This window comes from Vicia villosa, linkage group LG2 (genome assembly GCF_029867415.1).
Source record: "Vicia villosa cultivar HV-30 ecotype Madison, WI linkage group LG2, Vvil1.0, whole genome shotgun sequence".
NCBI lineage: Eukaryota > Viridiplantae > Streptophyta > Magnoliopsida > Fabales > Fabaceae > Vicia > Vicia villosa.
The window spans coordinates 57,951,384-58,023,472 of record NC_081181.1 but is presented as its reverse complement, the minus strand read 5'-3'; the positions used below and the strand labels follow the sequence as shown (position 1 = coordinate 58,023,472).

General features: G+C 37.8%; 1 long non-coding RNA gene across 2 annotated transcripts; it reads right to left on the bottom strand.

Moving 5' to 3' along the window:
- Positions 1-28,573: 28,573 nt before the first annotated feature.
- Positions 28,574-31,361, bottom strand: LOC131646197 (uncharacterized). Of its 2 annotated transcripts, none has more exons than XR_009297333.1 (7): positions 30,947-31,361; positions 30,528-30,857; positions 30,067-30,112; positions 29,868-29,967; positions 29,642-29,724; positions 29,463-29,493; positions 28,574-29,059 (listed from the first exon to the last, which is right to left on the bottom strand). It is a non-coding gene; the product is annotated as an uncharacterized LOC131646197 (long non-coding RNA). The 2 variants fall into 2 exon arrangements; XR_009297332.1 differs by having other exon boundaries at positions 28,576-29,059; positions 29,425-29,493.
- Between the last annotated feature and the right edge of the window lie 40,728 nt (positions 31,362-72,089).

Sequence of the window (72,089 nt, the reverse complement as noted above, 5' to 3'; positions counted from 1 at the left end):
CCCTTCCAAAGTTTGGAAAAAACCATTGAAAAACACTTAGAAAAATTTCTAAGTATGGAAAGTCAAACTTTTGACTTTTTGATTCTTGATTGATTTTCTTGATTTTTCTTGATCAAATGACTTCATATATCATATATTGATGATTCAAAACTTCAAAAGTCATGGTTGACCAAAATTCCCCAAAAGTCAATGGTGATCTTGTACAGTTGACTTTTTCAGACGAATCGCGTTTCTGGAGATTTCAAATGAAACAGGCTATCCTCACCAAATGAATGGTATGAATGGATCACATTGAAGCATTAGAGGATATTGAGCCATGGTTTGAGTTGTGGCACCATGTCCTGATTAAAAAGTCAGTTGTTCAGTGAATTAGGTCAAAAACCCTAATTGTCGACCTGATGAAATTGATGACTGTGGATCTTGAATTGAGATGCAATTTCCATTGGATATTGTCATAGGGATTATTTGAGGATGATTGAAACCTTTGATTGACTCCCTGGGGATTTTTAGGGTTTCCCAAATGTGATCCCTGATTTTGGTCCCTGATAGTTCAAAACCCTAATCTGATGATTTGAAATTTCACTGTTGAACAATCCTTGTGTAGGAGATGTTCTGAGCCAATGGATTAGGTCAAAATGATGCACTTGGGGTCTTGATATCATGTCCCAAGTCATTAGGTCAAATCCTGAGCAAAAGTCAGGAGTATGCTAGCTTCAGTCAAAACCCTAATCTGGTTGATTCAGAGTCTTTGAGCTTGTTGAAATGAATCTCTGAGGACCAAATGTTGATTATTGATGAAAATAATTCTTTTGAGATGAAGGGAGAACAAAACCCTAATTGATTGTTACTTGTACTGATGAGTGATCTCTTGATTAAATCCTGCTGAGTCACAAGTAACAAACACAAGCTATGCAATTTGTTAGAGATGCAAATGATGCATATGTAAATGATATGAGGTGGTATCTTAGGTCAAAAATTGGGGTATGACAGATGCCCCTATTTAAGTTTCTTCAACCTGAGACATGAAGATTGAAAATCTTCGTTTTGATAGGGTGGAAGAGACTTAAATATCAGAAGACGCGAATTTTGGACCTAAGATACCAAAATTGCGAATGATGCAAGGATATCTTTACCGAGGGATATCAAAAATTGACTCCACTGGGGAGAAGAGATCGGGAAGGATGTCTCAATCCGTTTTAGGAAGAGAATTCGTTTCTTTTCTTTTCGGGAAAGCAAGTGTATGCTTTACTGGGGAATGATAACTTTGTAAGAAAAGCTTACCTATCGACATTATCGACTATCAGCACGCGGATAGACTTGTTTAATAATGCGAAGGTGAAAGGTATGAAACTGCATTACCGACTATCATCATGGTGATAGACTTGACAAGGTAAAAAGAGTTTCAAAGGTTCGGTTAGTATTACCGACTATCAGCCTTGTGATAGACATGTTAAATAATATAACCAGAACAAAAGGTTACCGACTACCAGCCTCGTGATAGTGGTTTTGAAGACATGATCAATTATCAGCCGAGTGATAAAATGATCCTGGAGACTTTGCTAGGGAAATTACTGGTTATTCAGCCTTGTGAACAGTAATAAGGCCCTGATTGTCAAATGGTCTTCATGATTGATTTCCTAGAGAGGAGAATCTTTTGAAAGAAACATAAACTGCTCAGATGATGAGGCTATTGTTTATGGTTCAACTTTTCTCGATTCTATTTGAGGAATCGGAATTTGAATCTGGTAAAGACAAGGTTCTAACCAAGAATGAATTGGAAAGAAACAGTCAAACAAGACTTTGTACCCATGAGGAATGAACTCGAATGGGGATTTTCTCCTTTGTTTTGAGAGGAGAAGACTGAAGCAACCTTCTTCCACGAGGAATGATCTCAGTGGGGAACTGGAGAAAGAAAGTGTTCTTTTTGCTTATGGGTGACAACCTACTGGAGAGACGACACGCCCATACCTGCTTCTTTTCTTCTTTTTTTCCTTTTTTTCTTTTTTTTTTCTTTTTTCTTTTTTTGGGATAGATATATCCTGAACAAGTGATTTCGAAGCAAACATGAAAAATGCAAGAATGCATAAATGATGCAAATATGTATGAATGATGAATGTCATGAATGTAGCATGCATGCTGACGATACTGACAGACAAAGAAGTATATACTGGAGAAAGACTGACGTCGCAATACAACCAGATACTTGGCAAATGTTCTTCAACACGGTGTAGATAACACGGGTGATGAATGTGCTGCATGTTTTAAACTTCTCTGGGGAAGATAAATATCTTTTCTCATTGAGATGGAAGAACTTTTTCACTGGAGATGGAAGATTTTCGTCACTGGGGATAAAAGACCTTCTTCACTGGGGATAGAAGAGCTTTTCCTATCATAATTTTTTATTCATCCTATTGAGATAGCTGTTGATGTTCCTTCTGTTGTTCACAACTCAAAGGAAAGTTTCGCTTTTATTTTGAAAAAGTGAAGTAAATTCATTTAAAACTTTTTTTTTTCTTTTTTTTTTTTTCAAAAGTGAATAACACAATTAAAGCGTCATTTTGAAAGCTAAAAGAAATTAGAGATTGCAAACAAATGGGCACAAGGCTCAAATTTATTTAATAGGATGGAAATCAGCTAAAGGCGTGATTCCATGGAGTATTTACAAAAGTTGGAAATGGTAATTATGCGGAAAAGGCTACATTGAAAGCAATAACCACTATTCCCTCTAACAACTTTGAATTCCAACTGTGCTTGTCACTTCAGATTGGCGATGATTTGATTGAAGATCCTTTGATGAAGTACAGACTCTTCAGGTGACGAAGTACGGACTGATGCAGTTACTTTGTCATAAATCCCTAATTTTTGCCTAGATTGCCCTTTCAGGTTTTCAATCTACCAGGATGAATTTTTTCTGTTTATTGTCTCTAATTTTTGCCTGGACCGCCCTTTCGGGTTTTCAGTCCACCGAGACGCTCATTTTTGCCTAAGTCGCCCTTTGCGGGTTTTCAACTTACCGAGCTGTTCTTTTGTTCTTTTTTAGACAAAGTATTTCTTGACTGCATCAGCATTCACAGGATGTGGGAGTTCATCACCATCCATGGTTGCAAGAGTCATGGCGCCGCCAGAAAATGTTCTTTTGACAACATACGGGCCTTCGTAATTAGGAGACCATTTGCCCCTAGAATCTGGTTGAAAAGACAAGATCTTTTTAAGCACGAGGTCGCCTTCTCGAAATTCACGAGGTCGAACCTTTTTGTTGAAATCTTGTTTCATCCTTGCTTGGTATATTTGTCCATGGCATAGAGCAGTCATACGCTTTTCTTCGATTAAGTTCAACTGATCGTATCTGCTTTGACACCATTCAGCCTCTGATAGCTTAGTTTCCATGAGGACTCTCATTGATGGGATTTCAACTTCTACGGGGAGCACAGCTTCCATGCCGTATACTAGAGAAAAGGGAGTTGCCCCTGTTGAAGTACGCACTGAAGTACGGTACCCATATAAAGCAAATGGCAGCATTTCATGCCAGTCTTTGTAAGTGACGACCATTTTCTGGACGATCTTCTTAATGTTCTTGTTGGCAGCTTCGACGGCGCCGTTCATTTTTGGTCTGTAAGGAGAAGAGTTATGATGCTCAATCTTGAATTCCTCACACAATTCTTTCATCATTTTGTTGTTCAAGTTTGAACCATTGTCAGTAATGATCTTGCTGGGAACACCATATCGGCAAATGATGTTATTATTGATAAACCTCACAACCACTTGTCTTGTAACATTGGCGTAAGATGCTGCTTCGACCCATTTGGTGAAGTAATCAATAGCTACCAAGATGAAACGATGACCGTTTGAAGCTTTCGTTTCGATCATCCCAATCATGTCGATACCCCACATGGAGAAAGGCCACGGAGATGAGAGAACGTTGAGTAGAGTCGGTGGCACATGGATCTTATCTGCGTAGATCTGGCACTTATGACATCTTTTCATGTGTTTATAACAGTCAGATTCCATTGTCAACCAATAGTATCCTGCTCTTAAGATCTTTTTGGACATTGCATGCCCGTTTGAATGAGTTCCAAAGGACCCTTCATGCACTTCATGCATTAACATGTCTGCTTCGTGTCTGTCCACGCATCTGAGCAAAACCATGTCGAAGTTTCTTTTGTATAGCACATCTCCATTCAGGAAGAAACTGCCAGAAAGTCTCCTTAGAGTTTTCTTATCTTTATTTGATGCCCCAAGCGGGTACTCTTGAGTTTGAAGGAAGCGTTTGATGTCGTGGAACCACGGTTTATCATCGATGACTGCTTCAGTTGCAAACACATAGGCGGGCCTTTCAAGGCGCGTAATTCTGACTTTTGGGCATATCATTCCAATGACTGACTTTGAACATGGAAGATAGAGTAGCCAAGGCGTCTGCCATTCGATTCTGATCTCGAGGTATATGATGCAATTCCACCTTGTTGAAGAAAGTCAACAGACGTCTTGCATAATCTCTGTAAGGAATCAAGCCAGGGTGGTAAGTTTCCCACTTGTCTTTGATTTGGTTGATCACGAGGGCTGAATCTCCATATATGTCGAGGATCTTGATCCTTAAGTCAATGGCTTCTTCGAGACCCATGATACAAGCTTCATATTCTGCGATGTTGTTGGTACAATCAAATAGCAGTCTGGCAGAGAACGGGATATGAGTACCCTTTGGAGTGATGATGATTGCCCCAATTCCGTTTCCAAAAGCGTTTACTGCTCCATCAAAAATTAGGCCCCATCTTGATCCAGGCTCAGGACCTTCTTCCGGTAACGGTTCGTCACAATCTTTCATTTTCAAGTACAAGACATCTTCATCAGGAAAGTCAAACTTGAGAGATTGATATTCATTAATTGGTTGATGCGCCAAGTGATCGGCGCGAATGCTTCCTTTGACCGCTTTTTGAGCACGGTATTCAATGTCATATTCAGATAACAACATTTGCCACCGGGCAATCCTTCCTGTTAAGGCAGGCTTTTCAAAGACATACTTGATCGGATCCATTTTGGAGATTAACCAAGTAGTATTGTTGATCATGTACTGGCGGAGACGTTTTGAAGCCCAAGCCAAAGCACAACATGTTTTTTCGAGCATGGAGTAACGAGACTCACAGTCTATGAATTTCTTACTCAGGTAATAGATGGCATGCTCCTTCTTACCGGTTTCATCTTGTTGTCCAAGCATACAACCCATGGATTCTTCCAACACAGTAAGGTACATGATTAGTGGTCTTCCTTCAACTGGAGGAATCAATATTGGTGGTTCTAACAGATATTCTTTGATACTGTCGAACGCTTTCTGGCAATCTTCAGTCCATACAACCCCTTGATCTTTGCGGAGAAGCTTGAAAATTGGCCCACAAGTAGCAGTCATTTGAGAGATAAATCTGGAGATATAGTTCAATCGTCCGAGAAACCCTCTTACTTGCTTTTCAGTCATTGGTGCAGGCATCTCTTGAATAGCTCTGACTTTGTCGGGATCTACTTCAATACCTCTTTGGCTGACAATGAAACCCAAGAGTTTTCCAGATCTAACCCCAAAAGTACATTTGTTAGGATTCAAGCGAAGCTGATATTTCCTTAGTCGTTGAAACAACTTCAAAAGGTATTCAATATGTTCTTCTTCTGTGCTGGACTTGGCTATCATGTCGTCCACATAAACTTCAATTTCTTTATGCATCATGTCATGAAAGAGAGTAGTCATCGCCCTTTGGTAAGTTGCGCCTGCATTCTTTAATCCAAACGGCATCACTTTGTAGCAAAAGGTACCCCATGGGGTGATGAAAGATGTCTTCTCCATGTCTTCAGGAGCCATCTTAATCTGATTATAACCGGAGAACCCGTCCATGAAGGAAAAGACGTTGAACTTAGCGGTGTTATCAACCAGCATGTCGATATGTGGTAATGGAAAGTCATCTTTTGGACTGGCCTTGTTCAAGTCACGGTAGTCAACACACATTCTGACTTTGCCATCTTTCTTCGGAACTGGCACTATGTTGGCCAACCATTGAGGATACTCTGAGGTGACAAGAAAACCTGCGTCGAGTTGCTTTTGAACTTCCACTTTGATCTTGTTAGCCATATCAGGGTGAGTCCTTCGCAATTTCTGCTTAACTGGCGGACATTCTGGCTTCAATGGCAAGTAATGCTGAACAATGTTGGTATCCAACCCAGGCATGTCTTGGTAGGACCAGGCAAACACGTCAAGATATTCTTTGAGAAGGTCTGTCAACTTACTCTTGACATCAGTATCAAGCAGCGATCCAATGGTCACTTCTTTTTTGTCTTCTTCAGAACCCAAGTTGATCTTTTCTAAAGACTCTTTGTGAAGCAGAATGGCTCTTTCCTCGTGCTTAAGTAATCGAGAGATCTCGTCCGGGATCTCCTCTTCTTCCTCTTCTTCGGCTTCGAACACAGGAAACTCAAAGTTGGGAGAGGGCATAGGGTTATTGCATTCAATGGGTTTATCAATAGTAAATCTGCACATGTGATTTATATTTATTTCAGAAAATTTATGAATGCAGGAGTGTATGCAGATTTTTTTTTGAAGACGTTTTTTTTTGGTTTTTTAGGATTACCATTTCCAGAAAAAAGCAAAAATAAAACATATAATGTAGGAAATTCAAAATGACACTTTATTTATGATTCATCTTTGAAACAAAGCCCTAAACACAAACTCATTTGCCTTGGGCAGGACAAAGAGGAAAACAAAGCCCTATACACAAAGTTATTTGGGCGGAACATTTAAAAGCGAAGCCCTATAAAACATCTCTCTGCTTTGGGCAAGGCAGGAGGTCAAAATAACAGCGAGGTGATTACTTTGAGCGGCGAACAACATTCGGAACGTCGACAGCCTTCCAGTAGCAACGAACTCCTCTGTGTATTATGTATTCAGGAAAATTCTCCTCAGAATTATCTCCAATATTGACATTGACCGCTGGTCGAGCAGGATTTGAAGGTCCTGGTTTGTCAACCTTGTTCTTTGTAGAGTTGAAATGGTCTTCTTCTACTTCTTGAAGAGCATAAGACGAGTCACAATCTTCAGAATTTTCAGGATGTATTTCCCAGTCTTCAGGATGAAGAGACTCATTGTCAGCGACACTTTCTGAGTCAACTGTGGGACCATCTTCCCCTTCATCTTCAAAAATGGCATTTATGTGATAATAACCATCTTCAGGATTATAAACCTTGGCAGATGCATTGAAATCTTCAGTAATTTCAGGCTGCTGAGAAAATTGACAGGGCTGATAAGCCTCTTCTGGTTGACTATGATATTCACAGGAATCTCCCCATCCAGTTGGTTGGATATCCTCAATCGCAATCTTTGAACTTTCAGGTGCAGTGTATTTCACCATATAATCAAATTTGCCACTTGGTTGCCCCAATGTGTCCCAGATTTCTGCAGGAATAGGCTCAGTTTCATTGCTTTTGGAGTTTCTCCGAAGGAGGATATGGTTCTTCCTGAGATATGTATCCCGAGTCATTGAGATAACATTTCCATTCTTCTTCAGGATCGGGGCGACCTTCTTCGATACATTCTTCGATAAGGACATTAACCTCTTGAGGAATTGGGTTAAGGAATCCTCCACTAATGAATGTTTCCTTGATCGGACGAAGGGTTTCATCCTTCTTGGTGCAGTTTGAGAATGTTGGTGAACATCCGAGACCTGCTCTGGTTTCATTCTTGGTAGGGATCACAACCTGCCCCCAGCCAGTGGTAGTTCCATCTTTCACTACTTTTACTGCCTCTTTGTAAGAAGAGATCGATGCTTTTTTCTTGGAAGATTCGTCTTCTAAAGAGAGACCTTGGAACCGAGTTCCTTCCACATCATCAGCACTGATAAAAGAGAAATTGGACAAATGGCTCACCATTAAGGCTTGTTCTCCACTTATCGTTACCAATTTTCCATTTGTTACAAATTTTAACTTTTGGTGGAGCGTAGAAGTTACTGCCCCTGCTTCATGGATCCATGGTCGTCCTAACAGGCAGCTATAAGCAGCTTGAATGTCCATGACCTGGAAGGTGATTTGAAATGTATGTGGACCAATTGTCATGGGAAGATTGACTTCGCCGATAACAGATTTTCGCGATCCATCAAATGCTTTGACTACTACACCACTGAATTTCATAGGCATTCCTTGGTAAGACAAACGAGCAAGAGTCGTCTTTGGCATCACATTCAAGGAAGATCCGGTGTCTACCAACACATTGGACAAAGAATCTGACTGACAGTTCATAGAAATGTGCAAAGCAAGATTGTGATTTTTACCCTCCTCGGGGAGTTCTTCATCGCAGAAGCTTAAATTGTTGCAAGCTGTTATATTGGCTATTATCCCATCAAAGTGATCAACAGTCACATCATGATCTACAAAAGCTTGATCCAAGACCTTCATCAGAGCTTCCCTGTGGGCTTCTGAGTTTAAAAGCAATGAAAGTATGGAGATCTTCGAAGGAGTCTGCATAAGCTGATCTACAATCTTGTATTCACTTCTTTTAATAAGCTTCAAAATTTCATCAAAATCAGGATTGACATTGGTTCCACTGGATTGACCAACATCAATGTTTGTATTACTGACAGGAGTTTCCTCAGGATTCCCCACTGGTGTATTGACAAGATTTTGCCCGGTTGCAGGAGTAACAGGCTGCTTTGGAGGTAGTGGAGTATACACACGTCCACTTCTTGTTACACGACTTACATCAGCGATGTTCACGACAGATGAAAGAGTAGGTAAAGGAACTTCTTGTCCATCCTTTATCATTGTTGCATTGTAGTTGTATGGAACTGCCTTGTCAGAGTTATAAGGAACAGGTCCAGGTAGACAAATGATCAAAGGAGCAATAGGAACCTTCGGCTTGTTGTAAGTAACTTCCATGCGCTCAGGCATGTTGAAATGAGGAACGATGACGTTAACTATAGGCATTTCCGAGTTGATATCTGAGACTAAAAGCTCATGCGGATAACATCCTATCATGTTAACTTCATTTTCATCCCTATTTTGGTAGATCTGAATAGTACCATTATCCAACAGTACTTGGAGATCTCTTCTCACAATCGAACATCCGTGAGGATCCACACAACATATTCTACAGGAACCATATTGATGCTGGCGAAAACTCGGCCCCCGACAAAGAGTGGCGTGCATTTGTACCAAATCTGCTCTTGAGTAATTGATATTATAGACTCGGTATGGACCAGGACATCCGTACACCATATTTACAACATGCCCTCCATGATTGGGCAGTGGATTTGCTTGCACATTAGGATTCAAATTTCTGAAAGAGAGGAGATTAGATCTAACCAACCTCTGAACTTCATATTTCAAAGCTATGCAATGTTCAAGATCATTGCCAGGTGCTCCTTGATGATAAGGGCACGAAACCTCAGCTTTGTACCACCATGGAAGTCTCTCAGGTACTGGTGGTGGTGCTTTAGTTTGAATAAGGCCTCTTTCAATCAGTGCAGGGTACAATTCTGTGTAGGTCATCGGAATCGGATCGAACTGCGGAGCTCTTTGCACACGATTCTGATTGTTGTTAAGTTGTTGAGCCTGTTGTCGAGGCTGTTGTTGTTGAAACTGCGGGGTAAATCCCGGATTCGGTGTTGTGTTAACGACTGGCGCGACAGCAGCAATCTGTTGTTGACGATTAACATTTCCTCTTGACTTTCCTTGGGACACCATGTCAACACTTTGTTCTTTCTTCTTTTGGAAACCACCTCCGAACTTTTTGGTTCCGCTTGAAGATCCACCTTCTTTAGTTAGACGTCCGGTTCGGACTCCTTCTTCTAGACGCATCCCCATGTTTACCATTTCGGTGAAATCACTTGGAGCACTAGCAATCATACGTTCATAATAAAAGGGACTGAGAGTATTCAAGAAGATCATTGTCATCTCTTTCTCTTTTAACGGTGGATTAATCTGAGCAGCAGTTTCTCTCCATCGTTGGGCATATTCTTTGAAAGCTTCATGGTCTTTCTGAGCCATGGATCGAAGCTGATCTCTGTCTGGAGCCATATCCGAGTTGTATTTGTATTGTCGGACAAAGGCCTCACCTAGGTCATTGAATGTTCGAATATTAGTGCTATCCAAGCCTGTGTACCACTTCAGTGCGGCACCAGTCAAACTGTCTTGAAAGTAATGGATGAGCAACTGATGATTATCTGCATAAGTAGACATCTTTCTGGCATACATCACAAGATGACTTTGTGGACAAGAACTACCTTTGTACTTCTCAAAGTCAGGGACCTTGAATTTAGCAGGTATCTGTACACTGGGAACCAAACATAGCTCCTGGGCATTCTTTCCAAACAAATCTTTGCCTCGAATAGCCTTGACTTCCAGTTGGATCTTGTTGAACTGTTCTTGGAGATCTTCCACAAGATTACGCTGATTTGTGCTATCACTTTGATCATGATAAATCTCATTGCCATCATAAGGAACAGTGTGAACCGTAGGGGTCGGAACTGTCATAGTGGGTTGAGAAAGTGCCATAGTGATTTGGGAAAAAGTTACCCCTGAATGTGGAATAAACGCCGAACCTTGCGCAGCAGGCGCTTCAGTTGTAGCTGTTTGAACCCCAGAGAAATTATGGCGGAAACCTGTACCAAAGCTGAAAGGCGGGCCCCAACCTTCTGGCATGGAGAAAGATGGAATGTTGAATGCAACTTTAGAAACCGGAGTAGTGACTTCAGATGTTACTGTTGCTTGACTGTTGGGTGGCGGCGGCTGATTCTGTGCGGCCATCAAAGAGTCAACCAGAGTAGTGAGACTTTCCAACTTTTCCTGAAGGGTGGTCACTGTACCACGAAGCTCAATATTCTCTTGTTCAGAGTGTTCCATTACTCTTCTTCTGCTTGAACGAGTATTGTATCTGTGATCTGATTGCGAGTGCGGTCGAGAAACTTTGAGACGCGACAGCTTGACGATCTATTGGAGAAAGATCCAAAAGATGAGACTCTATACAACAGACTCGATATGCAGAATGATGTATGCAAAAAAAGAAATTTATGATTTTTCCAAACATTTTAAAGATTATTTCTTTGCAAACATTTGAACACAAACTATTCTTTTATTCATTTTTTTTATTGCAATAATGGGAAATGTTACAACATTGGAGCGTAGCTCCTTACAGAATCAAATGATACATGAAAATCTAAACAAATCCTAAACGTCTTCATCAGACGAAGAACCAAATGCATTGTGCAGCTTGAGCTTCATGATTTCTTTCCCATAGTGAGCTTTCAACTCGGCCTTTTCAGCCCTCAGCTTGTCAACCATAAGGCATTTGAAACTCCTTGGCTCTTTTCTTTACCCAACAGATGTAGGCGTTCGTAGCAATACAGTTCCTTATCTCACCTTTTTCTTTCCATCGGATGTCGTACCAGGCTTTCAACATTTTTGTTTTCAACCCTTGAGGATCATTTCCTTCCTGATAGAAGTAGCTTTCCACTGTAGGGCCAATGGGTTTAGTTGAATTTGCATACCCGAGTTGTCGTCGGGCTAGGACCGGATTGTAGTTAATTCCTCCTTGTGTACCAATGAGGGGTACGTTGGCGAATTCTCCACAACTTTCAATGGTTTCTGTACCGCAGCGAGCCAAGGTATACCACTGAACATCATTATTAGTAAGAGACATAAGTCTTTGAGACCAACGTAAACCTTCTCGGTTTTCCGTGAAAATGGGAGACTTAGGTAAGTGTGAAACAATCCATTTAAACAACAGAGGTGCACAACATACAATAATTCTACCACCTTGGTGATTCCTATGATGGACAGAGAAATACATGTCACCAAGCAGAGTCGGAACGGGATTTCCATTCAAAAAGACCTTTATGGCATTGATATCAACAAAGTCGTCGATATTGGGAAACAGAATCAAACCATAGATGAGCAAGGCTAGTACAGCTTCAAAAGCTATCATGCTACCAGTTTCGATGAAATCAAAGGCTTTCTTTATTAGAAACTGTGAAGGCAAACCTGGAAGGTTTCCTTTGGTAGTCCAATTACTCTCTATTTCAGATTTCTTCAAGTGGGTACCTGTTGCAATGACTGGTGACTTAGGAATGGCTTCCAAACCATTGAAAGGTATTTTGTCAGACACAGGAATACCCAAAAGATTGGCATATTCTTCCAAGGTTGGTACCAACTGATAGTCTGGAAAGGTAAAACACCGGTAGACGGGATCATAAAACTGAACCAGAGTTTTGAGAAGTCCTTCATCAACATGAGTGTTCAAGATAGGCAAAAGCTTTCCATGGCTTTTCCTAAAATCAGAAGGATCTTGTACAAAAGACGCTAACTCTTTCAGTCTTTCCATATTAGGCTCTTTGAAACCGTACTTTTTGGTATACCTTTTTTCCATAACCTAATCCTATAATGTTTGCAAAGAAAATTCTCTAAATTTTTTTGGAAAAATCATGTTTTTTTTTTTATGGAAAAAGATGGGTTTTTTGCATGGATGTACGAATGCATGGATGCATGGATGCCACATATTCAAACATGGTAAAGCAAACATGGCAGTTCAAACATGGTAACGCAAACATGGTAACGCAAACATGGTAACGCAAACATGGTAATTTACACAGGTTCAAAGGTCCAAAGTCACGAGCATGAGGTCAGAGAACCAAAAATGGGATAGTTCTAGTTAATCACCTGCATGACATGTTCTACTGATACGTCAGAGTCTACATTTTTCTTTCGGATATTACCGGCCTTCCACAATTAAACTCATGAGCCAGTAATATTCTCAAGAAAAACTCGTCTGAGTGTGGTTCTCCGCATGACAACTAATCCAAGTCTTCACCTGAATAGTTTCTGCACCACAACCTAATAAGGCCAGGATGGGTTGGGGTTCTACAGCCAACTCAGCTTCTACAGTTCAATGAAAGCAATAATGTCTTCGCAATTAACTCGCTAAACATATATTACAAACAAGGAACCTCCACTGAGCGGAAGGATTCTCACGTGCGCCTACACATGACTATACCCTCCACCTAATTCTTATGTGTACTTAATCCGGGTTAGGATTTGTCCATAATGTATCACTTGTAACAGAACCACACAAGTAACAGAACCAAAGAACCAAACAAGTAACAAGAATAAAATAAAAACAAAATAAATAGAAATAACCCTTCCTTTGGAAACAATAAAAAGATGGTCCCCAGTGGAGTCGCCATTTTTCTGTCGCGGGGAAAAATCGTTGTTCTTATTTCTGGATGAGACACCTGATGCCTTCTTTGGGCTCGAGTGTTCAAAAAATGATTTTTCTTTTGTACGGACCAAACTTTTTATTATTTCCAAAGGAGGAAAAGGAAAAAAGCTGCAATAACCTAAAAGTGTGGGAAGAGATCTTTGGGTAAGAGGGTTGGTTATACGGAGGGAAGGTATTAGCACCCAACGTATCTATAGTACTCTATAGGTTTCTTTGCTTTGTTTTTCATTCCATGTTGTTGAGAGGTTCTGGTGAAATAGGTGGGACCTAAGGTGTTTGTTTGATTATGCTCGCAAAGATCATCGCGATCCTCTGCATACATATCCCTTAGAGGGAATCAGAGCATCTGTAGCTCGGGGTCTACGGGTGCTAAGGTTTGAATGGTTTTTTTTGTTTTGTTTTGCTCGCCAAGGATCGACCTTGTGCCTACGTATTCTCAAAGGGATGTTGAGAAAGTCAGAGCAATCGTAGTTCCCACTTATGCTAGTGGAAGCAAAGGAAAAGAGACAAATGTCATCTCGATGTTCGATGTATCTAATCTATATCATCACATACATCTGTTTGATTTTGTTTGAAAATCTTTTCATTATAAGCCCTGGGCCATGCCACTTATGGCGCTTAGAATGATAAAGATGTTTTTGTTTGTTTAACCAGCCTTGTGGCAAAAACTTTCAATGAAGTCAGCCTTGTGACAAAAAGTTTTGATTAATCAGCCAGCCTTGTGGCAAAAGTTTCAATGAAGTCAGCCTTGTGACAAAAACTTTGATTAATCATCCAGTATGGTGGCAAAACGGTTTGATTGATTAGCCAGCCTTGTGGCAAAAAGAAGTTTGATTGGTTGATTGATTGTTTGTGATGATATAGAAGAGATACTCCTATCATAGAGATGAAAAATGTCTAATCTCCTAAGGTATTTGATTTGGATATTGGGGAGGCTTATAAGAAGCCCGTGGGTCCTTGTACGAAGCCCAAGAGGAGGCTATCCGAGGGTCCTTGCATTGTAAGCCCAAGAGGAGGCTATGGGAGGGACAATCCAGGGTCCTTGCATTGTAAGCCCAAGAGGAGGCTATGGGAGGGTCACTCGTTTATACAAAGCCCAAGGGGAGGCGTGGTATAGTTGGTTTGAGCTCTTAGAGCGATTTCACCGGGAAACCATACTCTATGTCCTAACCTAAACTAGGGGAGATTCTTTGCACGAAGCCCAATAGGAGGCTATGGGGAACCTAGTGTTGTACTAAGTTGAACAAGCATATATAACACAATCACAAATATGAACAAGTACGAACAAATATGAACAAGTACATGAACAAATATGAACAGTTATACATATATGACAAAGTGTGTGTATATAATGGAGTTTATGAAGGAAATATACCTGTAAGCATGCTCCATTTGTATACACGGGGGCTCGGGACTCATACTCGGGGAGAGGCCCGTTGAGTTTATTCAAAGCTGTGTAAACAGGTATTTACAAAGGGGCTTGGGACTTATACCTACATGGAGGCCCATGTTTTATTTTTGGGAAGATTTAAAGAAAACCTTCATTTTTTGATTAGTTGTTCAAAGTTAAAAAACAAACTGATCAAAGTATGTACAAAAGAGGGTATGTACAAAAAAGTGTACAATGAAGTACCTAACTTCATGTACGGGAATGGGACTTATACCTATGTGGAGGCCCATGTTTTATTTTATAAAACATGGTTGATTGTTTTATTTACAAACGCGTCGTTTCGTCGTTTTGAAAACAGTTTGAAAAGTATTGTTTTGAAAGAGTTTTCTGTACAAAGAAAAATTGTGAAAAGAAAGAGGAAAGGGACTTATACTCTCTAATATTCGAGAGGCCCCACATCGTTTTGAAAATCAATTGATCAATTAAAAAGATTTAATCAATAGTTTCAAAAAGAAATGGTTTATTGTCTTTGAAAAGAATCGCGATCGCTTGGTTTAAAATGGTTTGAATTTGACAAAAGTCAACTTAATTAAGTTAAAATCAAATTTTAATGCTTAATTAAGACCTAAGTGATTAGGGTTTGATCACAAAAATATTTACAAGTGATTAGGTTTGAGAATTAAATGAAAAACAATATTTAAAGTATTTTAAAAACACTTAAAAATGTATCATTTTAAACCTAATTAAAAACATATTAAATAAATCTTTTTTTGTGATTTTTTTGATATTGTCAAAATATGTATATTAAATATGAGGTGTGTAAAAAATGAAATAAAAATGAGTTAATTTGATTGGTCAATGAATTAATTAAAGTTGTGTGTAAAAAATGAAAGAAAATAGTGATAAAAAAAATGTTTTGGCCCCCATGAGTGTTGAACTCGCGCCCTCTCTCTCACAACTCAAAAACTTAACCAACCAGACCACGCGCGTGGTCTGTTAATCTCTTGCAATGAATTAAATATATTTTGAATCAAATTCCTAAGTTCAGTTTCAAAATTTGGCGCCAAGAACACAACCCTAACTGATTTTTGAATTTCTTCAAATCTGTGTTGTTTTGATCGATCAAAGGGTCTATCTCACTCGGTTTTGGACGAGGAACATGATGATGATCTCATAATTCATTTATTTTTTCTCTAAGGTGATCAATTTTGTGATGAACACTAAGAACCCTAGAACTGAAATTCAATGTGAAATCGTGTATGATTGATGAATTATGAAATTGATTGAGGGCTAATGATCAGTGATAGTGCAGAAACAAGATGGCAAAGCAATATTTCATTTATGATGCATGATTCATAGAGTTTGAAGTTCAAGTGTTCTTACCTCAAAAACGGCCAAACTGGAAATCGAATTCTGCAAATGAGGGCTCCCAGATGTTGTTTCTTGATCTGAACACCTTCAATGAACCTTATGAAACATGTTTGAATGCTTGGAACTGTTTGGATTCATCTGTGTAAAGCTATGGAACCCGATCTGCAGTATAGCTCAAGTGAGAATCATGCTATGTGATTTTGGAGTTACAGGTCATGGATGATGGTTGGAACAGCTCATATATGGTATATAGGATGTGTTTGGATGATTAGCTTAGACAGAAATGAGCTTGGGTGAGATTTGGCATGATAAGGCTCAATATGTGTTCATATGGAAGTGAGGTAGTGATTTTGAGTTCTTGGTGTTTTTGGGGTGTATGGAAGGATCAAACAACTTCCAAATGATGTTTATGAGTTGTGGGAAGCATCATTTTGCTCAGAACTTCAAAGATTTAGAGGTTGAGCATTTTACCTCTTTGAAACTTAAGAAACTTGCAATTCAAGAAAGAAGAGAGAAAACCTATAATTGTGAGGTTTTGGTGTGAATTGAAGAGTGATTTGCACCTATATTTATAGGCCAAGAGTTCTGAACTCAGACCTTTGCAAGTTGATCAAGAATTGGTGATTTGGCTTAAGAGATAAAAAGGAATCTTTTACATTTAATGCAAAATGGTTAAAGTGACCAAACCATGGTTAAAACTCAAGCTTCTTATCCTCTTCCATTCTGATCTCAAATCAGAAAAATATCTCTCAATTATTGCTTCTATGCATCATTGCTTGGATTATAGGTCATGTAGTCTTGAAACTTAGTGAAAAATGGTGCAAATTCAAGTGAAAATGATCACTAATGTCAAAATTCAAAACCATGGCTAACTCCATATTTTTTCATGCTCTTGGACATTTTGGAAACCTCATATTACACACTTCAAAACCCTAGTTGAAAGTTTCTTCAAGATCTTTAAGGAAGTGGGTGAAAAAGATCCATGAACTTTGAGAAAAATGAAGTTTTAAGTGAAGTTTTCAAAAAGTACCAACTTTGAAGCTCCATATCTCTTAAATGGTTGATCTTATGGAAAAAAATTATATGTGTCAAAGTTGTTTATTGGATCAAAATCTACAACTTTCATGTAAGAAGTTTTTTTCAGTTTGTAGGTGAAATTTTGAGTTATTCCCTTCCAAAGTTTGGAAAAAAACCATTGAAAAACACTTAGAAATTTTTCTAAGTATGGAAAGTCAAACTTTTGACTTTTTGATTCTTGATTGATTTTCTTGATTTTTCTTGATCAAATGACTTCATATATCATATATTGATGATTCAAAACTTCAAAAGTCATAGTTGACCAAAATTCTCCAAAAGTCAATGGTGATCTTGTACAGTTGACTTTTTCAGACGAATCGCGTTTCTGGAGATTTCAAATGAAACAGGCTATCCTCACCAAATGAATGGTATGAATGGATCACATTGAAGAATTAGAGGATATTGAGCCATGGTTTGAGTTGTGGCACCATGTCCTGATTAAAAAGTCAGTTGTTTAGTGAATTAGGTCAAAAACCCTAATTGTCAATCTGATGAAATTGATGACTGTGGATCTTGAATTGAGATGCAATTTCCATTGGATATTGTCATAGGGATTATTTGAGGATGATTGAAACCTTTGGTTGACTCCCTGGGGATTTTTAGGGTTTCCCAAATGTGATCCCTGATTTTGGTCCCTGATAGTTCAAAATCCTAATCTGATGATTTGAAATTTCACTATTGAACAATCCTTGTGTAGGAGATGTTCTGAGCCAATGGATTAGGTCAAAATGATGCACTTGGGGTCTTTATATCATGTCCCAAGTCATTAGGTCAAATCCTGAGCAAAAATCAGGAGTATGCTAGCTTCAGTCAAAACCCTAATCTGGTTGATTCAGAGTCTTTGAGCTTGTTGAAATGAATCTCTGAGGATCAAATGTTGATTATTGATGAAAATAATTCTTTTGAGATGAAGGGAGAACAAAACCCTAATTGATTGTTACTTGTACTGATGAGTGATCTCTTGATTAAATCCTGCTGAGTCACAAGTAACAAACACAAGCTATGCAATTTGTTAGAGATGCAAATGATGCATATGTAAATGATATGAGGTGGTATCTTAGGTCAAAAATTGGGGTATGACACTGTCCTAGATAACAGAACTATATCTTGTACACGTTCCATAATGGGCCTCTCTTCTTGATTCGAAGGCTGTTTGTCTTTCCTTCTAGGTGGTGTTACTCCCATGAACTCTGCCATTCGATTCATTTGAGATGATATCTTTTGGAAAGTCTCCACGTTTTCCCTATTTGTAGTAGCAATATTTGTCATTAGTGGGTTTAAAATTGAAGTCAATTCTCTGGCCAAAGCCCCTAGCATATCATGGTTGCTTGCATCCATTTCTTGTCGAAATGCTGCTTGGTTATTTGTGGTAAAGTGGGGCATCTGGGTAGAAAAACTAGTGTTATGTGCACTTCGACCCACTGAACTAACATTCGGTGAAAATGTCGCATTGTTAGTTGGGGCATATATAGGTCCTGCCCCTCGTACGCCTGTTCCATATTGGTATGGCATTCCATATGGACTATTTGGTCTCCATTCGAAAACAGAATTCGTGCCTTGACCAAACAAATTGTTTGCAGCATTTGTCGAGGAAAACGTTACGTCCTCTGCACTTGTGGATGAGGGTGCGGTTGTCGATACTGAAACTGGAATAGTCCCTGAGGGTCCTGTATTATTTTCAGGCATAGCCTGAGAATTATCTGCAGGTCTCGATCCATTTGGACCCGTTGTATCCCGTGTTCCTTGAGTGGAAGTCGAATTTGCCCCCTGCACTGGCCGTAACGACCATTTTCTTGTTGTACCTTCGTTTGGGAATCGGTTGTGCACTGTTCGTTAATTTACCGTTCCTAAGGTTCATACAAGGTCTTGATATTGTCTAGACAAAAATAAAGCAATTGATTAAAACAATCCGCTTGACACCGTCCCACCAGGTGTGCCAATTTGTTTACGGTGATTTCCGGTAAACAACCGCTAGTCTTCCAAACTATAATAAATATGATTTGGTTACTCGCAGGATCGACTAGATTGATCCTAGGACACATAGTCAAAAAGATTGTTATCAATGTTCATTTGAACCATACTCATGATTCGTCTTTGTCAATAAGCGTTGTTCGATTAAAGAACAAGTAATCTTGATAATCACTTTGTTATATGTAAGTATGATTTCAATGAAAAGATAAGTAACATAACATATGAAACTAAAAGGACTGTTAAAACGTAAAGAATCTTAGAATGCAGAAACGTTAAAGACTTTGAAAGTAAATAACATGAAAGTAATTCGAAAGTAAATGACATTAAAGTAAAGATACAGAAATGTAAATGGCAAGAAGTAAATGGAATGCAGTAATTCTGAAAGATATTTGAAAACGAAAGATAATACACATGTATTAAAGTGGTGGTGTCATACGTACATTTTCTCAGCGAACTCTTTCTCTTAACACTTGATACTTGAGTAAATATGTGAGTGATTTGTACAAAATGAACACACAGAATCCTAACATTAAGACTCCTATTTATACTAGTTTCGACCTTAACGGTCCTACACTAATCTGCTGTCACGTCTCTCATAAGAACTTCCAGCGACGCCATCTGTTACTTGGACAGTTACGAAACCGTCTTCGAATTTCAAATATTCCCGCCTGAGTCCGTCTTCGACGCGTGGCAGTGTATTAAAAACACTACGAAAACACGCTAAGTAGTAATACTTGAATATATTTTATAAATTTTGTCTAAGTTCCCGAAGACACATACTTTCACTAGCTTTCAGTATTCATTATCTTCATAACGAACTTAGAAATCTTTATTCTCGAAACATGGCCATCAGTAGCCATTCTTTTATTTTTAAGGGATGGCCATCAGTAACCATCTTTCCTTCGATTTTCCACTTCTTCGAAGGACAAATATTACAAGACGAAATCTTCAGCTAACAAATAGATACACCCTTTAGATAGAAACAAACATAGGTGGATACCATCGAGTACGATGGGCGCGAGGGGTTGCTAGTACCTTCCCCTCGCGTAACCGACTCCCGTGCCCTGTTCTCTTGTCGAAAGACCTTGTTTTGTTATGAGTTAGGTTTTCTGGTATTCCTTTCCCTTATGGGATAAATATGTTAGTGGCGACTCTGATCCATTTTTCGCGGTAGCGACAACTTCCAATGAAGCGTAACCCATATCCAGGTTGGTATCATATGCCCGCTTTATCTTTCATATGCAAAATTTGAGGTTATGATAATTAGTGATTCGTTCACAAGAGGTCGCAACCTCATTTCTTAAAAAGTTTCTTTAAACTTCAAGACTAACATAGGCTTTGCATTAAAATTATCATTCTTAGAATTAACATTCTTCTTCATGCAAAACATTTGCTTAAACATCAAGGAAATTTCTGTGATGAGAATCCATGGAAAGCTTGATCATGTCGAAGTAAAAGAGACTTGAGAACTCCGCAGAATGAAGAGAAATCATTTTAGAGACTAATTATCAAAGCAAGTTGGCTGAAGGCTCCCTTTGAGCATGTGCAGTTTGTGGCCTTCATTGATTGATTATCAAAGGGGCATGTTGCTTGAATACTCTGATGAGCCTGATGTTGTTCTTGATTGGTTACCCTGAGAGAAAGAGTTTGAATACTCCATTGAGCACGATAAAGTTTCTTCCATAGTTTGGTTGACTTCAAAGGAAATAAACTCGAGGATTCTGATAAGATGTACATAATCAGGGGCAGTCACGACGAGGAATCTCTGTCGTGAGTTCAGCCTATCTGGGGCAAGCAAATCAAGGTTTGACATCTCAAATTCGACTAATCAGGGCTAATCAAGTCGAGGAATCTCTCTCTTGATTTCAATTAATCTGAAGTAGTGACGTCGAGGAATCTCTCAAGCTCACTCAATCTGGGGCAGTTATGACGAGATTCGAAAAATCTCTTCAAGGATCTGTTGAGCAAGAGAAAGAATATTCAAATAATTGAATAGGCTGGGGCAGATTTTCACAAGTAATTGTGGTGTAAGGATCCTTTCGAGGCAAATGTCTTCGTGAATCAGATACCTTCTTAAGTCAGGCAGCCTGGGGCACAATCTTTTGATTTGTATTGAAGGAACCGTCATTCACTTGTAAAGTGCAGTTGACCATCACAAAGTTGATAGGTATCACAATGCTTTTTCCCAACAAGTTACTCTCTCCCCAAGCATAGGAGTTTATTTCTCCTGAGAATTCACTCTCTCCCCAAGCATAGGAGTTTATTTCTCCTGAGAGTTGATTCCATTCCTCAGGCATAGGAGTTTATTTCTCCTGAGAATTCATTATCTCCCCAAGTATAGGAGTTAATTTCTCCTAGGAGTTGTTATACATCCCTAGCCAAGGTTTCCTTATATGGATTTCGAATCCCCAACTTGGTGAAAAGAGGGAATCTCCTCAAATTGAGAATCCTCAAAGCATGGCACATGGTGAGAAGTCATAAGTTATGATTGTGCTTTGCAAGTTAACAACAAGAAGGGGTATCTTGAAAGATTGCCATCCCCACAGAGTTCTCAACACCAAGAGGATTCTCCCTGGTGTTTACCTCGCCCAAGGTCAAAGATGAAATTCGATTGAAAAGATAATGGAATATTCCCTGAAGGGACCCCAATGACTTTGCTTTTATATCACACTAATGCCTTTATTTGGCACTTTGCATATAGTTTCATTGCATTCACATCAAATCTACAAAAATGCGTAGCATTTCCATGAAAATGGATCATTACGCTAAAGAAAAAATTCAAACATGCATCAATGCATAAGCCAGTTTGTGCGTGCTCCAAAAGCACAAAGTAATATATTCCCAGAAGAAGTCTCACCTTCTCTCTCCAGGGTGGATTGGATACGATGTCATTCTCCGTCAAGATCATTGTCTCTGTGGTTATTTCCCGTTTGCTGAGTTCAATCGTTTGGATGAACCATACTTGGTGTGTGGCAATTCGAACGATTGCCACTCTTGTAGAATTACACCCCGCCTTTCGGCCTGTGGGATCCATGTAGTTCTTATGCTTCGCGGGCATCAATGTTTCCTCGCAAACCCAATGCCTAATAAAATCCCCAATAGAGTCTAGCCACTGTTGGTCTTCTTTGGTCAAGTCCAATGATTATTGGCATCCCTTCCAAGTCCCGTGATTATGGGCATCCTTCGGTCAGGTCTATTGTTGATTAGTCCTCCCCGTTCAAGTCCGGTGGTTATCGGCATACCCTTTCAGATCCAGTGAGTTTTCCAACCGTCGTGTTGTGAATCCTTTGTTTTCCGACCTCGAGTCGCGAGTTTCCGACCTTTTGTCGTGGAGATTCCAACCGTTGAGTTGTGAGTCCTCTGTTTTCCGACCTCGAGTCGTCAGTTTCCGACCTTTTGTCGTGAAGATTCCAACCTTGGGTCTTCTTCACCACAAATAGATCTCCTCAAATTGATGATCATGCAAGGTTCCTCCGTGTGTGATGGTAAACGCTACTCCAACATCAATTCTTGGGGCCCCCGATTGAAGGATAAGCAAGACGTACTCTTATCTTGAGCATTGCATCACTCGCATTACTCGAATCCCTAAAGTAAGGAAAAGTTTACAACTCTTGGATGACTTCGTTGGAGTTTTCTTTTGAAGTAATCTGAAGTGTTTGGAAGGAACTGCAAAAAGTATTCGAGAGAAATAAGTCCATACAGAGTCAAGTCTCCTCAACAATGGCAGTCATTCAGTTTTTCATTGCTTTCTCATTCATAACATTTCATTGTTTGTTTAAGCATTTATAGCAAGTAAAAACTTGTTAATTTCTGAATGAAAATCATAATACATTGTTTATGTTCGTCTTGAAGTAATCCATTCGTTATCACTCATAAAATGATTCGCTTGCATACGATATCAACTTTTTTAATACCTTGCTTAGGCAAAGAGCAGAGGGAGAATGATGAAAGATAAAAATGTAAAATCTCTAATCGTGTGTTTTTGAATAAAACCCTACTGAGGATGTACAGGCATTATTTCAAATCCCCAAACACCGGAGATATAAAGGAGATAAACCCTTGTTAACCCCTTTGAGCCTTGAAGCAGGAGTTTCTTTTCTAATCATAAAAACCCTTATTTTAACCTTGGGGCAAGATAGTGTTCATTTAACTTGATCGAGTGTTCAAAACTCACCAAAAGAGTATGCGTCTAAGGATACAACAATGGTTATCCTTCAAAAGGTTGTGGAATGTCAAAACCGCAATGATTATCCTTATTCCATCAAGAGATCAAGAGATGACGATACCACAATGGTAATCCTTCATCAAATCAAAGGAGTGAGGCAATCGCAATCACCTCCAACGAATCAAAGATAATGCGAGGTCACACGGCTTGTTCAAAAAAAATAGCAAAAAAAAATGGCGAAAAAATAACAATAGTAAAAAAAATGGCGAAAAAGGATGAAAAGAAAAATGGCAAAAGAAGCATGTGAAGAAAGATGATGAAATTTCCAAGCAAGAACAAAGTAGTGTGACAATGAATCAGAAGAATAAAAGGTGAGCGACCGCCATGTCCAAAAAAAGAGGAACCTCATTGATTCCTCAACAATTCCAAATTCTTTGTGAGGGATGAACACTCATGTTGAGTTAATTGAACCTAGGAATGGAGAATATCACGATGGGGGTGGGTACCAAATATTTTTTAGCCTAAAAATCCTTTATTTTCTGAAAACCCTGAACACGACCAAGTTACAACCCTTAAAAGTCCTAATTGAAGTAGGGTTTATTTTGAAAGCGCACTCCGATGAGATAGCGTTTAACTGAATCCCAATGAAGCGAGACTCATATCCATGTTGGTATCGTACGTTTGCTTTATCTTCCATATGCAAAAATCGAGGTTTTGTCGACTAATGACCCATTCACAAGAGGTCGCAACCTCATTCCAATAAAAAGTTTTAAAACTTCAAGACTAACATAGGCTTTGCATTAGGGTGAAGGTTAACACGGTGAAGTTAACTTTCTAGTCCATCATGATGAACCATTAAAATACATATTATAACATGTTAGTAAATTTTCTAATAATTTCTACAATTAGCCAATAGACTCAATAATTACATTTGCATTTTCTATAATTTACATATACACCCCAAAAGTTATAAAATTATTTATTTGTCTAAATGAGTATTATAAATATTTTTTTACATTCATTCATTATTTTATCTATTCATAAATATGGAACTTTTTAATGAATAATCATGTTTTGTTGCTTTTGGTTGATTCTTTTGTAGTGCATCTTAAAAAGATACTTACCTTGTTTTTTTTTTAATTATTCATAAATTTACAGTTTTTATTTTGCTAGACATCTGTTTAGATTGATAGATTGAGAGTTGAATTATTAATTAAATAGCAGTTACAACTTACAAGGGACTATTATCCTTACATTAGCATTTGATTTTGCAAAAGAGAGTGATATCATAAATATTGACTCAATTTGCGATCAAAGTATTTTTTTTTCTTGTGTGAGATAGTTGGCAAATAATTACACACGTATTAAAAATCACTAAACAAATGTTTTTTCGTTAGATAATTTTTATTAGTATGAATATGTTTTAGAAAATTATTGACTGTACAAACAAATTAGAGTTAATGGATATAAAAAAATTTAATAAAATTAGTAATTATTAGAATTTTAATTATTTAATTAATTGTTACTTTCATATAACATTAAAAAAAGTTTTAATATTAGTCATAATTAAAAATAGTAATATTATGTATATAAATGTTAACATTAATTAAAGTATAAAAATAATTTAAAAATTAATAGTTTTACAAAACTTGTTTGTATCAATTAACTATATATGTATGATATTTGAAAACTTTAATTAATAAAATTATAAATATAATTTATGATAAATATTAGGGTTAGTTAAAAATATATGTTAGTAAGAAAGTGTAAATAGTTGTTTCTTTACATTTACTTGAATAGTAGGTCACCCATAACAAATCTTAACCATTGAATTTGTTTATTATTAAATCTATGGTTATATTAGTTGTTCTCCATGATGGAGAAATAACTTAACTTCACCATATTATCCTTCACCTTGCATTAGAATCATCATTCTTAGAATTAACATTCTTGTGCATACAAATATGTGCTTAACATCAAGGAAATTACCATGGTGAGAATCAGTGAGTAACTTGATCATGTCAAAGTACAAGAGACTTGAGAACTCTGAGGAGTAAAAGCTAATCATTTCAAATGTTGACTATCAAGGAGCAGATTCTCTAAAAATTCCGTTGGGCATGAACAATTAATGCTTTATTTGATTACCATGAGGGGAAGAATTCGAAGACTCCGTTGAGCGTGGTAAAGTTGTTTCCATGTTTATTTGACTTCAAAACAAAGAAAGCCTGAGGATTCTAGTAAGATATAGCTAATTAGGGGAAATTGAATCGAGGTTTGACCTCTCAAGTTCAGCATATCTGGGGCAATCACGCCGATAAACCTCTTCAAGCTTTGGTCAATCTGGGGCAACCACGTTGGGGAATCTCTCTTGAGTTCGACCAATCTGGGGCAGTTACGTCGAGATTCGATAAATCTCTCCAAGGATCCTGTAGGGAAAATTCCTTCATGGGTCATGAAACTTGGGGCACAATTTTATGAGTTATATCATTTCTCCCTAATCATAGGAGTTCACTTCTCCTAGAAAAGTCTCTCCCCAAGCATAGGAATTTATTCCTCCTAAGAGTTTGTTCCATTCCTCAAGCATAGGAGTTTATTTCTCCTAGAAGTTGTTCCATCTCTCTAACCTGGTCCCCTTATCTGGATCTCTTATCCCCGACATGGTGAACTGAGGGAATCTCCTCAAGCTGAAACTCCTCCAAGCAGCGGCACATGGTGAGAAGTCATAAGTTATTTGACACTCTGCAAGCCAACAACCAGAAGGGGCATCTTACAAGTCAAAGTCCAATATATATTGGCATCTCTACAGAATCCTTAACGCTAAGGGGTTCTCCCTGGTGTTTACCTCACTAATGCCTTTATTTGGCACTCTGCATATAGTATTCACTACATATAACATTGCATCCTCAAAAGCGTAGCATATCCGTCAAAGCGGATCATTACACCATAGAAAAATTCAAACATGCATACAAAGCATAAGCCAAATAATATAAATCAGCACTCAATCAAGACAATGATACTTCCCCATATAAAAGGTTGTCCTTACAAACTCCGATTGATATCTGCTACTACATTACAAATCTCCTCAAGCCACGTTTCCGATACCTGGTATCCTCAATCCCCAGAAGAAGTCTCGTCTTCTCTCTCCAGTGGATCGGACATAATGTCTTTCTTCGTCAGAATCGTTGTCTCCAAGGTTATTTCCCGTATGCTGCATGCATATTAGAGTGTGAATGAGGGTAGGCATTCAACCCATCTCATGTTTCGATCATTTGAATAACCATACTTGGTGTGTGGAAATTCGAACGATTGCCGCTCTTGAAGAGTTACACCCCGCCTTTTGGCCTGAGGGATTAATGTAATTCTTATGCTTCGTAAGCATCGATATCTCCGTAATTTCCAGTGGCTAATGCCATCTTCTTATCGAGTCTAGTCGTTACTATTCTTGTCGTGGTTATTTCCCGTATGCTGCGTGCAGATTAGAGTGTAAATGAGGGTGGGGACTCAATCCATCTCATTTTTCAATCGTTTGAATAACCATACTTGGTGTGTGTCAATTCGAATAACTGTCGCTCTTGAAGAGTTACACCCCGCCTTTGGTTTGAGGGATTAATGTAATTCTTATGCTTCGCAAGCATCAATATCTTCGTGATTCTTCAGTGTTTACCGATGTCTTTTGATCGAGTCTAGTCATCACTAGTCTTTGCAGTTATTTTCCCATATGCGGACGACCTTTTCGGATCCAACCCCCGCATTGTGCGTCCTTTGCCTTCCGACCTTCAAACTGTTTCAAAGCCCAGTTCCCGTCCTGGCAAACCATTTCAAAACCAATTCCCAATCCCCAACCTCAGTGTTGTTGATAATCTTCTCCTTCTCTAGCCTCATTGTCGACCTTATCCTCGTCTTTTTCAATTCTTGTGGGTCGTAGCTCCGTTGATCTTACCCTGGTTTCGAGTCATGGATCGTAGGTCTTTCGACCTTATCCTCGTCTTTTTCAATGCTTGTGAGTCGTGAGTCCGTTATTCTCACCCCGGATATGAGTCATAGATCGTACGAGATCTTTTCCTTTCAGTCCTGAAGATCGCCCATAGATCTTCTCTTGGTGTCGAGTCGGTGTTGAGTCATAGATCGTACGAGATCTTATTCTTTCAGTCCTGGAGATCTCCCATAGATCTTCTCCTGGTGTCGAGTCGGTGTTGAGTCATAGATCGTACGAGATCTTTTCCTTTCAGTCTTGAAGATCTCCCATAGATCTTCTCTTGGTGTCGAGTCGGTGTTGAGTCATAGATCGTACGAGATCTTATTCTTTCAGTCCTGAAGATCGCCCATAGATCTTCTCCTAGTGTCGAGTCGGTGTTGAGTCATAGATCGTACGAGATCTTTTCCTTTCAGTCCAGGAGATCGCCCATAGATCTTCTCCTGGTGTTAAGTCATATATCGTACGAGATCTTTTCCTTTCAGTCCTGGAGATCTCCCATAGATCTTCTCCTGGTGTCGAGTCGGTGTTGAGTCATAGATCGTACGAGATCTTTTCCTTTCAGTCCTGAAGATCTCCCATAGATCTTCTCCTGGTGTCGAGTTGGTGTTGAGTCATAGATCATACGAGATCTTTTCCTTTCAGTCCTGGAGATCGCCCATAGATCTTCTCCTAGTGTCGAGTCATAGGTCGCACGAGATCTTATTCTTTCAGTCCTGAAGATCGCCCATAGGTCTTCTCCTGGTTTCGAGTCGGTGTTGAGTCATAGATCACTACGAGATCTTATCTTTTTAGTCATTGTTTCATACAACCATTCTCTTTGAGAACCCTATATTGGCATCGTTACCACGTTACAAGCTATCACCATTCAACCATTACTCACCATAAACTTCTCCACCAGAAAAATGAGATTAAAAGTTCTCTTTCCCCAGCAGACATCGAAACAAAATGAAAAAACAAGGATAACATTTACACCATCTTCTCTTTAGGACAAGTTTCTGGTACTTTGATATTTAATCCTCTTCTATCTCGAATGTTCGAAAGGCTAGCGCAAATCTCACCTTCAGGTTTAAGACGATTAAATAGGGGCAGCTGTCATACCCCAAATTTGTCCTACCCTTTTAACTGGCTTAGACTTTTGCATTCATCTGCATATTTCCATTAGTTCATCTAACACTTTGCATTCAATCATCAAATAAACATCTAAATCATGGGATCCAGGGCTTCACAACATCCAGGGTCTCTACACTTTGCAAACTTATTCAACAGAGGTGTTCATTGTTTGTGGATTAAAGTACTCTTTGTATGCTCGGGATTATCAGATAAGTCCTGAGGCATGGACCTTATGATCATCAGAGACTTTTGCTCAACATTTGGGTTATATTCGTTAAAGTGGTCAGGTTATCACTTGTGGTATGAGTCATTCGCTCTGGGATTTAATTTAAGGATTTAGAATGAAGTCAAGATTTCACTGAGATTGTAAGATTGCCCTTATTATTCAAGATTGGATCAAAGGTCATATTGAAACATTCATTCATGATTATTCCAAGTCACAAGCTCATTCAAGTGCATTGTTTCAAATACAAGTTACATGTTACAAAAAGGAGAGTACAGAAAAATCTACAAAATTTGGCATAGTTGACTTTTTGGTCAATAATTGACCTTTGGTCAACAGTTGACCATTGACCCTAAGACTAGAATTGCTGACTTCTAAACCTATCTCCTTTTATTGCCAGCCCATTTTGTCTTTATCTTTGCTTCGCTCACCATGACTCGGGGCACCATGTTGCTTACTTTGTACGAGGTCATCCGCGTCTAAATTGAGCCAAATCCCTTCATGATTCAAGCCAAAGCAAGGCCATTGTTCCATTACAAAACCTGCATGCCAACAAGACAATTAACCAAAAACAGTTCCAAAATCAGCAAACGTACATTCATAACAGCTCTAACATAGTTCAGAAATCCAACATACTTCAAACCAGTTTCAACAATATGCCACTGATACATCTTCATATCATATGTACTATACAGCCTTGCATACATGTACTTAAATCTCACCACATTAATACATTCACAACCCAGTTCACTACATATACATACATTCGATATCAAAATCACAAAACCAAAGTTAAAATGCTGAACCAAATAGAAAAATGCAGCATTCAGGATAAATCAAAATTGTTTCCTAACTGTCAAAAACCTTACTTCAAACATCCCTATACACTCACTACACATTCACTTACATTGCAACTAACTTCAATCCAAAGAATCGTGTACCCACCTTAAGCTTGTGTCTGGACCTGCATTCAAACCTGTACAAAAACATTCAACCAACCTGTCACTTACTCACAGTTAACAATTACCAAATGGCATAACACCGTTGTGTTGACTAGGTTCCTATAGCTTCAGAATAATTCCCTATAACTAACAGAAAGTTGGAACACATGCCGGTTCGTTTACCTCATTTCAATAACTAATAATCCAGTCCAGAAAAATAACCAACCAAGATCAGTTCAAGGCAAAGCTCCAATAGAAAACCGACCCTGCATAATTATAACAAGTAAACTGGTACAGGTTAAATGAAAAGCTAACACAAAAATTAGGCACAGTGCTAACACACCGGCTTCAACACAAAATCAATTCGAAAACCTATCACAACTCCATTCAGTTTACGCCCAGTTCGTACCTGCACTGAGTCCAATCTGAGGCACACCACGGAGCTCCGAATTGCAACCATGCTTATCATCTCGTTCCATCTGCAAGCAAGCATCAAGTCACTGTCAAACCTGCATAAGTCGGAAATTGTTCAAGTACAGATCAGATTCAGTCAGTGTGTAAACCATTTTACGTCCCACTCAATAAGCAAGCTGAATAAATACTATTACCTCTTGAAAAGAAGACCAGTGGCAGCATACATATGCCAAACACACCCTACAGAAAAAAAGCAGTCCATTAATGTTCATGTGTACAATAGAGGACCAGTATCAACTTGCAACAATCCTGCACTATGCTCCTTGTCCACCAAAATCTAGCCAAACACCATACAAGTTCAAAAACCAATACAAAGACTAACTCAGTTTCCACTTGTTTTCAGCATTAACAACTAATTGTCACCAACTTCAGTTTTCAATTTCTAACAAACCCACCAACCCTATTAACCAGCATAACTAACTTTCATAACTACCAAAAACCAACAAAACATATTTGTAACAAATTTTCAACCCATAACTAACATTTAACCAACTCAACAGAGAAATAAAAAAACAGTTATAACAGTGCCAGCTCATCTATTAACTGCCAACAGAAATAACTGAATCAATAACTGAAAATCAGGAAAGAAACTAACATGTGAATCCATATATAACAGAGCACTGATTATTCTTAAGTTTTAAAAAATCCATTTTCACTTTCTTCAAGCTTCCACTCTCCACCATTTTTCATCATCTTCACAACTTCTATAAATTCAGATCTCCCTCCTCTTCAAACATTTTCACTCGGCACCACCTCACTCAGATACTTCATTCCTCTCCCACCTTCATCCATCTTCTTCAGTCTATGAACCTTCACACATTCTTCATTCATTCTTCAATCATCTTCTTCTCGGCATAATCTTCAATCTTCTGGATGCATCTCTCATCATCCTCTCATTCTCCGAATTCACAAACCTGATCACCGCCTTCAATCAAGAAAAAAGATTTCATAAACTTTCACAACAATCGCATAACAGAAGATTGAAGAGCAACAAAGCGTAACAAAATTCATCACCTTCAACGCTTCTTCGATCCTCACACTTATCGATCGATTCCTCACCACCGATAGTCTTCAAACTCTTTCTCAGAGCCTCTTCCTCGCCGTTACGCCTCAACCGCGGTCTTCAATCTTTGTCAAATGCTAGGATTTAGACCTTCAACGCCACTATTTCTCTGATGTTGCTGCGATTACGATACCACCGTGAATCGGAGAGACAATTCTGATCAGAGAGTGCAATTGGAGAGAACGACCCAAGAAGGGAAGAGCGAGATTGCGAGGGTGTTATAGTTATCCACGGCGGTATGTGTATGATCGGAGAAGAAGCTTCTTCCGCCGCTTTGCGCTGCGAGCTAGGTAGAGCTTCCTATGGATGAGAACGAAAATCCCAAAGGTCACAATAAAATTGATATAGAAATGATATAGAAAACAATAAAATTGTTAGTTGTAGGATTAATAGATGTTAGTATATTAGGTTTGAGTTAGAATTCTCTTAACATTTAAAAACTCACAAAAATAGTAGTATTTTTAGGTTAATTTTTGCACTAATGTTTGAATTGCTTTTGTATCATTTACATGTTAATTTTTGTATAATTGTTGTGTGATTTTGTTGCTTAGCATTTGGCCATATTTTTGGCCTATTTTGTTAATACCATTTTAATGCTCCTTTTAGAATTTGATCACCATGTTAACATTAGACTTAGATTAGAATGATAATTAGGTTAGAATTATTAGGTTAATTCCCCTATCATTTTCTTTTTCTTTTTTCAACCATAAAAAATCTAATAAGTATCGACGAAGATCATACCGTTACTCTTTTTCATAGTGGGAAAGAAATGAATAGGGCGTAGGCCCCGATGTATGTTCTTTTCTACTTAGTGGGAGAGAAATGATTGAGATGTAGGCCTCGGTGTATTTCTTAACCGTTATTTAGAGAAACAATTGAGGTGTAGGCCTTGATGTGCGTTCTCTAAATATTCAAAAACTCATTTTTGTATGATCTAAGTCACAAATAAATTCCCTTAAAAAAACACCAACCAAAAACACTTAAAACACTTAATAAATGTTCAGATTTAAAACAAAGTAAGGAAGTGGTGCGAAGCCTTGTAGTGGGTTTTGTCATCATGGAATTACCCTAAAAGACACAAACCAATCTCTCTTTTTCTTCTTTCTAAGGGAAATGTTATTTCCGCTCGAACGCATCGTAGGTCGGTCCCTTATGCAAGAGCGCAAACGTTAACTCCGCCCAACTAAAAAACACAAACATATAGACATAGATATAGTTAGACACCCTTTAGATAGAAACAAACATAGGTGGATACCATCGAGTACGATGGGCGTGAGGAGTGCTAGTACCTTCCCCTTGCGTAACCGACTCCCGTACCTAGATTCTCTGGTCGCAAGACCCTGTTCCTTCCTTTGTTAGGTTTTTTGATATTCCTTTCCCTTATGGGACAAATATACTAGTGGCGACTCTGTTAATTTTTCGCGAGCGTGCGACAGATGGGTGCGGGTTTTGCATAGTTGCTTGTATACCTTGTGTAATTGTGACACGATGAGTCCTAAGATGGACAAGTCATATGTTTTCTCCGTACTTGTACCAGATGTAAGGATAAACCCCAATTTAATGGTGGATTCAGTTTTGGTTATGCATGTACCTTGTAGAACCGAGTGGACCCATAGGATATGAGGACTCACTGAGACTTAGTAATCTCACCCCAATCATCTTATCTTTTTCAGGTGCAGTTTAGTCGCGTATGATCTATAGCAGGTTTGGATTGAAGGCTTGGGAGTAATGATGGCTGGAAGACTTTGTTTTATCTCTTTTCAACTGCCCAGATCCATTGAAGACCATTGTTTTATACCTTCTGTCATACCCCAAAATTTTCCCGATCAAATCTACGTCTGCTAATCCATCAAGGTTCAAAATTAAGAGTCATGGGGTTCGACATTTCTATTGTCAAACCTACTCTCTTATAAAACAGATTGAGTTGGAACAATGGCGTAAGTAGCAGGTGTTTTGGGATCTAAACATTGGACCCAATTATCACAAGGTTTCTGTCGTCTTAGATATAATTGCTTTTTACTAACATTTTTTTGTTTTTTGATTTCTTTTACTAATAATTTCATTTTATTTTTACTATACCACTTTCTTATTATTATAAGGTTCTATTAGAAAGTTATTATTGTATTAATATAACAATTATTATTATCAACATTATTATGTTATTACTTACATTATTTATTTATCATATTGTCAAAATTCTATAAAAAAATATATAGGGTCTTTATGTTCAAAAACCGGAACTAGCAGTCTCAAATAGAATCAAATGGTTATAGTAGAAAAACATTCCAAATCAAGATTCTATCAAATCTCAATATTCTCAAAAAGCAAGATTTGGATCAAATTGGTTGACCTAAACTAATGTCATATATATGTAGAGGGATTGCAGGTGCAAAAGGAGAGGAGGAATCGGCAGAAAAGTCCTTGAACCGAACACAATTTTCTGAGAAAAAAAATCAAATTCGTTCTCAAGGATAGGAAACAATTCCAGGCATTTTGAGGATTCAAGTACACTCATGAAGCATCATAGATCATTCCTCAATACTTATGCAGGCCTGAAGCTCCATGAAGCTCCTCCATTAAGCCACGGTTCAAGCACTAGTTATTTTAATTTCGTTTCCTTACATTCAGTCCTGGTTAACGCGTTTTGATTTCGTATTCTGATTCGCAAAGATGTATGGAACGCTGATGTTGTTTTTAATTTGATGTTTGGCTCATATATAGTAAAACGCCATTGCTAGGGTTGCAAGGTGTGAATTGGGATTTTTGGTTTGGGACGAAATCGGTCTAAAATATTGACGCTATTGAATTCGTGAGGTTACGTATGGTTAGTCTGGGCTTTTAATAGTGTTTATTTAACATATGTGACGACATGGATGTTTTGCAGGCCTACGGCAACGTGTGAGAAGCGTTGCCTAATGGTTCTGTGTTTCCAGAAAAATCGCGAGGAAGAAGAAGAGAAGGGGGCGCGTGCTTGCTTCTTGATTTCAACATTTGAAAATCGTTTTCTATTCATATTTAATTTGATTCCACTAACTGACAACTTGAAGCGTTTGGTTCAGTGGCGAAGTATGATAATGGCCTCCAAAACGCCAGTTCGATCCTGGCCAAGGTACGTTTTTTTACAAATTACGCATCCACCAATCCAATACACTAGGCGCGCGTACGCTCGTCACGCATCCTCAGATCCATACCGTTGGATCGTCACAAACCTTGATCTGAGAGCTCAGAATATGCATACCCATAATACACCATCACAGAGCTGCCACACAGGATGAAAATCCAGGTTAAAATCCAGGTTTTCTATATAATATATTTATTTATGTACTATTTATTTAGTTAGATTAAATACTAATTAATATATTTAATTTAATTAGTTTATTTTAATTAGGATTAGGTATATAATTAGGATTAATTACTTAGGATTATTCTCTCGATTGTTTTCCCCCGATTATTCGACTTAATTATTTAATTAGTTTTAATTACAAAAAAACCACAAAAAAACCCTATAAAGCCCTATAAAGGGGTAAGAAATTAGGGTTTGCCCAATCCCATGACCATTTGGGTAAAAATATTAATTTAAGTAATTCTTGAATAATTCTCTCCTCGACCTGACTAAAGCTATTAGTCACATTAGACGAGAGATAAAAGAATAAAACATAAAAAATATACAAAATCTAAAACACATCGAATTTGCTGCCCGCAACGATCAATCTATCGATCTGAGTAACCAGCAATGCCCCATAATCCGTTAGCTATACTGACCAAATCTATTGGTCATCGCATCTAACGGTGACATATCGAATCAGGGTTGTACGCCCAAATCTAAAACATTCAAAATACTTCAAATCAAACTACGGATTTTCATCCTTTTTAATCAGGCAATTCAAAATGCCTTTCAAACCACAACTTCTAAAACTACGATAGGCCATTCAAAAAGCCTTCAAACAACCTCATACTAATTTAAAGGCGTACAATCCTGTGCCCGAACTACGTTGACTCTGATTCTCCCTAAGGAGATACGTAGGCACTTGGATAACCAAGGCGAGTCCCCCTCCCTCAAAACCTCAATTTAGTTCAAATCTCAATTTTCACCCTATTCATTTCCTTAGCTATTAACCTCTATAATTTTAGCCATAAACCTTTATGTTAAGATCAAACCTTAGGAAAGGGTTGAGGGTGCCTAACACCTTCCCTCGACCTGATTATAATAACTTACCACGAATCTCATATCTGCGTAGGGTTTCCTATTCGCCCTTCAGAATAGGTGGCGACTCTAAAACTTAATTTTTAGGGCAGGTTGCTACAGCTGGCGACTCTGCTAGGGACTAATCATTAATGGTGAATTATTATGCTCCGAGGTTTTGGCAGGGTTTAGGTTTTGGCGAATCATTTAGGTTTTCGGCAAAAATTTTAGGGTTTGGCTAATTCGCCATTTTAGGGTTTATGGTTTATTTTAAATATTTAAATTTTATTTATTTATTTATTTGCTTGCAATTTCAATTATTTACTTGCAATTTCAATTATTCACAGCAATTACATTTATTTACAGTAATCTAATTAAATATTTGTTTACGTGAATATTTTCTATTTTACTGCACTTCTTTGGTTGTATATAAATTGTTGTTAAACCTAAGCGTGAGAATTATAATTAAGACCATAGGGGAACTACATTGCCTACGAGTCTTGTTATAACTCCACTCAGAGTGGGTTAAGTATTCGGAAAGGTCTGATACGAGGCTCGACCTTGTTGAGGGCTGGACTGGGTATTTAGCTGATCTCTCTGGGAACCTACCCCTAAAATTCGAACCTCATGGATAAAATGAGTTGTTCAAAAATCCAAAGAAACAAAAAGTCTCGGCCGCTACGAACGACCCCATGAGACCTTCTAGAACATACCTATGGGAAGGGTAGGCACCTTAAGCCGTTGCGTCGGACCTATGAACCTAGGGCTTATGTGCCTATGTGCTTATTATCATATGTTTGCAATTTATATACTGTGAATGTCTTGCGTTTTAATTTTGCAGGTATTCCTACGCGTTCCCTGGTCTGCAGGGACCCCATTTCTAAGACCATGTCCTTCCCACGAAGGACACCTCCATTTATGCACGTTGATTGGTCTCTCGATGGCCATGAGACCTAGTGACTGTCATGAACGGTCACTCCGCGCCTGCATCTATGCACTCCCTAACCTGTAGGGAGTTTCCTTTTATATTTTTGTATTTTACAACTACGTGTCTTTCCCACGAAGGACATCTTCGTTTACGCACGTCGATTGGCCTCTCGATGGCCATGCGATCCAGTGACTACCTTGAACAGTCACCATGTGCTTACATCCACGCGTTCCTTAGCCTGTAGGGATTATATTTCTAAAATCACATCCCTCATACGAAGGACAACTTCATTAGCATGCGTTCGATTGGCCTCTCAATGGCTATGAGATCTAGTGACTGTCCTGAACGGTCACTCCATGCTAGTTCCCACGCACCCTCTAACTTGTTGGGTTGGGATTTCCATATATACATCTTTCATCCCTAGCCTGTAGGGATTTCACTTCGTCCATATCGTCCTTAGATAGGTTGTGTTCCGCATAGAGAACCTTCCCACGAGGGACAACTTCATTGGTACACGTTGATTGGCCTCTCGATGGCTTGGAAATTGTCTTGAACGGTCACCAGCCGCTACCTTCTGCATGCTCTCGAATCTAAGGGATTTCCCTTAGCGTGTCATAACATTTATCCTGCAAAGATTCCACGAGGGTCTAATGTCGCCTATAAGGCTACCCCTAGGATCATATGTTACATGTCTGCATTGCATACACGGAGTTATAATATAAGGAGTCTCTCGCGTACGCGTGCATTAGCATTTTCATGCATTCATACATTTACATTTGCATTTCTATCTTCTCCCGCGTCCACGCTTTCTGTGCTAGCCGATTTCCCGAGACTTATGGAGAAAAATCAAAGGATTATAAACTACGGAGAAAGGAGGATAAATTATTTAGAATGATCTTAGTCTTACTAAGAAAAAGAGGATGTCTTTCACCATGCCAGCCACATGTCCATGCCTTGTCATAACAGGATTGTAAATACAATAAAGGTTGTAATCGAGCAAGGATTAGTTCAACAAAGAGTTCCCTCATAGATACACTCAAGATGTATCTAGTCAAAAAGGGGTTCATCTTAGAACATATCACACTTACAAGGATGCTCTACGATAACCTGGGGGCAAGAATTAGTCCAACTGGGGCAAAATCCTAAACAAAGATGCATAACTACGATGGGAGAAAGGCGACATGTGTTAACTCCATACCAAGGGGCAAAAGGGTCATAGGCTATCTTTATCAATCTACAAACCCTGAAGGTTGCAATGGTGTGATACTATCCTTAGGAAAAGCAAAAGAGGTTCAGTCAAAGGAAACTCATGAAGTTCCGATACGACGAAAACCCACCGCTAACGATTTATTCCCAACAGGTTTGACATGTCCAAGGAGAACTCGAGGTTACCCTTCACTTCTACAAGTCCATGAACTAAGGAGTAAAACAAGGTCAACGGATTTACAAAGGAGGTTGTCCCTAGGATCAATACATGTTTACCATGCTCAGAATTTCAACCCCTACGAGCGCTAAGTGTCACTTAGGATAAAAGTTGTATCCTCGGATTAGCAATTCTAATGGGATGACCATGCAGGTTTTGGAATCAATTCATTCGCTTCATTCGCGCACTTCTATTTTTCAATTTCAAATTTAGGGTTATTGACAAACTGAAGGGAGAATGACGAATACAAATAACTAAGTCTCGCTAAACGTATGCTTTCAAGGTAAGACCGAGCCGAGGATGTACAGGCATTGCTTCAATTCCCAAACAGTGGAGATATAAGGATGTTAATCCCTCGTCACCCCCTCGAGCCAGGAGTTGGAGTTTTGTTTCTACTTTTCAAATAAACCTTGATTTCAACCAGAGGCAGGGTAGATTTCGATTAATTCAATGGTGTATTTTGGTTGTTAAGAGAATCAATCAATGAATCAAGGGTTCAAGCATAAGGTTCAAGCATATCTTCTTCCTCGCATTCATCCAAAATTGAGGAAACAATGGAGATAACATTCACAACAATCTTCTTCCTCAATACATCATTCAAAATCGAGGAAGTATCAAAGTCGAAGCTTACAAATCAAAGTCAATATGGAAGTCACAACATCCAATATCCAAGAATCAAATCTCGAAGGAGTATTCGAACAAAAAGGAGAAGAAACGACCGCTAAGTCAAAAGAAAAAAAAAAACAAAAAACAAAAAATGACTTAGGCAAAAATTAGGGCATCCCGATGGATCAAACTCAAAGGAATTGGTTCATGCAAAAGTAAGGGATAAAAACAAAGGCGAAATACAAAGGATAATCTTGTGACTGCTAAACCATCAAAGCTTCACATCAATGCTTGGATCTTCACAACATTTTCATTAATGCTTGGATCTCTACTAAGGCTTCTGCTTAACATTGAAACTAAAACAATTCTCTTACAAACAAAACACATTCATTGGATTAGGCGAACTTTAGGATCTGGAGAACATCAAGGAGAAAGGGGTGGGTTAAATAAAATTTTGAGCCTTATATCCATTGTTTCTTAAAACCATGAACCAGACCAAGTTACAACATTTAAAAGTCCTAATTGAGGCAAGGTTAACCACGAAAGCATACTAGCAGGATTTTGTTATACCGACTCCTATGTTTGTTAAAACTATTCATAACTACTACGCTTCTTCAAGCATCCATTTCTAATCATCCAGTCCTAATTCATAACGGACTTCGATTTCAAAACTTGCATACACATTGCATTGGAGGTACTTCTCAAACGGTACAACGTCATCTGCGAGTATACACTTAGCATCGAGGAGATCTCGAAATGGGTTAATCAAAGGTGATCACTCCTAATAAAGACTCTGGAATGGGGGAACCACATCTAGGGGGTTCTCCTAAACAGGGGCAAAAATTTCAAGGATCACAGGGGCGTGCAATCAAATATCCTATTCACTAGGGGCACTCTTCCTAAGGTTCAATCGACTTGGGGCACATCTCGAAGCAACAGCAAACAGAGGCATGTCAAACATGGGAAGAATTCAAATACAAAGGATAGAACACTATGGATAGTCCTCCATATCCTGGAGATCAAGGGCACACCCTCCAATCTAAATGGCGAAGCATATGACAAGGTTATTTCTCGGGGCATTTCCTTCATGGCATGGAAATCATAGGCATCTCTTCCCACAAAAATATTGGGGCAATGGATATCAAATCCATAACACGCCCAACATAAGGAAAAGGTGTTCTCGCACTTTACAACATCCGACAAATCTTTCTCCTAACTACGATATTCAAAAACAGGTATCGGGGAATCGCGCTAGCATCACACCCTACCTTATCAAACAAACCTGCAACTCTAGCGAGCTATATACGCTTTGGTTATCAACAACCTATCATCGGAGTATCATGCAAATACATATAAATCATGCATTACATATATGGGTCGATACATTACACCATACCTTTTCAGTTAGTCTTCTTTAAGACAAATCCTACGATCCTTTCTAGGAACCTTTTCAGATAGTCTTCTATAAGACATAATTTTTCTAAGAACCTTTTTGGGTAGTCTTCTTTAAGACATTCTTTTTCTAAGAACCTTTTTGGGTAGTCTTCTTTAAGACATTTTTTTTCTAAGAACCTTTTTTAGGTAGTTTTCTTTAAGACATTCTTTTTCCAAGAACCTTTTTAGGCAGTCTTCTTTAAGACATTCTTTTTTAAGAACCTTTCTAGGCAATCTTCTCTAAGACAATCGCCGTCATTTTCCAAGAATCTTTTCAGGTAGTCTTCTTTAAGACATTCTAAGAACCTATTCAGGCAGTCTTCTTTAAGACAGTATTTTTCCAAGAACCTCTTTAGGGAGTCTTTTTAAAGACATTCTTTTCTAAAAAAAAAAACCTGTCTAGATAGTCTTCTCTAATACAATCATCGTCATTTCTAAGTACCTTTAGGTAGTCTTCTTTAAGACAATTTGTCATCCTTTCTAGGAGCCTCTTCAGGTAGTCTTCTTCAAGACGTTATCTTTCCAAGAACTTTTCTAGGCAGGTCTTTTCTAAGACATTCACTGTCCTCTCCAAGAACCATTTTAGGTAGTCTTTGTAAGACATTTTCAGCCTTTCCTGGTGGTCTTCTTTAAGACAAATTTCTATCCTTGCTAAGAACCTTTTTAGGTAGTCCTTCTTAAAGACAGCTTTCAGCCTTTTCAGGTAGTCGTCTTTAAAGACATTCATCATTCCTTGCTAAGAACTTTCTCAGGTGGTCTTCTTTAAGACAAATTTTCATATCCATTCCAGAAACCTTTTAAGGTAGTCTTATAGAAGACATTACTTCGTTCCACTCGCTACATCAATCAACATATACATAAGCATAAGCATTACCCGCGTTCATAAACATTACTCAGTCAGCATAAGCATAGCTGTGGAGTAGGTGAAAATATGGAGTAAACAAGTTCAACGGGTTCAATAAGGAGATAAAACCTTGAGATTGACATCAGCATCAACATACAAACATACGCATTAGCATATGTGTCATACCCCAAATTTGTCCTACCCTTTAACTTCTAACTGGCTAAGGCTTTGCATTCATGTACATACATCACCTAGGTCATAATCCATACCCATGCATGCATATCACTGGTATCAATCAAAGATCAGCAGGAAAGAACTTTTGTGGCAAGGTATTGATTGAAGGGTACAAGCTTGCAAATCATCTGGTTCCTTAAATCAGGGTTTCTTTGACCAAAGTCAACCAGTTGACTTTCTGGTCAACAGTTAGTCAGGAATGGTTTCTATGTGTGAAAAGCTTCTCATACTGACTATGTGGATGTGTTTGTTTGACTGGATTTGACTGGAGGAGATTTAATCGGGAATTTCATCAATAGTCGGAAAAATCAGAATAGTTGACTTTTGAGTCAAAATCAGAAGAATTATTCAAATATTGACTTGTGGTGGAAAATCAATCAAGAAAAGTCAAAGAATGGAAAAATTGGGAGTTCGACAAAATTGCCAAAAATAGCAAAAAAGACAAAAAAAAAAAGAATGTTTCAACACTTGGAAAATTTTTGGCATTTTGAACCTTGGTGAGCAGTCCACTTCAGCCCTTATTTACACGTGGCAAATGACATTTCTTGGAAAAATTTCCAACATCAAAGTTATTCCCCTCATGGAGGAGAACAACTTTGTAGTTGGACACTTTTTCATTTGAAGCTTGTATGAAGAGTTAAAGTTGCTTGAAGTTACTGAAAATTCATTCAACCCAAGTCATAATCCAGGTCATGGGCCAGGTCATGACCAGACATTTCATCAAGCATGTGGCGTGCCAAATGTCAAGATGGTTCTTGAGCTCTACAAAAATGCTATAAGCTCAAACTTGGTGTCGTTCTTCTCTCCTTCATGCCCTCTATGCAATAAGACAAGAATCAATCCATTTGGGTGAATATTGAATCCATTGTGAAGCCCTAAAGTGATGATCCTGCCAAGGCAAGCATTGCAAGAACTCGGGCCAAGAGACAAAGGCATGCGCAAGACATTTTGTCAAACAGGTGGTGTATCAAATTGGAAGCTCATTTTTTAGGGTTATAAGCATGTTGTAAATGCAAACAAGACGTCAATTTTCTGTCCTCCATGTGTTCTACCCAAGGATCAAAGAAATATATCATTTGGTCACGATTTGAGTGAGATATGAGGTTTCAAACTCGTGCACTTGAAATGACATCCGTTTAGCCTCAAGGATGAATCCGTGCGTGCAGGGCAAGTCAGTGGTGCCAAGTGATGTTTTAGTATGTTTTTGGTAAACTTCAAGCATTACCTCATGATCCCTCCAACATCAATACTCTTCTACTCCGTCTTCTCTCCCTTTGAGCGAAAGTTTGTGGCATTTGGTGGGGTAGAGGTCAAGGTGTAGAGTCTTAAAGGGGGTGGCGTGAGAAGATGTTGGGCTAGCAAAAATCTTCATGCATGCAGAAAGATACCATGCAGCCATCTATCAATGCACATTCTGAGAACGAAAAAAGCCAAAGGAAGCTCATCCCAAGTACACACTCCTTGAGTTTGGGAAGAGCTATCAGCTGCAGCATCCACACTCTAAACACCATACACCACCACACTACACCTATATAAATACCAAACCCTTCACGAACTCAGAGAACACACGCTTCACTTTTTCCATTTTTTCAGTTTCAGATTTTCTTCTCTCTCTCATCACTCTTTTCATCCTCTCTCATCTTCTTCTCATTCTCTCCTCTCTCTCACTTCATCTTCTTCCAACAACCCTAACCTTTTTCTAACTTCCATAACCAAATAAATCATCTTCAACTTTCATCTACAAGCGCAAAAGCTTCTTCAACAACCAGTCACGATCTTCATCACATTCAAGGAACAAAGTCTCTGCCATTGCAAGGAATCATCATCTTCAGCTTAGCTTCAAGATCACCATGGATCTCTGAGTTTATTTCTCAGAGATCCCTTCCTCTTCAATCTTTATTGTGTTGTCACTATCATCATCATCATCTAGAATCCTCATGTGTGTATCCTTCTCGTGGTTCTTTCGCAACGATTACGTGATCAGCATCTAGTTCTTTGCTATAGGAGATCTGTGAGTCTGTTTCACACCGATCGAGGTTGCAGAAGGATCGCTCAACATCATCGCCATGGATTCACGTTCGTCAGATGCGTCAAGATCCAAACCGGAAGTGTAGAATTCCCTGGATGATCGCATAGGTTCAAGATTGACAGGTTAGCTTCGTTGAATCCCTTTTCAGCATGGTAGATAACATGCCATAGGTTCATACGTATTTGCATTCGATCTTTGGATTTTTGAGATGATTTCAGTTTGTATGAGATGATGTTCTTATGAATATTTGAATTGCACATCTGGTTTCTATGTGTCATAGTGATTGATGATAGAAGCATAACCTTTTAATGGAGGTCTTACTAGTTAGGGCTTTCGTTTTCGTTTCGGTTTTCATGATAGAGGGAGATTCAGAGGAATCTAAGTCCAGATTCATAATCCACGTGAAAAATCGAGCGGAACAGTATATGGTTCGTTAATTTCTAGGCGCATTTTGTTGCGAGCTCCGGCGGAGCCGTCGGAGAAGATGATCGGAAGATTTCCGACGGCAGGGTCTAATTTTGTTTGTTTTGATTCCGGTGGCCTGCGTGGCGTCCTGTTATTGGCTGACAGTTTCTCTTTTTGGATTTTGTTTTACATGATTAAATCATTGGCTGGTGAGGTGTTACGTTCTGGTTGGCTCAGCCCGGTTTTTGTCTTTAGTCACTTAAGTATAATGTGACCCATTTGATACGCATTACTGCATATTGTTTTCCATGTCACGTTTTAATAAAACCATATAATAACACATGCTGCATAAAAATGAATAAAGTGATAAAAACTGAAATGAAATAAAAGTGAAATATAGAACAAGAGGCATTGGGCCTCTACGCTTTGGGCCTCACCCAATTTCTGGATCACACCCCTCACTTGCTAACACGTACACACTCAGGGACTGGGCCTTAGCGCCACCATTGCTTTCCCCACCCCCTGTAATTAGGCCCAGTTCTTACTTTATAAATCATTTCATTTCTTTAGAAAATTGCTTTTGCACCCCCATGCTGTTAATAAAAAACAAATAAAAAATAGACTTTCTTTTATTCTTTTTTGCTTGTTAATTGTTTTGCCCAAATAAAAATCGATAAAAATTGTGTTCCTACCAATTAGAATTTTAGAACTTTATTTTCTTTTAATTGTTTTAATTGTTTTATTCCCTTGCATTTTAATAGATAATTTTTCACATAATAAACCATAAACAAAATAATAGTTTTTCTTTGATAATTCAAAATTTGTTTCCCATGTGAATAAAAATGAATTTGTTTTGTGGTCGATTTCCTTCATGCTTGTGAATATATTTTCATAAATAATTTAGATTTAATTCTTTTCTTTTGTGAATATTTTCCATATATTGTGAAATGCTTAGTTAACTTTTTCCCCATTCTATTAGAATTAGATTAACATAGGCTTAGAAATTAGGCTAGTCCCCCACTTTTTTCATTCTTTTTTTTTTTTACAACATAAAACATCTAATAAATGCTTGATTAAAATCCCATAAAAAATACAAAGAAAATACTTAAAACACTAATAATCAAAGTGAAAATTCTTAAAAAGGGAATGGAAGCTTGAACGTCCCTTGCTTAAGGGAATGTTCGAGTGCTTGGATCTCCCTTGCTTAAGGGTACCATTCAGGCGTAAGTTCCCAACTTCTAAAAAAACACCAACCAAAGAGTAACTCGAGTTTCCCTTGCTTAAGGGATTTCCTCGAAACACTCAAACTCTCTCTCTCTTCTCTCCTTTCTTAAGGGCATTGTTATCTCCACTCTATTGCATCCTAGGCTGTCCCCTTATGCAAGAGCGCGAGCGTTAACTCCGCCCAACTAAAAAACACAAAAACAAACAAAACTATGGATCCGAACTACGGCGCTCTGATTCTTGAAAAGGATACGTAGGCATCAAGTCGCGGGGCTTGAACGAGCACATTTGTAAATATTCCTTCTTTTCCCCGTATTTCTTTTGCATTCATTCGCATGTAGACATAGACATAGTACACACCCTTTAGATAGAAACAAACATAGGGGGATACCATCGAGTACGATGGGCGCGAGGGGTGCTAATACCTTCCCCTTGCGCAACCGACTCCCGTACCTTGATTCTCTGGTCGCAAGACCCTGTTCCTTCCTTTGTTAGGTTTTCTGATATTCCTTTCCCTTATGGGATAAATATATTGGTGGCGACTCTGTTCATTTTTCGCGAGCGTGCAACAATATGCATATCATCTAGTGCATTCAAATACTACAAAAGCCCAGTTTCCAACCCTCGTGTTGTGATAGGTGTGTTTTCTGACCTCCGAGTCGTGAGTTTCCAACCCTCGTCTTGTGATAGGTGTGTTCTCCGACCCTCTAGTCGTGAGTCTCCAAACATGTGAATCTTTTTTATGTAGGTACGCTTGTCAGAACCATGGCAGGCAATTCCTTTGGTGCAGGTAAGTTTGCTAGACCTATAGCAAATAATTCCTATTGGTGCAGGTAAGCTTGTCCGAAGCATGGAAAGTGAGTCCTATTGGTGCAGGTAAGTTTGCTATAACTATAGCAAATAATTCCTATTATACAGGTACACTTGTCAGATCCATGGCAGGTAATTCCTTTGGTGCAGGTAAGTTTGCTAGAACTATAGCAAATAATTCCTATTGGTGCAGGTAAACTTGTTCGAACCAGGACAAGTGACTCCTAACGGTGCAGGAGAAATTTGTCCGAACCAGGGCAAATGATCCAAATGGTGCAGGTGAAATTTGTCCGAACCAGGGCAACCGATCCAAATGGAGCAGGTGAAACTTGTATGAACCAGGGCGAATGATCCGAATGGTGCATGTGAGTTTGCTATAACCCTAGCAAAGGATCCTATTGGTGCAGGTAAGTTTGCGATAACCCTCGCAAATGAACCTATTGGTGCAGGTGAGTTTGCGATAACTGTCGCAAATGATCTTATTGGTGCAGGTGAGTTTGCTATAACCCTAGCAAAGGATCCTATTGGTGCAGGTAAGTTTGTTATAACCCTAGCAAATTATCCTAATGGTGCAGGTGAGCTTGTTAGAATCATAACAAGTGATCCCTCCTACAAGTCCCCGCTATGTAAGACTCATGCTTTAGCAAGACGGTTCTTTTCTCTCACGCTCGAGCGCAAGTTGTTACAAAATATTTTTTCAATTGGGTTTATCACGTGAGTCCCTCGGCAGCGATATTCTCCAAAACACCATCAATAACAAACAAAGGTTTTTTTTTTCTTTTTTCAGAATTACTAACATACTTCAACTTACAATCATGCATCATTTAATTAACATACCTCATGCATACATAATGCATATACATACATCGCTCTCATATATTTTGAGAAGCTCACTACATCATACATCGCTCGCATCATAACATTGCATAAAATTCAGGTTGCCTTTTCAGGCCGTATTACAGTCAAAGCACCGGGTCCCTCCCGAAAAGCATTAGCTACACATTCTGAAAAATGGTATTTACCTTGGGTGGCATCTGTAAGCCCATCTCCCACAGAATTTCTTCCCAAAAAATGCAAATTTTAGGGCATTTTCAGTGTTCAATCATCTTCTACCTTTAGATCACGATAGGCAGACGTGCCTATCATACTCTTCAGGTTTAAGAAGATTGAACAGGGGCAGCTGTCATACCCTAAAATTTTCCCGATCAAATCTATGTCTGCTAATCCATCAAGGTTCAAAATTAAGAGTCATGGGGTTCGATATTTCTATTGTCAAACCTACTCTCTTATAAAACAGGTTGAGTTGGAACAATGGCGTAAGTAGCAGGTGTTTTGGGATCTAAACATTGGACCCAATTATCACAAGGTTTCTGTCGTCATAGATATAATTTCTTTTTACTAACATTTTTTTGTTTTTTGATTTCTTTTACTAATAATTTCATTTTATTTTTACTATACCACTTTCTTATTATTATAAGGTTCTATTAGAACGTTATTATTGTATTAATATAACAATTATTATTATCAACATTATTATGTTATTACTAACATTATTTATTTATCATATTGTCAAAATTCTAAAAAAAAATATATAGGATCTTTATGTTCAAAAACCGGAACTAGCAGTCTCAAATAGAATCAAATGGTTATAGTAGAAAAACATTCCAAATCAAGATTCTATCAAATCTCAATATTCTCAAAAAGCAAGATTTGGATCAAATTGGTTGACCTAAACTAATGTCATATATATGTAGAGGGATTGCAGGTGCAAAAGGGGAGGAGGAATCGGCAGAAAAATCCTTGACCGAACACAATTTTCTGAGAAAAAAAAATCAAATTCGTTCTCAAGGATAGGAATCAATTCCAGGCATTTTAAGGATTCAAGTACACTCATGAGGCATCATAGATCATTCCTCAATACTTATGCAGGCCTGAAGCTCCATGAAGCTCCTCCATTAAGCCACGGTTCAAGCACTAGTTATTTTAATTTCGTTTCCTTACATTCAGTCCTGGTTAACGCGTTTTGATTTCGGATTCTAATTCGCAAAGATGTATGGAATGCTGCTGTTGTTTTTAATTTGATGTTTGGCTCATATATAGTAAAACGCCATTGATAGGGTTGCAAGGTGCGAATTGGGATAATGTGATGTTTGTAATGTTTGTCGTGAGATCAGCGCAGCCATTTTAGGTGAAGATAGTTTGATACCGACAACCACTTGTGGAAAAATTCTAGCAAATTCAACAACTCTTGAATTTGACACAAAACTGTGGATTTTTACCATAAAAAACCATTGTCCATAGCACAATTTTTTTGGTGGAAACTCTAATTAAGCCAAACAACATGGAGTTATTTTTCACCATTTGGGCATCTCTTTCACCTATTTTATCTGACTCACAAGATAAATGTGGATTTTCTGTTTTTCATACTTTTGTTATGGCAGGTTTACCATATGTGTAGACTATTCCTCCTAAGCCACCCGATTTTTTTACTAATATCCAAGTTCACTTTCTATTTACTTTTTCCTATTTCATGTGTTTGTAGTGCATAAAGGCCTCCACCAAAACCACCAGACATGAAAGCTACATCCCACCTTAACCCCTCGGGTGTGTTCTTTCCTTTTTCTCACTCTTATTTTATATTTACGTTCTTTCATTGAGGACAATGCATGTTTTAAGTGTGGGGGAGGGAATCATTTATTTTCTTCACTTTTGTTTGTTGTTTTGTATTGTTTTTAGTAAAAAAAATGTTTCTTTTGAAAGTTTTAGGCTATAGATTAATATGAGGTTAGTTGTGGAGATGTGGGAAAAGTTCACAAGATCAATATCATTTTAACACCGTAGGTCTTCTGAGTATGGAAATTGTTTTGAATACTTGTTATGACATAGCCTTGAACTATCATTCACTAATAGCTCTTGAGTAGTTTATCTTTGCAGTCGGCACCATCTCACATGCTCTACGTAAGGAAGCCGATGAAAATAAGTGAATGACCTAAGTTTTATTTGAAAAAAAAAAAGAAAAATAAAAGGAATGTAACTGGGTAAGCAAAGGGTTATGCCACATAAGTACCAGAAACCCGTGCAAAAAGTATTAGAGTAACTAACCGGTAGCCTTACTATGGGTGTATGGAGATAACGGGCTTAATGTGATTGCGCCAGAATGAAAAGGAGTAAAAAGGAGGATGATTAAGTTAGGCTTTGGCATAATAACATGATTCAAAGTGGTTTGTATCTTCAGGAGGCTTATGACTGCATAACTGCAGAATTGTGTTCCTACGTTTCCTTAGTGTTCAAGGTTAGTACCTATTGATGCAACCTTATCCGAAGAAGAGTTTGTAGCCCAGAATGAACAAATGTTGTTGTATGTTTCTTTTGAGTTTTGATTTTATTTTGCTCGGAGTGCAAAAGTTCAAGTGTGGGGGAATTTGATCAATTCATTTTAATGCACATTCTCATATGTTTGTTCTTAAGCATTTCTTTGATTTTATGTGTTTACTTTTATGTTTTATAATGTTTTTCTAATTTAGTTTATTTTTGGTTTAATTTAATTTTCGCACTTTATTTTCAGCATTAGCAGTCTGCACTAAAACGATCATAACTGGAGCTCCGGGAATCCGATTGAGGCGTTCTAATAATCGCCGGAAACCTAAGAGGAAGAGCTACAACTTTTGTGTTAGAGTCAAAGTCATATTCGGAGCGCATATTTTCCAGAATTTCGTTTGAAGCTGCAGCATTAGTTTTATTTAGTTTTGAGTCGTTAGTTTTGGGCTTGGGTTATGTTTGTTTGACCCAGTTGGGTTATGACCGGAATTATTGTTTCTCACATTTACCTAGGGCTGGCCGCTAATGTTCATTGTTACGTTTTTACTGTTCACAAAATTATGAGGCAAGCTGGTACGAATTCCATGGAGAACTAATTCCTTTTAGACAATTAGATGTTAGGTTTCCTATTCTTCCATAATTCATAAGGAGTCTTTTCACTAATAGGTCTTATGGACACTCTATTTTGAATGCTTCTGCCTAAAAATGCTTAGCCATATTAACTTCATTAATCATTGTTCTAGACATTTCTTGTAAAGGACAGCTTTTACGTTCTACAACCCCATTCTCTTGAGGTGTCATAGGACAAGAAAAATTGTGAGAGATTCATATTTCTTTGAAGAAATTCTCAAAGATATGATTCTCAAATTCTCCTCCATGATCACTTCTAACCTTAATGATTTTAGATTCTTTTTCATTTTGTATTTGATTACAAAAAACAGAAAATACAGTATGTGTTTCATCTTTATGTTTTAAGAATTTTACCCATGTCCACCTACTGTAGTCATCTACGATGACCAATCCATATTTATTACCTCTTATTGATGCAGTTTTCACTGGTCCAAATAAATCAATATGTAGAAGTTCTAAAGGTGTGGAAGAAGAAATAACATTTTGAGACTTGAAAGTGGATTTTGAGAACTTTCCCTTCTTACATGCTTCACAAAGAGCATCTGAGTTGAACTTTAGATTGGGAAGTCCTCTTACCAAATTAGGTTTGTTTAGTTGAGATTGTAACATCCCAATTTTATTAATATTTTTATTAATTATATTAGTAATTATACTATTTGGTATTTTTACTAATTATTTATTTATTTAGTTATTATGTGATATAATAATTATTTGAAATATTTAATTGTATGTGTGTTTGTGTTATTTGGGTTCATTATGTTGTATGAGAGATATAATTAATTGGGCCTTAGTAGTAGAAACGTAATAGATGGATTATGGGTTAAGCCCACTAAGAGAAAAGAGATAGTAAGAGGAGAAAGTTAGGGTTTTAGAGTTGGAGTCTCATAACTTATTTTTGGGGAGAAAGGAAAAATAGAAAAAAGAAGAGAAAGAAGGGGGGTAGCACTTGAGAGAAGAAGAAATTTATGGAGGAAGCCTTAATTTTCGCAGCAAGTTTCATCATAGAGTCACCTTGGCAAATCGGGCATATCTCTCAATCCAACCGTTGGATCTTTATGGTACTTGGACACAACATTCCTGACTCATAGAGGTACGTTCTGACCGGAGAGATTTTGATTTTGAGGGTTTTAAGTTTGTCTAATAAGCTGATTATCGAACTGGTGTTTAGGTGTGTCTCCAATTGATGTTAGAAAGGACTTCTTTTGGAGAAAAACTTAGACCTATGATGAAAGAGTCCATATTTACCAAGGTAAGGGTGGGGTTCGAATTATATAACCAGGAATATGATGGTTGTATGTGGGATTAAGGTGTATGAATTTTTCCATGGATTATTTGGTGTGATTCTGTCGTGTTGATTCGATGAGATTAGTTGTTGTTGTGGTGATAGTTAATGTTGTTTTATGCGAAGTTGAAGGATGTTTCAGGGACGATGTATACCTCTATTTATTGGTATAGCGATGAAATAGGCTTATGCCTTTGTGGCGATGATGTTGTTTGTTGTGTGTGTTTGTTGCATACATATACATATGCATTTTTGGCGACGGTCTGGATTGGCAAATTAGTGACGAAGGCTTATGCCTTGATGCCTCGGTTTAACTGGCAATTGGCGATGGGGGCTGAAGCCCTGGGTACCACATACATGTGCATAGTTGTGTCTCATTTTGATTCATTGTGAAGTTAATGTTAATATGAGTTGCTGTTGATATAAGTTGTGTTGGTTTGAGTTGCGAAATAATTATTGTAATTATTGTGATAATCGTTGTTGCTGATGTTTGTTATAATTGTTGTTAAAAATTGTTGCTAGTTGTTATTATAACTATTGTTTGGAGGTGGTGATAATTGTATGATCTGATCTAATATATTAATTATCATACTTTTGTTTATATATTTCGATATCTCACCCCTTCTGAATGATGTTTCCCTTACCGTGGGAAACAGACAGGTACACAAGATAGCAGTGGAAGTTTTGAAGTGATTTTATGAAGTCTTTAGTTGCTGTTAGTCGAGTTGGTGTCTTGCTCTGATACGTAGCACTCGGGGGATAAAACGATTATTTTAATTATTATTTCTGTTGCTGAATTTTTATATGGTTTTGGTTTAAATTGTAACTTAAAGTTACCGGGCAATGATGCTACGACTTGAATTGAATATTTATGAAGTTTGTTGATTCCGCTGCGAGTTAATTATTGAATTTAAACAAAGTGATTTTTAGTAATGACTTGATTATCGTTTAAAATTCTTGTGCTATGTATCTATATGAAGGCAAGTAAGCCGTAAATGTTTTTGAGATGACAAATATGTGATACCTCAAATTAATTTGTTTGGAATTTATACTCTGAGTTTCCGTATAATTTATCGGGTAGATTTGAGGTGTTACAGAGATAATCTCCTCAGGCTAACATGTCCCAATATTTGGTGCCAAACCCATTGCTCATCATTTACACACAGAAGACAAGTTACTTTCTGAGATTTTAGATCAGAAAGATCACTCTTATAAATATTATTCTTCCTCTTACCAGTAAAAATGATTGATCTGTCTTTCTGACTTACGGCCTTGCAAGACCTTTGATTAAAGAATATATCATAACCATGATCACTTAATTGACTAATAGACAATAAATTACGAGCTAATCCTTCAACAAGTAAAACATTAGTTATAGAGGGAGAGTTACCATTACCAATAATTCCTGATCCAATAATCTTTCCCTTTTGGTTCCCTCCAAATCTAACGTCTCCTCCATATTTAAGTTACAAGCTTTGGAACATAGACCTTCTTCCCGTCATGTGACATGGGCATCGAGAGTCCAGGTACCATGACTGGTGTGTTTGACTTCATTGCTAAGGGCATCTTATTTTTTTAAGCTTTTGAGTCCAAGTCATTTTCTGTGGTGGCCATGAATGCTATGTTGGCATGTTCATCTTTTGAGTTGTATTCATCTTCAGATGACTCAGAGTCATCCTAGGTAGCCATCAAACTTTTCTTTGTTTCAAATCTTTTCTTAGGCCTTTCTTTTTGCAGTTTAGGACATTCACTTTTGAAGTGTCCTGGTTCATTGCATTCATAGCATACATTGCTTCTTCTTCTTGTCCTTCTATATTTAGAGGTTTCTCCTTTGTATTCTGGTCTTCTGAAGTTTCCGAACTTCATTTACTTGCTCCTCTAGAGTTGATTTACTCTTCTGGATAGAAGAGACAACTCATCTTCTTCCTCTGATCTGGACTCACTTGAGCATTCTTCCTTAGCCTGTACAGCATTAATTCTTTTGAGGCTCATTTGCATCGAGCTCAATTCCATGACTTCTTAACGCACTGATGAGTTATTCTAGGGATACTTCATCAAGATTATTTGCGACTTTGAACATCGTAACCATTGGCCCTCATCTTCTTGGTATACTTCTGATTATTTTCTTTACATGATCATCTTTCGTGTATCTTTTGTTTAGAACTCTTAGACCAGCAGTCAAGGTCTGAAAACTTGAGAACATGGCTTCAATAGTCTCATCCTCTTCCATCTTGAAGGCTTCATAATTCTGGATTAAGGCCATAGCTTTTGTTTCTTTGACTTGAGCATTTCCTTCATGAGTCATCTTGAGTGACTCAAATATATCATGTGTTGTATCTCTATTGGTGATTTTCTCATATTTTGCCTGTGAGATAGCACTTAGTAAGATAGTTTTGGCTTTGCAATGACTTTTGAATTCCTTTTTTTATTTGTCAGTCATGTTCTTCCTTGCTATCTTTGCACCTGCGTCTTCTGGATGATTGTAACCATCTACCATAATATCCCATAGATCAGAATCTTGTCCTAGAAAGAAACTTTCTATCCTATCTTTCCAATATTCAAAATTCTCTTTGTCGAACACAGGAGACTTTGTGTAGCAATTGTTGTTTAAATCATTAGCCATAATGTTTTCCTTCTGGATCTTTTTCTGACACGGTTAAGTGTTTGCACCCAGAACCAGGCGCTCTAATGCCAATTGAAGGTTGAGAAAACACTTAGAAGGGAGGGGGGTTGAACAAGTGGTTCTTTAAAAACTTGATAAAGGAAAGATAGACAAAACACAATTATTTTTATTCTGGTTCACCTTTTCAATAAGGCCACCTCCAGTCCATCCTCAACAAGGTGCTTTGCCTCTCTCAACAGAGACTTAATCCACTATAATCAGAACCTGATTACACTTGCACGACCAACTATCGTGACTAACAATCCTGCACAAACCAACTGTTTGTGACTAACCAACTTCTAAGACTCAACTAGTCATAGACTTCTTGAGACTTCTGACCAAACTGGTTCCTCAAGGACTCAGTTACCATGTAACTTCTGATGATAGCGTATAGTATTGCTTCTAGAGAGTTGTAATCACCATTGTTATATTTCACTAAGATTAAGTACAAAGTAATGAACTCTGAGAATGAATATGAAAATTTGCTTCAGAGAGTTTTTCTTCACACGTGATGATTTTTCATAATAATGATGTTCTCGTGTGTGATTGTTGTATTTTATTCAAGAGATCATGAGTATATATATATATATATATATATATATACACTCAGGATTTTTGCCCGTTAACTTCAACTCTTTTTTGTAGCATTTAATGGTTTTCATGTTTGTCTCAGCTTTCGTTTTCTTTCAAGTATTTGCATGTGGATAGCTTCTTCAATCAACATTGGGAATTGCGCTTTTGAAGTGTTGCAGCCGTTTTACTAACGATTATGTGTTTAACGGCTTTATTTTAAATCAGTCTTCGTGATCTTCTGATTAGCTATTCATTTCAGCTTCAGCTGTAGATATATTCTTTCATGATTTTTTGTTCAGCTTGTATTTCATCTTTTGTGATCTTTTGTTCAACGTGTATTTCAACTTCTGTTGTAAGTGTATTCGCAGCGTTTTGGTGCACTATCAGAAGTTGCCTTGACAACTTGAATATCTCTTCCATATATCCAGCTTTATATTTATTCCAAGTTCTGACTGTGCTGGTGCTGGTACATCTTCTGAAATAAAAAATATAAGATTAATGAACCATGTTTGCTTATACAAAAATTATTTGTTTGTTATCATCAAAACAAAAGCACATTTATAGTAATATAGTTTATTAATATATTATCCCCAAAACAAATTATAAATATATTTTATTTTTTATATTTATTGTATTTGATTTATCAATCAAATACATTAATTATTCAATAAATATTAAAAATAAAATTTTGTTATAATTGATTACGAAAAATATATTATTTATAGATATAAGAGTACTATCACATCACAATATGCATATATAAATAGACTCGTATAAAATATTATAGTATCTTATATGTAAAAGTTGAAAATGAAAACTTTAAGGAGTTTTGCAGTTACAATGTTATTTCTATTGGCTTTTCTCATTTTAACAACAGGTAAGAAACAAATGAACTAGTATAAAATATTATAGTATCTTATATGTAAAAGTTGAAAATGAAAACTTTAGGGAGTTTTGCAGTTACAATGTTATTTCTATTGGCTTTTCTCATTTTAACAACAGGTATGAAACAAATGAACTAAGTGATTAAACTCTATATCCTCATGTTATAATGTTTAACTTTCATATATTAATTTACACTTTAAATATTTCAATTTTTCCATTAAACATTAATCTCATACACACATATTTTGGTTGAAAATGTAGAAATTTCCTTGGCATTCGAAAACAAGTATCCGTGTAAAACCGATGAACATTGTTAGCAGTTTTGTGGTAAAGAGAAAGGACGATGTCTTGGCGGGACGTGTTGGTGTTTTTCTCCACCATCTTCCACTAGTATAATACCCCCAATTTTAAATTAAGTTGAATACTTGGATGTAATCAATATGTATGAATAAAATCATAATGTAAAAGAGTTTAATAACTATGTGCACTTTCGGCATAAAAAGTTTGACACTGGAAATTCATTATCATTATTTGTTTCTATTACTTTATAAATATTTAAAATAAAATTTAAATTGATTATAACATCAGACGTTTATGAATAGTTAACTGTATAAAATTATTTTATACAGTCAATTTATTTCAATTAAACCCAACGCGTATGATTATTTATAATTTTTTAAAATATTAAATTATTTTTTATTATTTCAATTTTATTATAATTATTAAATATAACTACTTAAAATAACATGTGGTAATCACATCATTACAAAAATTTAGAAGCCAATATGTCTCTACCTTGTCATTAAATCTAGTGAATACTTTTCATGAGAACTTAAAATATGGGAACTTTAAAGGGTAAATGGGAAATCATTGTTTTATTATGAGTGTTTTTTTTTTGGATTCGCCCTATATAGCATAGAGGGAATTGGGAATATTAATCCCATTTGTAGCTGACTCATGTGCAACAAATCATATTTCAGAGATGCATCTACGGTCGTACCTCCGCTTTAGTCAAAGAGTTAAAACTGAGAACACCCAATATATTTTACAAAAAACTTTCGGAGATAACTCAATGTACGTATCGTGCATCCCTCATTGAAATGCTCTGTTTTGAAATATTTTTTTTTTGCAGATGCATCTTCACTAGACAGAATCCGGTGACGCATCATTGAAACTACACCACAGAGTAGTTTTTTTACTTTAGTTTAAAGAAACTCTAACAAATAAGACGATATGTTATAACTATACTATAATTTTCTATTTTTTTTTGGACAAATTAAACCATACATGTGATATGGAAAAATGTCATATATTAAGTAATAAATCAAGAGTACACAATAAAGTTGAAATAGTTCAAAAAAAAATATAACCAATAATAATTCAGAATACAAATACTATAAACTACTACGTATGATAGACTCATGATGCCCTGTTCTTAAACTGCATCCGTGGAACCTTGCTTTGCAAGTGATATGCTTTTAACAATGACATAAAATTTTGATGATGACAACTAATGTCTATTGACCAGTCAAGCATAAGCGATTAAATGAATAAACATGCAAATTCAATCATTATCGTTTGATGGACTTGACTATCCGATAATGGAAATAAATAGGAATGTAATTAAAGCATTGTCTCAAGTACGGTGATTGAGGTGGAATTGAGAATGTTAGATATTGGATCGAACTCTAGTATGTTCGAAGGGTAGCTTATTGGTTCGATAGGTCTAAGCATGAAGTCTAAGGTTGTTTACATGCTTGTGTCGAAGATGATAGGGTTGTTAGCATGTTAAATTAGGTTTTAGTGTTTAAACCTAATTTGTTAAGTTAGCTTGTTTATTAAGTTGACTTGTGTAATGGGCCTTGTGGAAAAAGCCCATTAGTATGTTACGTTTTATTATAAATAGCATACTAGTCTCTCATCATTGCAACACTGCAAATCCTGATTTAGGGTGAGAGAGGTTATTTGTTATTCTTGTAAACTTGTAATCTTATTTTCTAAGAACCAATTCTTGTGTTCTTCTTCTTCCTTGTTCCTTATTCTTCCCATGAATTATACTTTGTTCTTTGCATTGAATTTACAACAAATTGGTGCGGTGAGCGTGGAGAAGATGCCATCAACAAAGTATGAGATTGAAAATTTCACTGGAGTGAATGATTTCGATCTGTGGAGCTTGAAGATGAAAGCCCTACTGGTTCAGTAGGGTTGTTTAGAAGCGTTGAATGTAACACCCCGTTAATTCTTGTTTATTAATTTAATTATTATTTTTAATTAAATTATTAGAATTAATAATTTTTGGGAATTATTTGGAAAATGATGAAATTTTGGCATTGGGCCTAGAGTGGTGGTTAGCAATAAGGGGGTGTTAGCTAAGCAAGCCCATTATAATATTTTATTTTATTTTTCATAAAATAAAAGGAATTGGGAAAAGAGGAAGAGAAGAAAAGGAGACAGACTCTGAGAAAGGAAGAACACGTGAAAAAGGGAAGAGCCAAAGGGGAAGAAGACCTTCGAAGATTCGACTCTGAGGTAAGGGGGGATTCTTCGGGTTAGTAATCCTTATGCGATTGTAGGTAGTAGGATTGATTAGGATTGTTGTCTATTTCAATCGTACGTGTCGGGTTTGGGAATTTGTTAGGTTTTGATGAATTTGCATGAATTACATGATTCTGTTAATACTCATGATATATGTTGTTAATACTTGTATAAAACTTGTCTGAAATGTGTGGTGATGTGAAAATTGATGGTATTTGTGTGCTATGTTCGTATGTACCTGAAATTGGGGAAATGGGATATGGTAAATGCTGTCAAAATGGTGAATTTGGCTGTGCAGGTACGTAGGAACCGGTTCCCATGTGGGACGAACCGGTTCCCCCTTGTAAAAACAGAGAGGTATGGATTCTGGGCAGCTGGGAACCGGTTCCCAGATAGGGACAACCCAGTTCCCCATAGTAAAAATCAGAGGCGTGATTTTGGAAGCAGCCAGGAACCGGTTCCCATGTAGGGACAACCCGGGTTCTGCAGCATTTTTCTGAAAATGTTTTATTCTTTAAAAACCCATAACTTTTGATCCGAGTATCCGATTTATGTGCCGTTTTGGGCGTTGCGAAGCTAATTAGGTGCTTTATTTCATAAAGTAATGAAATGGGCAGTAGCCGACTTTACTTTAAAAATTCGAATTAATTGTTGATGAATTGAAACATGGTATATGTATATGTGCTTATTCATATGACTATTGATGCATGTATTTATGTTGGTGATGGGATTATGATATCCAATGAGTGATGTTGGTATATAACATGTCGTAAATGATACATGCTTTGTGACTTTACTGTTGAGTTGTTTTAGCAATTTATTACATGGTGTGTAATGATGATAGATGTAACGATGTATGATGATGGTGATGATTGATGATTGTGAATATTAATATGTTGTTAATATTAATATGTTGGTTATGGTGAACGTATGTGAATGATTGAATGATGCCTATACATGTACATACTTGTTGTGATGTTATTGGTACGAGGTGATAAGCGATGTTAAGCATCGGAATGATGATGGTGTAAGTATGTGTCATGTGTGCATTATTCATAAATCATTTGCATTGGAAGGCTAATTCCCATTGTGTGGAGATTAGCGGGAAGTCATCGTGTGCCCATGTGGGGTGTGAGCGATGAGGCAGTAGTCGTGTGCCCATGTGGGGTGTGAGCGACTAGAGGGCAGTATCAAAGAGAGAAGTCTTGTGAATGTGATTCACGAATTTTGGTACCACATGCATAGTGTCAGTTGAATCATATGCATTAGTTATAACATGATTGGATGAGATCTAGTGTTATGCCTTGGTGTGTCTACATGATTGATGTATTAAGTAGTTGTTGTTAATATAACTTGATTATTTGATGGAATGAAGGGTTGTGGGCCGATGGCCAAATATTGTTGAATTGATGCTTGCTTATTGTAATAATTTCCGACTATATGTGTGTTGGATGGATGATAATTGCTATGAGATTTTATTGCTTATGATTGTATAATGGTTATTAATTCGAATGAAACTCACCCTTACTTTGATGATTTCAGATTAAGGATGTAGTGGCGTCTTGATTGGGTGAAGATAACTTGTAGGCTAGCCCGTAGTTCGTGTCGAGTCATGCTCTGATTGTAACACTGGGATCGACTAGTCTTAGCCTTACTTGTTATACTTTGTTGTCATTTTGGCTATGGATTTATGTATTGAGTATTTGTGTGGAGATGTTTCCTAATACTGTCGAATTAAGTTCCGCTGTGCTAAACACATGTTTGATATTGGTTAATTTCTAATAAAGCATGACAATCGACTTGATGTTTTTATTCATTTTAATAATTGTAGCACCCTTGATGTGTTATTACTCTGATTATATTATATTTCCGCGGGGGTTTAGAAGGGTGTTACATTGAACGGAGAGGCAACCATGAATGTTGCATTAACGACGGCGGAGAAGACGACTATGATCGAGAAGGCACACATCGCAGTCTTGTTGAGCCTTGGTGATAAGGTTCTTAGACATGTATCAAAGGAGACGACAACATCAGGGTTATGGACAAAACTTGAAAGTTTGCATATGACCAAATCAATGGTAAATCGACTCTACCTGAAGCAAGCTTTGTATTCATTCAAGATGGTTGAAGACAAAGTGTTTGCTGAGTAGTTGCATATGTTCAACAAGCTGATTCTTGATCTTGAAAATATTAATGTAAAGATCGATGATGAAGATCAAGCGCTGTTACTACTGTGCGCTTTGCCTCGATCACATGCTCACTTCAAAGAAACTCTCCTGTATGGAAGTGACTCCATGTCCTTTGAAGAAGTTCAATCATCCCTGTATTCAAAGGACTTGAACAAACGAAAGAAGCATAAACCTTAGACTAATGGTGAAGGTTTGGCTGTTAAAGAAAAATTCTTGCGAAAAGATGGTAAGTTCGACAAGAAGAAAGGCGAAAGCCAGCAGAAGTCTTATAGTACCGAATCATCTAGTATTCGATGTTATCATTGTAAGAAGGAGGGCCACATACGAAAGGTGTGCCCTGAACGCCTGAAACATCATGAAGGTAAGAATAATGGCAATGCAGCCATTGTTCAAGATGATTTTGAATCATCTGATGTCCTTGTGGTTTTTAGCAGTGACTCTGGGAAGGAGTGGATTATGGATTCGGGTTGCACTTGGAACATGACTCCAAACAAAGTTTTTTTTAGGAGTTAAGTGATCAAGATGGTGGATCAGTACTGCTTGGAAATAACAAAGCTTGCAAGATTGCAGGTGTTGGATCTGTAAGATTCAAGCTCCATGATGAGTCAATAAAGTTGTTGACTGAAGTCAGGTATGTTCCTGACTTGATGAGAGATCTGCCTTCTCTTGGTGAATTCGACAAGAAAGGATATATTTTTCAAGGAGAGAAAAGTATCCTAAGAGTCCTAAGAGTCATGAAGGGGTCGAAGGAAGTCTTGATAGGCGTGAAGAAACAAGGCTTGTATACCATTGAGGCTGAAGTTGTAAGTGGTTCGACAAATGTTGTATCCACGAAACCTTTGTCGAAGATAGAAATCTGGCACATGAGATTGGGCCATGTCAATGAAAGGGGTCTGGTCGAATTAGGGAAACAAAATCTACTTGGTGGAGACAAAGTCGAAAAGCTGAAGTTTTGTGAACCCCGTGTATTTGGAAAATCTTGCCGAGTGAAGTTCAACAAAGGCAAACAAAGAACACATGGATCCCTTGATTACATTCATGTTGATCTTTGGGGGCCTGCAAGGTGTCCATCACATTCTGGAGCGAGGTATTTCCTATCCATAGTAGATGATTATTCCAGGAAGTTATGGGTATTCATCCAGAAGATTAAGGATGAAACTTTTGAGAATTTCAAAAGTTGGAAGACTCTGGTCGAAAATCAAACTGGCAGGAAGGTCAAGAGGTTGAGAACCAACAATGGTATTGAATTCTGCAATGAGGCAATCAACAGTTTTTGTGCTTCCTCTGGTATTTCCAGGCACAGAACTACTGCAGGTACTCCACAGCAAAATGGTTTGGCTAAAATGTTTAATCAAACTATTTTGGAGAGAGTTAAATGCATGTTGACTAGTGTTGGGTTAAAGAAGGTGTTTTGGGCTGAGGTTGTTTCGACAACAACATATTTGATAAACAGATGTCCTTCGACAGTGTTAGATATGAAGACACCTAAAGATGTTTGGTCAGGACATCCACCAGATCTCGACAAGTTAAGAGTATTTGGCGGCATAGCTTATGCTCACATTAGGCAAGACAAGGTTAAACCTAGAGCTCTAAAATGCATGTTCATGGGATACCCTGAAGGAATCAAAGCTTATAGGCTATGGTGCCTAGAGCCAGGTCACAGGAGGTGTATCACCAATCAAGATGTAGTTTTCAATGAAGCTGAAATGGCTTTCAGGAAAACTGATGATGATGGTTGAAGTGCAGAAGAGATGGAACAGGTAGAAATTCCTGTTGAGGTGGAGCAAGTTGATGCTAAATTGCATATCCCTGATGAAGTCGAAGAAGAAGCTGAAGAGGCTGATGTAATTGAGGAAACTGTCGATGACTACCTATTATCAAGAGATAGGTCGAGAAGAGTCATCAAGCCACCTCAGAGACTTGGATATGCAGATCTTATAGCTTATGCCTTAATCTCTGCAAGTGAGGTTCTAGACTAATAACCTAAAGACTACAAGGAAGTTATGCGGATTCGAAATAAGACTGAATGGCTGAAGGCCATGGATAATGAGATGAAATCTATTCAAGATAATCATACTGCGGAACTGATCAAGAAACCTGTTGGAGCAAGGTTAGTCAGCTATAAATGGATTTTCAAAGTTAAGGAAGGAATCGAAGGAGTGATGTCAAAAAGATACAAGGCAAGGTTAGTTGCAAGGGGTTTCAGTCAGCAAGAAGGTGTCGACTTTAATGACGTGTTTTCTCCTATTGTGGAGCATAGGTCCATTCAAATTTTGCTTGCCATGGTGTCACATTTTGATCTTAAACTGGAACAGATGGATGTGAAGAGTGTGTTCTTGTATGGTGATCTAGATGAAACAATCCTGATGAGGCAACCTGAAGGGTATGTCGAAAAGCGGAAGGAAGATTATGTATGCAAGTTAAAGAGATATTTGTATGGGCTGAAACAATATCCTCGACAGTGGAATAAGAGATTTGACAAGTTCATGAAACGCATAAGTTTCATTAGAAGTTAGTTCGACCACTGTGTTTACTTTCAATTTCGACCTAGTAATTCATTTGTTATTTTGTTGCTATATGTGGATGATATTCTCATAGCAAGCAACAATGTCGAAGATGTAATGAGGGTGAAGTCTAAACTCAATTAGGAGTTTGATATGAAGGATTTGGGATTTGCTTCCAGGATTCTTGGAATTGACATTCAAAGATATAGAAAGAAGTCGAAGTTATGCTTATCTCAAGAGGCATATCTACGAAAGATTCTCAAGAAGTTTGGTATTTCGAATTTGAAGCCAGTTGTGACTCCAACAAACCCTCAATTCAAGTCGAGTATTGATCAATGTCCCAGTACTGATGTTGAAAGAACCTATATGAGTAGCATTCCATATGCTAATATAGTTGGTTCTTTGATTTATGCTATGGTCTGTACTAGACCCTGTCGCACGCTCGCGAAAAATGAACAGAGTCGCCACCAATATATTTATCCCATAAGGGAAAGGAATATCAGAAAACCTAACAAAGGAAGGAACAAGGTCTTGCGACCAGAGAATCTAGGTACGGGAGTCGGTTACGCAAGGGGAAGGTATTAGCACCCCTCGCGCCCATCGTACTCGATGGTATCCACCTATGTTTGTTTCTATCTAAAGGGTGTGTACTATGTCTATGTCTAAATGCGAAATGAGTGCAGAATGTAGGGAAAATAAAGAATTGTACTCGCACGGGCCCTACCCCGCTGCCTACGTATCCTTTTCAGGAATCAGAGTTACCGTAGCTCGGCTAAAGATTTTCTGTTTGTTTTTGTGTTTTTTAGTTGGGCGGCGTTAACGCTCGCGCTCTTGCATAAGGGACAGCCTAGGATGCAATGGAGCGGAGATAACGGTGCCCTTAGGCAAAAGAAATGATTGGTTTGTGTCTTTTAGGGTAGATGAGTGATGAACAGTTCCCAATACCGGGCCACTCACCACTTTCTCTACTTTGCTTTAGTCTGAACCATTGTTAGATGTTTTAAAGTATTTTTGGTTGTGTATTTTTTAAGGGAATTTACTTCACGATTCGAATCACATAAAATGTATAATGATCGAGAAGCAGATTAGGGAATGAATCCCACTCACTTCCATCCCATTATGTAATGTTTGAGAAACAGATTAGAGAATGAATCTCACTCATTTCTCTCCCATTAATTAATGTTTGAGAAACAGATTAGGGAATGAATCCCACTCGTTTCTCTCCCATTAAGTAGCGACCGAGAAACAGATTAGGGAATGAATCCCACTCGTTTCTATGTCACTAAGTGATCGAGAAATAGATTAGGGAATGAATCCCACTCATTTCTCTATCACTTGCTTAAGGTGATTCGCATCTTCCTTTTATTAATGTTTTGAAAGTTGAAAAGAAAAAGAATGCAATAGGGAACTAGATCTAACATTCTAATCTATGTCATTCTAATCTACAAATGGCCCTAAGGTCGGGGATAACTATCCTATCTCAATTCCTCTTAACAAAGGAGGAAGAGTCTAAGGGAACATGGCAAGCAATAGTAAGGAATAAGCAACATCAAAGCAAGAAATGAGAGGCTAAGCATGGAAACAAGAGAGAGAAGCCTCAAGTCAGTAGCGAAACAAGGGATTGAGTGTCCCAAATCAAATACAAAAGCATCACGGTATCACACAAAAGTATTCACAAAAAGTTACCAAAGTATCGCATGAATCGTTACTTACCAATTAGCGGACAAACATCAATTAATCAAAACAAAAACAAGTGAACACATGGTCTAAGCTTGAAGTCAGTAGCAAACTCATTCATTTAGTTCCGATACCCTATGTTAATCTATATTAGTCAATTAGCATGAAACAATACAAAACTCTAACCAAAACTAGACAACACTAGGTTAATACTAGCTAAACGGTTTCAAATTGCGAATGAAGTTAGAAACATGCAATCAAATGGTACAATTCAGTAGCAAATAGCCTATACTAGGTGCCTAAACAACCACAAAGTCATGCCAAGAAGTTCCACACAAAATTACGGGTCATTTGTACAAGTTACGGTGCAATTGTCAACAAAAAACAAGTTATTTACACGTGCGAAAGAAAAATCGAGTAAAATAGGAAAACATGATTTAAAATTTTCAATTCCAGGTTTTAGGACCTCTAAACGTCCCTAATCATATGTACAAAAAGGAATCGACGCCATTGCATAAATGCATTTCAATTTGAGAGCACAACGTCACAAACATCTATTAAAAACGCATGTTAATCGAGTCGAACAACACTAACCAAATACCAATCAAAACAAAGAATTAGGAATTCATTTTTTTTACACATTATCATGGATTAGCCTACTGAAGCTATACAAAAATTGGTGGTTAAATTCTGTTCCTAAAGTGTTAAACGAAATTAATTTGCAAAATCTATCAAAACCGAAAGAAACATTAGCATACCAAAGTAAATGATTTATTTAAAATAGCAAACTAGTTTCTAAAAATCTACAAAAAATATCACAATTATGTACACACATAAAACTATCTAAAACATATTTTTATTGGTTTTTTATTGCATGGAAAAAAAGATTTAGTGAGCAAAAATTGGAGAAACAAAGCAATTGAAAACGAAACTAAAAATCTGTCAGCCAGGGGTGCATTAGCAAAAAGGATTTGAACTGAATTCAGTGTTATTGGCGCATTTGGGCCCAGAAGAAGGGGGTGCAGAAAGCGAAGATGATGAGGCCCATCATATTGCCATTTTATTCTCACTTTTATTCAGCTTTAATATGCAGCATATTATTTTATCATATAGTCCTTTTTTAACGTGACATGTAAACACACACATATCAATTGGTCAGCTATTACTTAAGTCACTAAAGACAAAACAAGCCACGAGCCAATCACAAGCCACCACCTCACATGCCAATTGTTATCACAAAGCAACAGAAAGAAAAATAAACTCAGCATGCAACTCACGTGAACAGTACCTTGGGGGTACTGTTCATCGTCTCCCCCAACAAACCACCGCCATCCTCGGCGGCGCCGGCGGCGGCCGGTCCCCTGAAAGCGATAAGCGAGACCACCCTCACCCTCGTTTTTTCGCGTAGAATTCGATTATGACCTTAGATTTCATGCTTGATTCCTCTAATATCATCACTGAACACAAATACAGAAACCAATTCTACATAGACTTCAATCTGAACGCACACTAAAAGCAACCACTACAGTCATGCGCGCAAAGTGAATTCACGATCAAGATTTACACTCATGGAAGCTCGAGTTTGTGTCATGAAATCATGTATTCAGATCCATGCAAAATACAACACGTACCACCATAACTACATGATTCTACCATGGTATCTAAAATTATGATAGAGTTCGAGAAGCTTACTTGAATAAATCTTGGATCGAAAGGACCAGAAAACTCGCTGCTACTTCCTTCTTCAATTCTTGGAAGTGATGCTGATACGAGTCGTTCTTGCCGGTGGTGACTATGAAGATCGAAAGGAAACTATGAGGTTGATTGCTATGCTGAGAAGATGACGATGGCGACAGCAGTGCTTGCGTAATGATGCCGGTTATGAAGCATGAAGGAGATTATGAGCTTGGATGGAAATGGTGGCGGTTAGAAAGTGGTTGTGGTTGAGAGGTTGATGAGGATGATGATGATGTTATGGATCCGTGGCAGTGGTGTAGAGAATTGATGGAAGATTGAAGTTGTGGTGGTGGTTGTTACGGTTGTTGAAGTTTGGTGAAGATGATGGAGGATGCGGCTATGGTGGTGGCGAGTGAAGGGGTGGTGGCCGGAGTTTGTTAGAGATGTAACAAACTCTCACTTTGGAGAGTGAGAGAGAGGAGGACCAGAAGGTTTCCGGGAACGAGCAATGTGAAGTGTGGGAGAGTTTGAATGAGTGTGTGGTGAGGTTTATATATGGAGATGCATTTGAGTTATGGTGGGGTGAATGTATTGGATGATTGCTCCACTTAATGCACAAGTTTTGTACGATTGGAGAAAGTTCTGTGTAAACTTTTATTCTCAGGATATTGCAAGGCTATTTGGAGAGAAATGCATGTTGCAAGTCGATACCATGTGTGGTGTGGTTCGTGCTACAGCAAATTCAAAAGGACCTTGCCGTGACCGAAATGCCCGAGGTGGTGACTTTAAAGCTCCCTATTTTGACAAGCACATGACCAAAATTAATGATCCTTAGTTCAAAGGGTAGAGGACATGGAGTAGAAGAGTATTGATGTTGAGGGTTGCCTAAAATAAAACTTGGAGGTGGGAGAAAGAATGATTGAAACATGGTGGAGTAAGGCTACATGAGGCGTGCGCGTGACTTATCTCTGGCCTGGTGTCTTGGTCAAGATGCAACTTGGCAAAGGATATAACTTTGGGCATTTATCTCAGCAACCACGTGACCAAACTTAGAGATTTTCAGTTCATTGGATAGGGGGTATGGAGGAGAATACGTTGACATTATGTTTGAGTTAAAAACGTGTTCGTAATTCTCTAAAATCAACCTTGAAAATGTCCCACCACATGCTCGATAAAATGCTTGCTGATTGCCCAGAAATTGTCCAGCAATATGACTTGTGATTCAGTGAAAATCCTCAACTTCGAACTCAATAGCTCTTGATCCAAGCCTCCACAGAGGAAGATGCCAACTACAAAGTTGTTCACTTACATGAGGTGGACAATATCGATGTAGAACTCTCCATGAAATAATTCCTCTAAACACGTGTGATCAAGGCTTGAAACTGACTGCTCATCAAATTTGAAAAGTTACAAAAATATTCTAAGTGTGGAGAATTCATCATTTGAAACCATAAACTTTGATGATTTATAACTTTTGATCCAAGCATCTTTTGAAGATGACTTCAACTACAAACTTGTAGCATGCCATGATCTGAACATTTTTTATGTTGGGGATTTTCTACAAAAGAGTCTTTTGACACGTGTAAATCAGAGCTGAAGTGGACTGTTCATCATGCTTTTAGAAGCCAAAATATTTTCTAAGTATGAGAATTTCCATTTTTAGCCATATTTCCCAAAATGGAAACCTTGACCAATCTTCCTGATTTTATTATTCCTTTGACTTTTCTCGACTGATTTCCACCAAAAGTCAATATTTGAATAATTTTCCTGATTTTGACCCGAAAGTCAACTGTTCTGATTTTTCCGACTATTGATGAAATTCCCGATTAAATCTCTTCCACTCACATCCAGTCAAACAAACACATCCACACAGTCAGTATGAGAAGTTTTCCACACATAGAAGCCACTTCTGATTAAATGTTGACCAGAAAGTCAACTGGTTGACTTTGGTCAAAGAAACCCTGATTTAAAGAACCAGATGATTTGCAAGCTTGTACCCTCTAATCGATGCCCTGATTTGAAGCAGAGAGACACCCCAATCCAGGAGGACTTCAATGAACATAGAGCCACATGATTATACCTCGGTTTTCTCATTCTCTGATCATACTTCTTTGCAATGGAGCTTTTTCTTGCTGGCCCTTGAATAACACCTATGACATGAATGCATGGGTATGGATTATGACCTAAGTGATGTATGTACATGAATGCAAAGCCTAAGCCAGTTAGAAGTTAAAGGGTAGGACAAATTTGGGGTATGACAGCTGCCCCTATTTAATCGTCTTATACTCGAAGGCGAGATTGGCGCCAGCCTATCGAACATTCGAAGTAGAAGGAGATTAAATATCGGAGACCCGAAATTTGTCCTGAGGAGATGGAGTGGCTGTTATCCTTATTTTTGTTTGATATCTGCTGGGGAAAGAGAATTTTGTTTCTGTTTTTTCTGGTGGAAGAATTTACAGTGGGTAATGGGTTTGAATGGAGATAGCTTATAACGTGGTGGCGGTGCCGACGCGGGGTTTTCAAAGAGAATGGTTGTATGAAACAATGATCGAAAGAAAAAGACCTCGTGCGATTTACGACTCAACATCAGGACTGAAAGGAATAAGATCTCGTGGCGATCTATGACTCAACATCGAAAGAAGATCTCGTGGCGATCAACTTCGTCAACAGAAGAAAAGGGAATAAGATCTCGTGGCGATCTATGACTCAACATCGAAAGAAGATCTCGTGGCGATCAACTCGTCAACAGAAGAAAAGGGAATAAGATCTCGTGGCGATCTATGACTCAACATCGAAAGAAAATCTCGTGCGATTTTCCACACTTTGGAAAGGAATGAGATCTCGTGGCGATCTTATGACTCAACATCGAAAGAAAATTTCGTGCGATTTTCCACACTTTGGAAAGGAATAAGATCTCGTGGCGATCTTATGACTCAACATCGAAAGAAAATCTCGTGCGATTTTCCACACTTTGGAAAGGAATAAGATCTCGTGGCGATCTTATGACTCAACATCGAAAGAAAATCTCGTGCGACTTTCCACACTTTGGAAAGGAATAAGATCTCGTGGCGATCTTATGACTCAACATCGAAAGAAGATCTCGTGGCGACCAACTCGTCAACAGAAGAAAAGGGAATAAGATCTCGTGGCGATCTTATGACTTGACATCGAGAAGATCTCGTGGCGATCAACTCGTCGACAGAAGAAAAGGGAATAAGATCTCGTGGCGATCTTATGACTCAACATCGAAAGAAGATCTCGTGGCGATCAACTCGTCAACAGAAGAAAAGGGAATAAGATCTCGTGGCGATCTTATGACTCAACATTGAAAGAAGATCTCGTGGCGATCAACTCGTCAACAGAAGAAAAGGGAATAAGATCTCGTGGCGATCTTATGACTCAACATCTAAAGAAGATCTCGTGGCAATCAACTCGTCAACAGAAGAAAAGGGAATTGTAGCGGTAAAAATGTGACTCGACGCGCTTTCGCGCATTCGAAGTACAACAGAGTCGCCACCGAACTTTATTTATTCCAAAAGGAAAGGGAAAATATCGATAAAACCCACGGATAAAAAGAAAACGGATAAGATGGTCATCGCAACCAAATTTTAGGTTCGGGAGTCGGTTAAGCAAGGGGAAGGTATTAGCACCCCTCACTTCCATCGTACTCGATGGGACCCATTTAGTTAGTTTAGTGTTTGAGTGTTAGTGTTTTTGTTTGCGTTCTTTAGCTTATTAATCGAGAAAAGATGAAGGATATGTTTTTAGGGTTTTTATTATTATGAAGAAAAAGAAATGATTTTTTATTATTGTGCTCGCCAAGACGTTTGTATCTTGTGCCTACGTATTCCCTAGTGCAATGGGAAAGTCAGAGCAATCGTAGTTCGGGCTAGGAACCACGAAAGTTTGTTAATTGATTTTAGCGAGAGGTACTCGATCGCTTTCAAATGGAAATACTACGCGCACATGGACATGATATCACTACAAGAATGGATGACTAAATCAAGATAAGACATGATTTTGGCCATCATCGCATTCGAGTGGAAGATGTTCGATCTTCACATGTGGAAGTATGTTCGTATTGAAAATTGATTAAGAGTCTCGTTTATGAAAAGATTTTTAAAAGCCATAAGGCAAAAAAGGTTGAATGAGATTGAGGTTGTGTTTTAAAGGGACATTTAGCAAAGGATTGAGCATAGGTGTTCACCCAGCGCGTCTTTACCCAAGGTATTGAACAGGAGCGAGCCCTATTGTCACTTGTTGTCCAAGTTAATTAATTTGTTTCAAAAGATCAAGGTATTCAAGAGGTGTGCACTTCTTGTCACAGGATCTTTCGGTTTGATTAATGTGTTTTGATTCAAAGGATCAAGGTATTCAAGAGGTGTGCACTTCTTGTCACAGGATCACTTTGATTAATTAAAGAGTTTTGGTTCAAGAAAATCAAGGTATTCAAGAGGTGTGCACTTCTTGTCACTTGATTTCTTTGATTTGATTAAGGAAGTTTTTTATTGTTTGATTCAAAGGATCGAAGGTATTCAAGAGGTGTGCACTTCTTGTCACTTGATCACTTTGATTTTATTAATGTGTTTTAGTTTCAAAAGATCAGGGTATTCAAGAGGTGTTCACCCCTTGTCACAAGATCTTTCGATTTAATTAAAGAAAGGTTTAAAAAAATGTGTTAATCCAAAAGAATCGAGGTATTCAAGAGGTGTACACTTCTTGTCACACGATCTTTCGGTGCGGTTAAGAAAAAGATTTTTGAAAAGAAAACTCGACTTTGGATCGAGAAATGATTTGAAATGACTTGGCGTTGGACCAAGGTTTATTTATTTTTGGATCGAGATTAATTGATTAAAAAAAAAACACTTAACTAATTAGTTAAGTTATTAAAAATTTAATTAACAAAATTAACATGACTAAACAAAATTAATCAATATAATTAAGATATTTAAAAAGTTAATTAACTAAACTATTTAGTTAAACTAATGAAAATTTAAAAAAAGGAAATTGTGCAAAGGAGAGGGGTGTGCTAGCAGGCCCAAGAAGTTAGTAATCCACAAAAAAAAAAAGAAGGTGTATTGGGCCGGACCGGGTCGGGTTAGTATGACCCGGATCCGCCTCTCTCTTAACACACACATGGGTTAAAAAAAACCCTAGATCCTAACAGAGGAAAAAAACGAGACAAAATGAAAAGGTCATCGATGCCTCTGTCTTTCTCAATGAATTTCACGCTTTCTGGAAATTGGATGGAAGAAAAGAGCCTTTCACTCTTCCTCTTTATCGCTATCGCTGTGACCAACAACAATGGCCAACTTCTCTCAGCGTCACTCTCCTAATCGCTCTCTCGTTCGATTTCTCTACTATGGCTACAACGACAATCAAAACTGAACACATCCCTCTCGCCTCTAATCGAAACGCAAGCAGTAAATGAAATCAAGCATGAAACTCTAAGCCCCATTCGAATCCCTTCCCAAAATTGTCTCAGCATTTCAGCATGAAGTTACGATTTCGGGCGACTCCGGCTACTGCTTCGAAGTTAGCTTCGTGTGCCTTGTGCTAATCCTCCTCTTCTTCTGATTATGTTTTGTCTCTGTATCTGAATGCCTCTGCTTCGAGTTCCTTGTCTGTGCGTCTATATGTTTAAGTCTGTGTCTTTGGTTGTTACAATTAGATGTAGGTTTAAGTGTGTGGTCTGTGAATTCTCTGAATGAGTGGATAAGTGATTTGAGTGAAGGTTGAAGGTTGGTTGTGGCTGTATGGTTTAGTATTGTGTGTGAATGGTTTTTGAAGTTGGTCGAGGGAATAAATTCGTAGAGTTTTTGTGTAGTGAAGTTATGGCTGCTGAGTGTGGTGTGTGTAGTTTCGGTTGTAGTGAGGTTTGAAGATAATGGTTGATGAACACAAGGTGCTGTGAGTTGGTTAGCTTGAGTGAAGTTGAGTGAGGTTAAGGTTGTATGAAGGTGTGTTGAAGAGTTTTTTTGTGGAGGATGAGAAACCAATTTATGCAGAGTTTTTGTGGTTCCTTTTTTTACTGTGTTAGTAGTCTTTTTATAGCTCCATGAGAATGAATTTTGGGGGGAATTTGTGAGAAGATTTGAACTTATATGGTGCTCTGATTTTTCACTTTTTTGATGCAGGTTTGTTTTGAACAAAAAGGTGAAATTTTTGGAGTCTTTTGGAACAGCTATGGTGCAGGTCCTTGGACCGTTTTGCTTGGCATGGGATAGCAGTGGAGCAGAGTGCAGGTTATGCAGCAAACAAGACTTTGTTGGTTTGTGTATGGCTTGTAGGAAACGTGAAGCACCATGTGATTATTTTGATTGTTTTTTTTTTTCTTGACTTATATACAACAAAACAAAATATGAAACAAATAACAATAATAATAATAATAATAATAATAATAATAATAATAATAATAATAATAATAATAATAATAATGAAAATGAAAACAATAATAATAATACTAATAATAAAAAAGATGTTAATAATAATAATAAATAAGTAGTAAAAATTAATTAAAGTAAATTTAAACAAAAAAATAAAAATAAAAATAAAAATGGTATTAAAACTAAAAATTAACCTAAATAAAATCTAAACTAAAAATAAAATAATATTAAAAATAAAATTAATCTAAACTGCCTAAAGCTATTTTTTTATATATTTTTTAATTAAATTTAACTAAAAATTAAACCATGTGAAAATGCGAATGAAATCTATTTTTTGGCTGACTTTAGTTAAAAAGTCAAATTTTTTAATGATGAATACACAAAATAAAAATACGACACTCCAACAATGAATGAAATATGCGAGTCAAAAATTGGGGTGCGACAGGAATAAGATCTCGTGGCGATCTTGTGACTCAACATCGAAAGAAGATCTCGTGGCGATCAACTCGTCAACAGAAGAAAAGGGAATAAGATCTCGTGGTGATCTTATGACTCAACATCGAAAGAAGATCTCGTGGCGATCAACTCGTCAACAGAAGAAAAGGGAATAAGATCTCGTGGCGATCTTATGACTCAACATCGACTCGACATCGAGG